Source organism: Elephantulus edwardii, unplaced genomic scaffold (assembly GCF_000299155.1).
Source record: "Elephantulus edwardii isolate Elephantulus edwardi_28Jun2011 unplaced genomic scaffold, EleEdw1.0 scaffold00092, whole genome shotgun sequence".
Lineage (NCBI taxonomy): Eukaryota > Metazoa > Chordata > Mammalia > Macroscelidea > Macroscelididae > Elephantulus > Elephantulus edwardii.
In genome coordinates, this window is record NW_006399842.1 from 1,756,954 (window position 1) to 1,829,042 (window position 72,089).

Sequence of the window (72,089 nt, forward strand, 5' to 3'; positions counted from 1 at the left end):
GGCTGTCATGGCTTTGAAATATGTTTGTGAACACTGTAGGTTAGTGTTATTTCAGGTTTTATGTGTTATTTGGTATGATTTTGTAAGTTAGGTTGGGATCTGAGAGTGCATGAAACTTCTTACCATGTAAATGAATAGTAATTATTTCTTTGGTTTATACCATTTCAGTTTAAGAAAAGTTTCATGAAAATATTCTACTTTCAGGTCGTAGGGAAAAACTTGCATGAAAACATCTTTTTTCAAAGATAAGTTTAAAGACTGGAGATAATGCTTAGTAGTGTCTAGTGCCTCCAGGGGCACCCTAGTGGCTCGGTGTTAAGCAATTGCTCATTAACCAAAAAGTTAAAACCGCCAGTCACTCTGTGGGACTGTCTACTTCTGTAAAGATTTACAACCTTGGAAACTCTATGGGACAATTCTCTTTTGTCCTACAGAATCACTATGATTAGGAATGGATTTGATGGCAAGGGTTTGGTTTTTTTTGGTTTAGTCCCTTAGATCAGACAGATAACAGAGTCAATCTCACCAGATGAAGATAGAAGATGCTAGCTAATTATTTGAAATAAAACTCGTTAAAGTTATGTTATTGTCATTGTTGTATTCTGTCAAGTCAAATCGACCCATAGCTAATCCTCCAGAGGGTTTGTAGAGGCAGTAAATCACACAGGAGGAGATTGTTCAACTTTCTCCCGCAAAGCAGCTGGTGGTTGCACCGCATACCTTTGGGTTAGCAATGCAATTCCTTACCACTGAGACACCAGAACTCTCTGTTACGGTTAGAGTAGAGGTATGTATCCTTTCTCCTGGGGCTCAAGGATGAGCTGATTGGTGGGAGGACCCTTGGGATAGGCTGCCTAGGGATGGCAAAAGACTCTTGAGGGCTGATGATGATGATGAGGCTAGGTCTTGAAGGATTAGTAGGAGTTGCTCAGTGGGAAAAGAGGAAGAACACTCTGGGCAAAGAAAACACACTCAGGAAGTATGCGTCTGGTCATATTTAGCTGAACTGGAACTGCATTTCTCAGAATTTCCTTTGAGTTAGGACTGGCTAACAGAAGAGACATTCACATGAGAGAGATGGAAGTAGAGCACTTGTCTGGCTGTGTTTGTGCTTAGAGGTCAGTGTAAGGTCAGATCTCACAGCTTGTGCACGTTGTCGTGGATCGACCGGCTTGCTCACTTGTGGAGCGGGACGTAGCAGCTGGGCCAACACCTGCTCTGGTTCCTCCTGACACTTCTTCAGTTTCATCTCCTGAGCCAGTTTTTTCTACAAAAGCCCTAGTTGCCTCTGCAGGTCAGTCCTGTGATAGAAACTAGAGGCTAGGAAACCATGAGAGAGCAGTGGGGGTCTCCACCCATCCTTGTGGATTCTAATTTGTTCCTGTTCTTCCATCGCATGTCTGTTCTTCTTCCCTATTGCCTGTTTTGCTGATGTCAGACTTAGGTTTAAATACAGAAGTTGGAATTATGCTGCATAAACTGTTTAGTTCTTATGATTTCACAAGATCTAAGCTATTTCTATAATAAATTACTACTCTTTTTTATAATTTTATGGTGAGTTGAGTGAAAGTCTGTAGAACAAATTGGTTTTCCTTCCACTTAACAGGTCATATACTGTGTTTTATAACATTGATTGCAATCCTGACAGTGTAACAGCCCTCTTCTCATTCGCCTCCTCCCAGTTTACTATTCCCATCATCCTTCTTTTCTATCCCTTCTTATATTCTGAGCTTTATCCTTTGGTAAATACTGCCCTTACATTTCTTGGGTTCATTGTGCTAGCGAGTATGTACTTCCTTGGCCTTACTGCCCACCTTAAAGTCCTATCTTATAAAATATTTTTCTTTATCACTTGTAGTTGTTCTGCTTCTTCAAATGAACTCTGACTGGTACAAGAAGAGTCCAATGTGAGTAAAGGCCAGGGAATTGGGAGCATGGATTGAGATGAGATGAGGTTGGAGTAATAGGCTGGACATCTGAGGCCCAAGTAGTGGAGAATCTTAGAAATCCAGCTATGGAGTTTGCCATTTATCCTGCAGTTAATGAGGAGCCATGGAAATGTGTGAGTAGGAATTGGCCATAATCAGATCTCAAATGGGGCTTTCCTTCTCTAAGATTCTTGATTCTATGTTCACATGTTTATTATGAACCAAACACCGAACTGGGTCGGGGAAGAGATGCAGACAAGTTCTGTCATGGATTGAATTGTCTTCCAAAAATATGTGCTGACATATGGTCATCCCCATGTGGTCCTTTCTCTCTTGCTCTTTTTAATAAAAGTTTACGGAGACTTGGGATTTCCATTTATTCATCGTTGTGGCCCTTTCTTTTTTAATAGTTGGTGTCAGAAGCTAGGTTGGATGAGGTGGATCCTGAATCATGGAAATGAGGGATTTTGTAAGAAGGTAGAGGTTTAGGAAGTGCAGTTAAAACCATCATTGTTACGTAGTCCTTGTAATTAATTGTGTTAGATTCCAGATAAATTACAGCAGACAGCATTTCTTCCATTTCCTCTTGAGAAAAGAGCTCACCTTCAGTCATGTACTGATCAGTTCTTCCTTAGTGAAAAACTAATACCTCAAAAGCATGAAGAAGGACATCTTCTGGAATTGGCCTGTATCTTTAGTATCACCAGTCAGCTGCTGGTGTGGAGGCTGTTGCTACCCTGGGTTCTTTTTTGCAGCAGCTCTTCAGTAATAACCAGAAGAAATTTTTCAAATCTAGTACATAGGGTCGCTATGAGTCACACACTTGACGGCACATAACAACAACAACAATGTATCCAGTGGGTTCTTCTTCTTCTCCTTCTGCAATGAAGTCATGCAGCTCTCCTTCACTGTGGCAGCATCCTAAAGACCTGATAATTGTTCCAATGTCCCTGCACAATTGAAAACAAGAACCCATAATTCAGGTTCTTTTTTCCTCTTTTTTGGTTGTGTACTGTCAAATCCAATCTGATTGCCCATCTTTCTCCAGCAGAACGTCCAGTGGATTCAAACAATGTACCTTTGGGATTACAGTGCAGCTTCCTGCCACCAGAGCTCCTTATATTGCAGGTTCCTGATGAGTCTTCCTCTAATCCTGATGTCACACTCTTCCTCACAAAGTCCAGCCTCCTCAATGAATTTGTTCCATATACAGATTGTAAAGCTATGAAGACAAGACACATTCCTAATTTTGAACCATACATGGGCAAATCAGAAATTGATCATCTAAAATGGGGGAGAGTAAAGCATGAGGAATGAAGTTGCTGATTACATATTTTCACTAATATAGGTATTGTATGTCGTAAGTTGTTTTGTTGTTGATTGCTGTTGAGTTGAGCATGACTCATAGAGACCTTATGAACAAAAGACCTGAAGCCTTTAGATAGCTATCGTTTCTTAAAGTTCATAGTTTCTAGAGGCATGTTGTTTAGGAAGTGGATGACATGCCTGCGTCCAAACCTGTCTTAAACTGGGATCTCCATCAAACACGGTACACCATGGGTAAACGTTATGTCATTTGAAACCCTAATGGCAAAATGTTCAGCATCCCAGCAACCCCAGGTTACCTCAGTACAGCATATTGACAGAAGAGTACTGTGTTGTTGTTGCTGTTATGTGCTGTCGAGTTGCTTGCAACTCATAGTGACCCTATGAACAACAGCCCTAAACTCTGCTCTGTCCTGTGCCAATCACACTGTCTCTGATACACCCATCCCACTTACCCTAGTCACTGAATCAATCCACCTCATAGAGGGCCTACCCCTCCTGCACTGTCCCTCCACCCTCCCAAGCATGATGTCCCTCTCCAAGGACCGGTCCCTCCTTACAACATGTCCAAAGTATGTTAGACAAGGCCTTAGAATCCTTGCCTCCAAGGAGCAGCCTGTTGAACCCTGTCCAGGATGAATCTGTTTGTTTTCTTAGTAGTCCATGGTACCCTCAGCACTCTTCTCCAACACCACAGCTCAAAGGCATCAAATCTTCTATCCTCCCTAGTCATTGCCCAACTCTCTGACGCATAACAAGTGATTGCAAAGACCATGGCCGGTACCAGACGCACCTTCGTCTCCAGAGAGACACCATTGCTCTTCAGTAATTCAGAGAGGTCCCTAATAGCAGACTTTCCCATCGCAATACGTCTTTTAATTTGCTGGCTGCTGGTGCCAAGAGTGTTGACTGTGGAGGCAAGCAAACTAAAGCTGTGAACAATCTCAATCTTTTCACCATCCATCCTGATGCTGCCAATTGGTCCAGTGGTAGAAAGTGAAATTTTCATATGTGAATGTTATTGGCTAGAAAAGCCAAAGAGTGGCCTATGGAGTTTGCCTTTCAATATGGCTTCTGTAGCATGGATGACTAACTATGTGGATGGGCAGAACTATGCAACTGGGGTGTGTTGGCTTATCCACAAAGGGACTGGCTATCTACAATTTCAAAAAAGGATTGGTCAGTCTCAACAATCTACAAGGGACTAGTCACACTAACAGCCAGAAGACTTGGAATCCTCTCCAGCTCAGTGAAATGTAGGACATGCTTCAAGACAGCAGCAGTAGCAGCCAAAGCTGAATTGGAGAATTGACAGATTAGATGGAACTTTGAGGGCAGGGGGAGGGGGAGCCAATATTGACAGGACTGAGAATTTTGGTGGGCAATTTGTGGGAAAAGTCAATATTGGTAGGACTGAGAACTTGGGAACACTTAGAGTTGTGAGGCTTGGATCTGAGGTGCCTGCATGCACATTTTGGAAGCTGTCATGACTGTATTCTGTTATTATTCTGAATTATAACCTTTTGACTTCCCCTCAACATACACACATACACACACACACACACACACACACACACACACACACACAAACGATGTTGTCAATGATATTGTATCTATGTTTATAATCCCATGTAGCAATGTCTTTTCTTTGTTATGCCAATTAATGAGTATTACTGTACGATGTATTTTAAGTTGATCTAATTTGAGATATAAAATAGTAGATTAAACTATTGAGTAAGAAGCAGAGATCAGGAAAGTTAGATGCCAAGTCACATGAAGATTAGTGAGGAACCAAGAGACAGAAGACAAAAAGAGACAAAGCCTTTCCCCCTTGGCCAAAAAGGAGTGAAAGCCTTCCCTTATATCTGGCACCTGAATTCAGACTTATGGCTTCCTAAATTGTGAGAAAATAAATTTCTGTTTGATAAAGCCACGCAGCTGTGATATTTGTTATAGCAGTACTAGGTAACTAGGGAGCTCTTGTTGTCTTGTGGCAAGAACCTGCATTACAATGGCAAAGGCACTTGGTTTGAATCTACTAGTTGCTCTGCAGGAAAAGGATGGAAAAAAATCTACTCCCATGCAATTTATTGTCTCTAAAACCTGCTGGAGGGTCAGCCGAGTCGGTTCTGACTCGATGGCACACAACAAGACGTAACTAAAAACAGAGTAAGATATGAATCTTGCCATCTAGGATTATCATGATGCTGAAGGGGCAGAATGTTCAACAGCATCTGGAGGAGAACACTCTGTACTCCTTTCAAGATAGATTTGCTTGTTCTTTTGGCAGTCTATGAGATAGTCAATACTCTTCATCAATACCACAATCCAAAGGCATCTAGTCTTCCATTTTCTTTGTTCATTATCCAGCTTTGGAGATGCATAGGAAATAACAATATTGAGAATATTAAGGTTTGAGTCAGACACACCTTTGTCTTTAACTGGATATCTTTGCTCTTCAAAACTTTGGGTAGGTCTTTGACAGGATATTTCAACAATGCAACATGTGTTTTTATTTCTTGATGGCTCCTACCAATGGTGTTGATTATGAATCCAAGTAAAATGAAATCTTTGACAACTTCAGTCTTTACTCCAACTATAATGATGTTGTCTATTGGTTCAGTGGTAAAGATTTTTGTTTCCTTAATGTTGGGATATAATCCATACTGAAGGCTGTAATCTTTGATTTTCTACAGTAAGTGCTTCAAGTCTTCCTCACTTTCTGTAAGCAATGTTTTGCCATCTGCATAACCCAGGTGTTTGGTTTGTGTGTTCTTTTAAATTCTATTTGGTTTTTTATTATTTTTTTTTCTTCACCTTTTCCTTCCTCCCTCCCCTATCTCCATCCTCCAGTTCAGTTTACAATGCAACTCTTGTTCCAGATTGTTGTCATACCTATAATGCTTAATCATATATTCCTTTTGGACAGTTTTTCCCTTTATGTATTCTAATAGTTTTTCTTATCTGTTCACTGTTTTCCTGTTCTCCACTCAACCTCTTCTATCAGTCCTATTTTATAACAGTGGTATTACATAACATTGTTCTTCTGTGACTGAGACCTTTTACTCAGCATAATGTCCTCCAGGCTCCCTCATGTTGTGTAAAGTTTTACAATCTCCTGTTTTTCAGTGCTGCATAATATTCCATTATGTGAATGTACCATAGTTTTTCTGTCCATTTGTTTATTAAGAGCATCTGAATTGCTTCTATCTCTTTGCTATGATGAATAATGCAGCATAAATATGGGTGTGCATACAGCTGTTTGAATCAAGGCTCTGGTTTCTTTAGAGTATATTCCCAATAGTGTAACTGTTGGGTAAAATGGTATTTCCATTTCCAACTTTTTTGAGAAGGCACTAGACTGCTTTCCATAGTGGTTGTATCATTTTACATTCCAACCAGCAGTCAATAAGAGTCCCAATCTCTACAACCTTGCCAGCATTTACTGTTTGCTGTTCTGTTGAACTGTGCTATTGTTGCTGGGGTGAGATGATATCTCATAATTATTTTTATTCACATCTCTCTGACAGCTAGGGATTTTTAGCACTTCTTCATGTGTTTCTTTACCATCTTAATGTCTTCTTTGGTGAAGTGTCTGTTCATATCCTGTGCCTATTTTGTGATTGGGTTGTTTACCTTTTCCTTGTTGAGATTCTGGAATATTCTATACATTTTATATTTAAGTCCTATATCAGCTATGTAATTAACAAATATTTTTCCCCAGTCTGTGAGTTTCCTTTTTAACCTGTAGGAAGTTTTTTTGATGTGCATAGGGATTTGAGTCTTAGAAGGTCTCATTCGTTCACATTGTTCTCTCCTGGTTGTAGGTTTTTCAGTATGCTTGGAAGACTGCTCATGCTGTGGATTAGGGATTCGAGAGTTATTCCTAGCTTTTATCTGATGAATTGTATAGTCTTTGATTTTACTTGTAGGGCCCTGACCCACCTTAAGTTGGTTTTTGTGTATGGTGTGAGGTGTGGGTCTTGCTTGAGTTTTCTACAGATGGTTTTCCAATTTTGCCAACACCATTTGTTAAAGAAGTTGTCATTTCCCTACTTATTTTGTTTCCTTGTTAAAAAAAAATCAGTTGAACATAGGTAAATGAACTGATTTCTGGGCTCTCAATTCTATTTCATTGATCCATGTGTCTGTCCCTGTACCAGTACCACGCTGTCTTGTCTGCCATGCCTGCATAGTAGGATTTGAGATCAAGGAGTGCCTCCTATCTTGTTTCTCTTTTTCAGTAGTGTTTTGCTTATTTGGGATCTAGTTTCCATTCCAGATAAAATTGGAAATTGCCTTTTCCTTCTCCTTGAAAGATGGAATTGTATCTGTATTGGGATCGCATTAAACTTGTAGATTGCCTTTGGTAGAATAGTCATTGTCATGATATTTAGTCTTCCTATCCATGTGAATGGTATATTCTTCCATTTCTCCAGGTCTCTTTTTGTTTCTTGCAGCAATGTTTTGTCATTTTCTTTGTACAAGTCTTTTGCGTCTCTGGTTAGATTTAGTCTCAAGTATTGGTTAGATTTATTCTCAGGTATTTAATCTTGTGATTAGCTATTATTATTGGTATTGTTTTCTTCGCTCCATTTCTATATTCTCTTTGTCACTGTAGAGAAATCCAATGATTTTAGTATGTTCATCTTGTATTCTGCTACTTTGCTGAATTGATTGATTATGTCCAATAATTTTCTCACTGAATTTTTAGGGTTTTCTACGTATGCTATCATATCATCTGCATATGTAGACAATTTTACCTCCTCTTTGTAAATTTGGATATCTCTTATTTCTTTCTCTTGCCTTATTGCTCTCTCTAAGACTTCCAATACAATATTGAATAAGAGAGCTAATAGTGGGCATTCTTGCCTAGTTCCTGTTCTCAAGGAGAGTGCTTTTAATCTCTCTCCATGGAGAATGATGTTGACTCTTCGCTTTGTGTATTTAATTTTCACCATATAACATAGGTTTTTAATGAGTGTTAGTCCAATCCTGATGCCACATTCTTCTTCATATAATTAGCTTTTCTAATTATCTACTTAGCATATAGGTCACCTGTCAGTTTGCCTGACTGTGGTAGTTTGCATGCTGCTGTGATGCCGAAAGCTATGCCATGGATATTTGAAACACCAGCAAGGACATCCACAGTGGACAGATTTTAGTGGCGCTTCCAGACTAAAACAGACTAAGAAGCAAGGTTGGCCATATACTTCTGAAATAGTAGGCCTTTGAAAAACCCTATGGACAATGGCACAATGTTGTTTGATATAGTGCCATATACAAGTCATTCAGGTTGGAAGGTCTTAAAAATGTGACTGGGGAAGAGCTACCTCTTTCAAAGAGAGTCTACTATAATGACTTAGATGTAGTGAAGCTTTCACCCAACGTAGGGCCTACTTTGTTAACGTGGCAAGACTCAAAATGAGGAGAAACAGCTGCAAACATTAATAATTAGTGTTAATCCTAGAAGTCACAAATGCTGAAAATGTCTGGAGGATTGCTGTGTAACTCTGAATGGCCATTTGCTTACTTCTGCATGACTTCCCTAAGTAGCAAAATTGTCAGAGATGCTGAGATCTCAACAGTGACTGTTGCTATAAACAGAGATCAGATAACAGTCATCTACAGCTTATTATCCTTGGAAAACAAGCTTCTGGAATACCAGTCACCTGGGCAGCTGCTTCTCTTATTGTCATGTGTCTTAGTTATCCAGTGCTGTTATACCAGGAGTACCACAAGTGAATGGCTTTAACAAACAAACTTATTTTTTGGTGGGTTAAGAGGTTAGAAGCCTGAATTCAGGGCACCAGTTTTAGGGAAAGGCTTCTTCTCTGTCAGCTCTCAGGCAAGATTCTTGTCTCCTTTAACATCTGTGGGCTAAGTGTTCCTTGGAGATTTCTGTGTGTCTTGGCTTTAATCTTCCCCTGGGTCAAGGTTTTCAGTACCAGAACTGTGAATCCAAAGGATACACTTCACTCTTGACTCTTTATTTATGGCAGTAGGTCCTCTGATCTCTGCTTGTTTACTTAATCTCTTTTATATCTCAGAAAAACTGACTCAAGACACAACTTAATCCCATAGAGGGTATCCTGTTTCATTAGCATAACAAATTCTAATCCTACCTCGTTAATATCAGAGTTTAGGGTTTACAACACACAAGATAATTATCTCAGATAACAAAGTGGAGCATAATTACATAATACTTAAAATTTTGACCTAGCCAAAGTGATACAATTTCATCTAAACACCATGGAAAACAGCAGTTGTCAAGGAAGGTCCAGAGAAGCAGCTAGGTCAGGGGAAGTCAGATCAGAGGGCTGGACCAAAGACTCCTTCATGTGATGTGTTCATTATCTCACCTGTTCTTTTCCTTTGGATATGCTTCTCTGAGATCTGCTCTGCTTTGTGTCTCTACCACCACCTCCATGGTGTTAGATAGGGGAAATCTGTTGTCAAAAATCTCTTTTAAGGTGCTATAGAACAATGATGTCAGTTTGAAGGCTAAGGTGCATCTCTGATCAAACCCATGGCATTTTCACTAACTTCCTGTACATCTGAAATTTGGATAGTGAGTAAGGAAGAGCAAAGGAGAATTGATGATGCCTTTGAATTGTGACGTTGAAGAAGAATATTTTGTATCCCTTGGATTACCAAAAGGGCAAACACGTCTGTCGTGGAGGAAGTGTAACCAGAGTACTCAGAGGCAGGAGTGGTGAAACTTTGTCTCACATATAATAATTTGAGCATACGGTCAGGAGGGACTAGTTCTTGGAAAGGGACATTATGCTGGGAGAGGTAGAAGATATTGAGAAAGAAAGACCCTCAAGGAGATGGATTGTCACAGTGACTCCAACAATGGGTTTGAGCCTGATGGAGATCATGACAGTGAGGCATGATAGGGCTGCTCTGAGTTATAGTCGACAGCAACTAATAGCAAGTCTCCATTGTGCCCAGTGCAAGATCTCCCACATAATAGGTGGAAGTCAAAAGACTTTTGAGAAGAATGAAAGCAAGATATCAGGAGAAAAAGACCATTGATTTAAAGTGAGACCGTAGTTCAAATCCTATCTCCACTACTATCAAGCTTTATAATGTTGAATAATTCAGTTATTCTGAGTCTCTGTTTCCTCATCTTGTAAATGAGATAACTCATTGTACTTCTGGGGCTTTGAGGAACAATTGAAAACATGTGTTTAAAGATGTCTGAATGAATAACCGAGTGTCTTCTGCATTTCTAGGTTTAGAAGCAGAAGGAAAGGAAAGGAACTGAAAGTGGGAACCCCAGGAAGAAAAGCAGCTAACCCAGGTCACATTGCTGCACAATGATAAGGTGGAGACTCCAGCTCTTCCTGACCCAAGGGAGGCTGAGAACAGTTTCTGGTGAAACACCACGTTCTTTTGGTTATTCAGCATCATTGTCTAATATGCTGCTATGTTGTTATACGTTATTGAATCAATTTCAACTTATGAAAACCTACAGAAGAGAGTAGAATTGTCTCTAGGGTTTCCTAGGCCAGAATCTTTATAGGAGCAGATAAATTTCTCTCTAGAGACAATGCTAGTTTGAACCACTGACCTTTTAGTATCTGATCACTTAAACCACTGTGCTATCTGGGTTCTTTATCCTGTAATTTTTTTGTTGTTAAATGGTGTCAAGTTGATTCTAACTCATGTCAACCTTATGTAGAACAGAATTAAACACTGCCCAGTCATATCCCATCTTCACATTCACTGCTATGTTTAACCCTATGTCTCAGTCACTGTGTCAGTTTCTTTCATTGAAAGTCTTCCTCTTTCTCATGGACCCTCTGCATTATTACCAGGCATGATGATCCTTTCCAGGGACTGGCCACTCCTAATAGCATGTCCAAAGTGCATCATATGAAGCCTTTCCATTCTTATTTCTAACAAGCTTTTTGACTGTACTTTTTCCAAGATAAATTTGTTCTTTTGGCAGTCAGTAATATATTTAGAGTGCTCAGCTCCATAATCAACACTCTTGGCACCAGCAGTCAGGACATCAAAAGGGAAAGTCTGCTGTCAGGGACTTTACAAAAGTGATAAAGAGCAATTATGTCAGTCTAGAGACTAAGGTGTGCCTGATCTAGGCTACGGTCTTCACAATTATTTCCTATGCACCAGAGAGCTGAACAATAACTAAGGATGACAGAAGAATTGAATACTTTGAGCTGTGGTGCTAGAGAAGAGTATTGAACATACCAAGCAAGGCCAAGAGAACAAACAGGTCTGTCCTAGAGAGGATGAAATAAAGCTTCTCCTTGGAAGCAAGGATTTTGAAGGGTGGAGGGGCAGCGCAGGAAAGACCCTGAATGAGACAGATTAGCACGGTAACTGTGACAATGGGGTTAGTATGTCACTGTCAGTGAGATTAGCTCAAGATAGGGCAGGGTTCAGAACTGTTGTATACATAGCATGGCTCATCGGCACATAACAACAACATTAACCAAAATATATTCCATATTCTTTGCTAATATCACAGTTCAGAAGCCTTAACTCTTCTTTGTTATTCATAGTCCAACTGATGAAACAATTGAAAATTTTGTAACTTGGGTCAGGTGTACCTTCATTCTCAAAGTGTTATTTTTGTTTTCTAACAAAGAGAACTAAAGAGTTCTTTTGCAGCAGGTTCATACAATGCAATATATTCTTTGATTTCTTAACTGCTGTTCCAAGTAAATGTGGATCCAAATAAAATGAAATATTTTAGGGCTTCAATCTTTTCCTCCCTTTATCATGATGTTTATTGTTCCACTGTAGTAGATTATTTAATATGACTTTTTCTAATCATTCTCTTTGTTATTTTCAACACATAGCTGGGCAATATTGTGCCTGTGTGAAGTGTTTATGAGCCAATAAGAATGTGGCAAAAAAAAAATAATGTGGCATCAGAATCAGAAGAAGGTTCATCAACAGCCTGTAGTAAGCAGATGTTTGCCGGAAGTGAGAAGGACCTGGGGTGCTTATCGCAGAAGATCAAAGACTACAGCCTTCAATACGGATTACATCTGTCAATAAAACAAAAATCCTCACCACAGGGCCAATAGGCAATATCATGATGGAGAGAAGAGTGAAGTGGTTCATGATTTCATCTTGTTTGGATCTACAATCAACACCTTTGGCAACAGCATCAAGAAATCAGAAGAAGTGTTGCATTGGGGAAGTCTGCTGTCAGGGACCACTCGAAGGTATTGAACAGTGTTTGAAGATAAGGTACAGCTGATTTAGGCCATGGTCTTTTAAAATATTTCCTGTGCATCTGAAAGTTAGACATTGACCAGAGGTGACAGTAGAAGAATCAATGCCTTTGAGCTGTGGTGCTGGAGAAGAATACTAAATATCCTATGAATTTCCAAAAAGAAAAAATAAGTATATCTTAGAGCAAGTGCAGCCAGGGGGCTGCTCAGAGTGAAGGATGATGAAACTGTCTCACATGCTTTGGGTATGCTGTTAGGAGAGGTCATTCCTTGGAAAAGGACATCATTCTTGGAAGGGCGGAGGGTCAACAAAAGGGAGGAAGACCCTTAACAAGATGGATTGACATAGTGGCTGAAGCAATAGGCTCGAGTATGTTGAGGATGGTGAGGATGGCACAGGTATGGCAGGGTTCAGGTCTACTGTTCATAGGGTTTTTATGAGTGAAGATCAGTTCAATTCAATGGCATCTAATGACAACAACAATAACAAGGAATTTGGTTAGCTTGCTAATAATGTAAATATGGCACCTTTAAGTGGGCCACTCAAATATGATATGTAGAATGCTTACATGGAGATTGTAGTTTTGCCATCCCAATAGGGTCCAGAGGTGGAAAATAGAGATCTCACTAATATCAAGAAGAAAGAATAAAAAATTTAAAAAAAAGATGGAAGAATTAGGTCTTTCCCTATATTTCTTTTCAAGGAGAGAGGTCCATCCCTTTGAGATGTAACATGATAATAAATCTATCTTTACATTTTTACCTTAAGAAAAGAAGAAAGACTCAAAATCACTGGCACGGGTCAACTTTCTGCCAAACAATCAACAGGTCTAACAGACAAAAAATAGCTTCAGAGAGGCACTTACTCTTTAGAATAATCATCTTCAAGGGAGCTCTGGTGGCCTAGTGGCAAGAAGCTATGCTCTAATTCCAAAGGTGTGCAGTTTTAGTTTACCAGACGCTCCACTGGAGAAGGAGAGGTAATCTCCTCCTGTGCCAGTCAGATCTGATTCGACTGTACACAAGAAAAAAAAATAGAATAATCAGCTCCATGAAATCAAAAGAGCAACATTTGTTCCAAGATGAAGCTCAGAAGGCAGAAAAAGGGAGAAGGATTAGTGGAAATGAGAATCACAAGGAGGTAGTGTGAAGCAGACCGTTTTAAAAAAAGGAAGAAAGAATAAGAAAGTGCAGCTCATCCTTTGAACCGGAACTCTCTGTGAGAATCAGAGACAGAACTGTAATACCAGGGAACCTGAAAAGATGGCAGCAGCAGAGAACCAGAGACCAGTATGACTCTTGGTCAATGGAGCAAAAGAGCTGAGAGCTTGTTAAAGTGAAGTTCCTTAGGGCACTTACTGAGTGAGCTAAGCCCTCTGACCTACAGAGTTTAAGATGAGTGCCTTCAATCCTAGGCTTACAGGCAAAACGTGTGTGTCACAAAGTTGACAGAGTTAAATGAGCTTTATAACACTTGCCCGAGCAGGATAGAGGCCAAAGTCACAGGCGAAGGAACAGGGAGAAAGAGGTCTGACATGGGGTACTACTGAAAACAGGCTGCCTTGACTGAAGAGCTGTATTCTGAGTATTCCTGATTAGAAATGTAACTTGTTATCTCTCTAATAACTCTATAATTGTGTGTATTATCTCTGATGTTTTTGTGGCCTTACAACTACTGAACCCAGTAGAGAAGTAGTGAGTACAGTGGGAGGAACAGTTGGTGCTAGAATTTGTGGAAAAATGTGTGGAATGTGGGAGCATATTTGACTTGACAGGAATTGGCTTTTGGTTATTCATACTGTTGATGGGTATTTGTCCTCTTTGTGAAATCAGTGGAGGTAGACATTGACTCTCCCATGCCCATTACACGTTTTTCATTCCATTTTGAGAATTTTAGTTTCTTGTTTTTGCCTTTTTAATGCTGAGATATGCTCCATACTGAAAGCTGTAGTCTTTTTTTTCCTTCTTAAATTGTTAAAAATTTCTTCCTGTGTACTGTGAAATAAGATCTGACTGGCACAGGAGGAGACTGCCTCTCCATCTCCAGCAGAGCATCTGATGGATTCAAACTATTCACCTTTGGGATTGCAGCATAGCTTCTTGCCACTAGGCAAGAACTCCCTTCAAAATTACACTTAAAAAAATATTTCTTGTTGTGTACCATCAAATTGGATCCGACTGGCACAGGAGGAGATTGCCCCTCCTCCAGTGGAGTATCTGGTGGCTTTGAACTGGTCACCTTTGGGTTTGCAGCCCAGCTAAACTGTAGTCTTTCATCTTCATCAGTAAATGCTTTAAGTCTTCTTCACTTTTGGCAAGCAAAATTGTGTCAAATGCATCTCATGTTACAGGCTTCCTCTAATCCTGATACCTCATTCTTCTTCATATAGTCTAGCTTTTCACATTTGCTCAGCCAAGTTGGTCCTTGGAAGTAAAGATTTTGAAGCCCCATCTGACATATTTTGGTCATGTGGCCAGGAGGGACCAATCCTTGGAGAAGGACATCATGCTTGGAAGGATGGAAGGACAATATAGGAGAGGAACCAGATGCTCCACTGGGGAAGGAGGGACAATCTCCTCCTGTGTCAATCAAATCCAATTCAATGGTACACAACAAGAGGAAAAAATATAGGAGAGAAAGACCCAGGATGAGATGTATTGACACAGTAACTGGGGTAATGGGGGTAGGTGTGTTAGAGATACTGAGACTGGTTCAGTTTAGGGCAGGGTTCAGAACTATTGTACATAGGACTGCCATGAGTGGCAGGCAACTCGATGGCACCTAACAACAACAACAGCAGCAGCAGCAACAACAACAACAGTGTACAGATTCAATGATGAAAACATATAGCCCTGATTAATAATTTTCCTGGTTTTAAATCATCCAATATTCTTTTGTTCTGTTTGACTGACTGCCTTTTGGTCTTCTTACAAGTTCTGCATGCACATAATTACATGTTTTATAATTCCCATTTTTCACAAAATTATTCATTATTTGTTATAGCTACGTGAAACCTACTGTTCTGGAGTCAATTCTCATTGTGAAATTGGGATTGTGAACCTCTGAATCTTTCCAGGAGGATACTGCCTTTCTCCCACCTGGAAAGCTACTGGTGGACTGGAATTCCTGACCTTTTAGTTGGCAGCCCAATATGCAGTGTTCTACTACATTATCAGGCTCCATTGTTGTTAGGTGCCCTTGAGTTAAGTATGACTTATAACAACCCTATGAACAACAGACCTGACCCTGACCCTGTCCTGTGCCATCCTCATAATCTCTGATGCATTTGAACCCATTTTTGCAGCCACTGTGCCAATTTATCTCATCGAAGGTCTTCTTTTCTTTCACTGACTCTCCATCTTTTCAAGCATGTCAACTTCCAAGGAATAATTTCTCCAAAGTATGTGAGACAAAGCAGTATTATCTTTGCCTCCAAAAGCGCTCTGACAGCTCTTCTTCCAGGACATGTTTGTTCTTTTAGCAGTCCATGAGATAATCAATCAGTGCTCTTCTCCAACACCGCAACTCAAAGGCATCGATTCTCCTTCTGTCACCCTTATTCATTGTTCAGCGCTCAGGTACATAGCAAATGATTGAAAAGATAATGGCATCAATAAGACACACCTTAATCTTCAAATGGACACATTCAGTGTAAAGACTAAGGCCCCTGATGGTGGACTTGCCCAATGCAATATGTCTCCTGATTTCCTGCCTGCTGGTACCAAGGGTGTTGATTGTTGATCCAAGCAAGACGAAGTAATTGACAGCTTCAAGTCCTGTAGGACTCCATCAGTACTTCATATTCCCTATTCCAGTATGAACTGTTGGGGTGTGTTTTTATAAAATAACATTTTCATTTTATACTGGTTTACTTAGAAAGTTTGTATACATTATTTTCACACTGGATCTTTTTGATTCTTAACAAGTTCTCATGCGTATCTGCTCTCACACCTATAAACTCCTCAAAAGCTGGAATCTTGTGGGAGAAGGATGGGCAATCTTGTCCTGTTTGATTAACTGCCTCTGAAAACCCACTGAAGAGTCAATTTTGGGTATATTACCACCCTACAGTACAACTACAACAACAACAACACAGAGTCAAGTTCTTTGGTATAGTCAATAAACTGAATAAATCTCTTTTAAAAAACTCAAACAAGCCACAATCCTTCCTTGTTCATTACTGCATCCTTTAAATTTTTAGAGCAATGTGTTGTTATGTGCCTAGCACTCAATGTCTCCATCCACTTATAAGACCCTAAAGGAGTGTTTGTTAAAGTTCAGTGACTTATTTTTCTATCACCTGCCATTTCTTGGGCCAGAAGAACCTATTACTATAGGAATGACAGGTTGACAGAGAAGAATAAGGGTTACCAGACTACCATGTCAGTATTTCCTGGGGTCTTGCTGTGTTAGTTTTCTACTACTGCTATTACAAATGACCACAAATATAGTCACTTAAAACAACAAAGATTAATTATCTTAAAGTTCTGGAAGTCAGAAGTGTGATTTGAATCTCTCTGGGCCAAAATAATGGTGTTGGCAAAACCGTGTTCCTTTCTGGAGTCTGTTGGAATAGAGCTATTTCTTTGCCCCTTTCAGCTTCTAGAGACCGCCCAGTACCCTTTGCTTGTGTCCTCTTTCCTTATTCCATGTCAGCACTGATCGCTCTCACACTGTCAGCTCTACACTGCATAACTATAAACTGTTCTTCTTTCATAGCTCCTTATAACCAATTCCACTATTTAAAGGTCCTTAGGATTACCGAGATAACCCAGGATAATCTCCTATATTAAAGTCAGTTGATGAACAAACTTAGTTGCACTTGCAATATCAATTCCCCTTCGTCAAGTACTATATTCACAGGTAGGTAGGATAGAAACGTTAGCATAACAACTATGAGATATCATCTTACCCCAGTAAGAATAGCAAAATTTAACAGAACAGCAAACAACAAATGCTGGCGAGGTTGTGGAGAAACTAGAACTCTTATTCACTGTTGGTGGGAGTGTAAAATGGTGCAACCACTGTGGAAAGTGGTATGGTGCTTTCTCAAAAAGTTAGAAATAGAGATACCATTTGACCCAGAAATTCCACAACTGGGAATATACCCTAAAGAGACCATAAATGACATCCAAGCAGATATATGCACACCCATGTTCACAATACCTAGGAATTGGAAACAACCTAAGTGTCCATCAATAAACGAATGGATAGAGAAGCTGTGGAATATTCCACAATGGAATACTATACTATGCTGCATTGAAAAACAAGGAACTCATGCAATATTATTCAAAATGGGTGACCCTGGAGGACATTATGCTGAGTGAAATATCTCAGTCACAAAAGGACAAATACTGCATGGTGCCACTGTTGTAGAAAGTGACTGACATCAGGATTGGGGTAAAACTGAGAAAAACTGGATGGATTATGCATACTGAGTTGAAATAGATGAGGGAGAGAACAGTTTAAAAGTGATATATGATAGCATATTATGATTATCACAGGAATCCACAATTAAAGTTGCACAGTGGAGTGTATTTAGGGTGGGGTGGGGGAGGGGGGCAGGGTCGGTGTAGGGGGATTGTATACCAATGAAGAAGTTTATCTTTTGCTTTTCAAAGAAAGGAGTGAACTTGGGGGGAGGGGTATAAAGAAAAAAGTGCAACAATGAATGAATAAAAATCCAAAATCTCTGTAAAAGTTCATTAAAATCAATAAAATAAAATTTTTTTAAAAGTTGGTTTGAAGTGCATTTGAGGAACTTGGTCTCTATGGACAGTTTAATAAAGTAGTATTCAATTAGATTGCTAACAAAACTGGTCAATATCCAAAAGTACGGTAAACCATAAAATTTTTGATGGTTATTATTTTTGTCATGGACGAGTGTTGAATTTCCTGGAAAACAAACGGGTCTGTCCTAGAGAGGATGAAACAAAGCTTCTTCCTGGAGGCAAGAATTGTGAAGCTCCATCTCACATACTTTGTGCACTTGGCCAGGAGGGACCAGAGAGACCTTGGAGAAAGATAGTATGCTTGGAAGGGTAGAGAGACAGTGCAGGAGAGACTCAGGATGAGATGGATTGACTCAGTGACTGGAGAAATGGCATTAGGTCTGTTTGAGACTATTAGATTTGCTCAGGATAGGGGAGGGTTCAGAGCTAATGCACATAAGGTGGCTATGTGTTGCAGGAGACTAAATGGCACATAATCTATTAATCAATTTGTAATTGTAGAGTATCTGAGCCTTAGTTTATAATTTAAAGAGCAAATAAGTTAATAATAAATTATTCTAGAAAATGAAGTAATCCTTGAATGGACCTCTTGACTGTACTTCAGTATAACATTGAAAGAACGTGTGAACTTCTTTTATCTTTATTAACAAGTTATGAATAATTTTTTCTTTGAAAAATTAATAAGAAATCTTGAATTCACTACCACTTACCTGGTGCATTTTTTCTGACAGCATCATGCTTGGTAGAAATAAAATTTTAATCAAATCTTTGTCAAAAAAAAAAAAGGAAAGGTTCACATCGTTTCTGAACACCTATCACACCTTGTTATAATGTAGGTCCCTGGATCCCATTACAAGCCTAGGTGGGATCAGTATTGGATGAGTAGCCTAGGTACATACGTTTTACAGGATTCTCTGAAGATCGTGATGATCTGTCAGGTTTGGGAACTATAATCATAGGAGTGTGTGTGTACGTGTGTCATTATCCTTGGGGGTATTAATTTCTCTGATATTTGTGTGTCTGTGAAGCGTACATATGAAGTGTGTGAAATGGACTTCACTGTTAGCTGCTTTTTTACATTTTAGTTTGGTTACAAAGTATGCTGTGATCTCAGAGCACAGGGTGGTGAGATAACCAGAAATGGAGCCTGGGGGAGAAGTACAGCAAGTAGGGCTGAAGAAGGAGTTTTCCAGGTCAGCTTTCCACAGGATTACCTCAGACCTTCCCTGTACACCAGATGAACTGTCTCCTCCTCAGCTTTAGCCACACCCCCTCTTTCTTTTTTTCAAACACACCAGAAACCTCGAGCAAGGCCAGAAGAGGATCTCCCTGGAGTGAATGCAAACACAAATCTGAAGTGCATGCTTCTGTATGTGTTGTGAGTGGGGCGACAGTTGAGGTACGCAAGACTTTTCAAGTCAATTCTTCTGGCTTCCCTAAATAGACCCTTCTACCCCCAGGCTCCCCAACTCTGGTTGTTGCTGCAGCTTGTGGTGACACAGCCACTTCTAGATGTGTCTCTTTGAGATCCTAAAGTACCTGAACTCTGAGTCACTTGGATTGGCAAGGAAAGCCTGTAGGGGCCTGTAACAGCAAGCACCGGAATCCAGGTGAGAGAGGGAGTGTTGTAAAAGGAGTCATTTTGCCACAGGAAGAATAGGAAGGCTGTGCCTCTCATGATGTGGGATTAGGAGGGCCCGCTTTAAACCTCTTTATGGTGCTCAGGGTAAAAATGACTGAGGCCCTGCCCTTGCCAGCCTTGTGCCACTCCCTCCTGTCTTCTGATCCGTGTCATTGACTTTCTTTCAGTTCCTCACATACACTGTGCTCTCTTCCTGCCCACCACATGTCTTTGCATTTGCACTTCCCTTTTCTTGAACACTTTCTCTATTCTCACCCCTTATTCTTAACTACTACTCATTCTAAAAAAGGACAACTCTGTCATCCCATCCTCATGGAAGCCTGCCAACTCCTCCCCAACCAATTCAAATCTCCTCCACCGTATATCCTCTAGAAACCACAAGCCCTCTTAAAATGCTCTTCAAAGTCACAGTTTTTACTTCTCTGACCATTTCACATTGGTTCTCTCTCTCATTAGAGCAGGGAATATGATCGTGCCTAGTTAGCATCCTCAGTACTTAGCACAGTGCCTAGAACACAACAGAAACTTGGTTTTTAGTATTTGCTGAGTGAATTATCAGAAACACTTGGCTTGTCCAAAGGTAGGAGTTTCTTTGAAGGGAGTGATCCTTTCATGACTGGAAAGAACTCAAATATAAGCTGGACATTTGCATGCAGGGTTTGCTGGTTTTGTCCCTCCCCCCACACCGCCCCGAAGGAGTTGGACAAATTAGGTGGATGCCCTAGATGATATTTTTTTCCAGGATTCCTTTGATCTCAAGAAGCTGGAGGGCCAGAGGAAAGTTTGATGAACTGGCCAACTGGCTATTGTCCGAGAGGCATTTAACTCACTCTGTGCACTTTGATCTTCATGATTTCATTTTCCTCCATGAACCTCCATTTTCCAAGTGTAAAAAAGTTTAATAACATTCAACTCATACCCTCAAGTCATGGGTTATTGCTCATCTAAGACAAGTTTGACAAAGGTGCTTTCATAATGCTTGTCTTGGTCATACTACCTACCCTTTGAACCCTGTAGTTCAAGTCCACCAGCTACTCCATGAGACAAAGATGGACAATCTTCTTCAGTGCAATGTTCTGCCTCTGCAAATCCATTGGAGGGTCAGCTCTGAGTCAGTTCTAACTCTATGGCAAAGAACAGTTGGTGGTCTAGTGGTAAGAACCTGCGCTGCACTCCCGAAAGCACGCAGTTTGAGGCCACCAGCTGCTCCAAGGGAGAAGGATGGCCAATCTCCTCCTATGCAATTAACTGCCTCTGAAAATCCTTGGAATGTTAGTTATGGTATCAACTCATAGTATACAACAACACAAAGAACAACAGTATACAAGTGAACAACTTTTAAAGAACAGAAATTTAATTTCTTATCCTTTTGGAGCCTAGAAGTCCAAATTCAGGGTGCTGGTTCTAAGGGAAGGCTTTTGTGGTTTTTTCCTCTACTGATGCTGGCTTCCTTGGTGATCATCACGAGATATATATTTCCCCTTCATTTGTGCTTCCATTCTTCTGTGCCTGATCTACTCTTATATTTCAAAAGCGATTGGCTTAACACGCACCCTACACAATAAAAGAGATGCAAATCAAAACCACAGTGAGATATCATCTTTCTCTAGTAGCAGTGGCAAAGTTTAACAGGACAGCAAGTAATAAATACTGAAGATGATGTAGCAAGATTGGAGTTCTTCTACATTTTAGGTGGGATTGTAAAATGGTACAACCACTCTGAAAGGCAGTTTGGCACTTCCTCAAAAAATATGAACATAGAAATTCCATACGACTCAGCTATTCCATTGATTGGAATATACACTAAGAAAATGAGAATGGAGACTAAAACGGAGACTTGTATACCAGTGTTCATAGGAGCATCATTCACCATCGCAAGGACGTAGAAACAACCCAGATGTCCAACCACAAAAGAATGGCTTGAGAAGTTGTGGTACATTCATATAATAGAATACTACGCAGCACACAGGAACAATGATTTTGCAAATTACTATCTAACTTGAGAGGGACTGGAAAGCATTGTGCTGAGTGAACTAACTCAGTCCCACAAGGACAAATACTGTTTAAAACTGTTATTGTACAATGAGTATGACGACCCAGTGGAGGAATTGGGGGAGCAGAAGGGTGAGGATGGACAGGAAGGAGGCTGTTAATTATAGGGTTCCATAATTTGGTGGGGGGTGTGTGTGAAAGTAATGGGAAAAATCTTTAGTGAAAAATAATGTATTTGAATTTTGTAAATAAATCAGTATAAAATGAAAAAAAAAAAAACAATGTAAAAGGCACAGCCTACAATGATGTAGCTTTATTTTACACAGTGAAGAAATGCCTGTTCCCACATGGGTTACATCACATGTGGACGGCCGTAAAGCACTTAATCTGAGCAGCACTCAATTGAAGGTAGGGAAGGCAGGTGGTGTCGTCTATAGGGTGCTGTGCTGCTAACCCCAAGGCAGCACCTCTCTAGCAGTCTGGATTTACCAGCTTCTAGGGAGAAAGACGGGCAGTTTCCTTCCACACAGTTTATCACTTTTCAAAACCCACTGGTCAGCTATGAGTCTGTTCCGATTCAATAGCAATAAATTGGAGGGTATGGGTAGTTTGTAGTTTTAGTTTTTGTGGTTTGCTTTGTTTTCCTTTTAATCTATTGTATTATCTCAGGTCTGGACCTTGCAGGAGAGCTGGGAAGGGAGTTTCTTGGAAAGTGACTCACTGGGAAGTGTTCTCTAAGGAGGGTGAGAGGAGTGGATTGGAATGATGAGAGAAAGCTGAAGGAGGGTATGTTCTTGGCTGGTGATTAGTTCGGTCTAATATCACGAGGTGCTCGAGAGTATGCATTGTGTCATAGCATTGGTTTCATCTTGAGGCAAGATGGTCAACTTTATTGTCATCTATAGCAGTCAGCAGGCATGGGTACCCAGGGAAAGTGGAGAGGAGATACATACATTTCAGGCTAAAAGGCTTCCAGTTAGCTGAGGACAATTCTCTGAAGAAAGGGCTTTCATGACCTAGAAGCCAATGATCCCAGCCACTGGAGTCAGAACCACAAGTGAGTAGAGGAGATCTGGTGGAATCCTGGAAACACCTAGTACACAGACTCATTGTCTCCATCGAGAGACTTCTGAGAATTAGGAAGAGTCAATCTTGACTTTTTACCAATTTATTGCTGTGCACTGTGGAGTAAAAACTGATTCATACCTGGCACTTCAGTGGGTTTTCAGAGGCAGCTTAACACATGGGAAGAAATTGCCCATCTGTCTCCCTCAGAGCAGCTAATGGATTCAAACTGCTTACTTTTGAGTTGACAGCACAACTCCTTACCACTAAGATACCAGAGTTCCCTTTTACCAATTTTGGAGTCCCATTTTACCAACTCTAGGAGTACTATTTTACCAAAGAGAAAGTGGAGGTCCATGGAATTATTCAAACTTGTTCAAAGCCTCATAATATGCATAAGGGTGCAAGGAGTCTTGAACCCAGGCCATCTGCTTCGAAATTCCTGTCTATAAGTTTCAATACTTGAGAATGCTGTGGTCAGAATATGAAAAGATCCAGGAAGCATTAAAAGAAGATGGAAGGAGTATACAGAGTCACTGTACCAAAAAGAGTTGACTGACAAGAATTTCATGAAACAACAGAGGATCAAAAGGCAATAGTGATGGGTGGAAAAAGGGGTGAGTAAAGGAAATGGGGAAGATCCAGTGTGGAAAACAATGATTATAAACTTTGTAAATAAACCAGTATAAAACAAAATTTTATTAAAAAAAGAGGTGATGGTGATGGAGGAAGTTCAAGCTGCCCTCAAGAAATTGGCAAAAAACAAGGCTCCAGGAATTGAGAGAACACCAATTGATACATTTCAACAAACCAATGCTGTGCTGGATATGCTCACCAGGTTGTGCCAAGAAATCTGGAGGAAAACTACCTGGCCAACTGGCTGGAAGAGATTCATATTTATTCCTATCACCCGAAAAGGTGATCCAAGAGAGAGTGGAAATTATCAAACAATATCACTAATATCACACACAAACAAAATCTTGCTGAAGATTATTAAAAAATGACTAGACTAGTACATTGATAGAGAACTAAGACAAATACAAGCTGGGTTTAGAAGAGGCTATGGCACTAAAACAAACAAATATCGATCTTTTCCAGTCAGTTGGCCAGCTGGCTGTCCTTCAGATTTCTTAGCACAGCTTAGTGAGCACATCCAGGGTAGCGTCTGTTTGTTGAAATAAATCAATTGGTATGCTGTCAACTCCTAGAGCCTTGTTTTTCTGCCAGTCCCTTCAGAGCAACTTGAACTTCCTCTTTCATCACCTTAGGCTCTTGCTCATATGCTATTTCATGAAATTCCTCTGTGTCAGCCAATTCCTTCTGATACAATGACTCTGTGTACTCCTTCCATCTTCTTTTGATACTTCCTGGATCATTTAACATCCTACCCAAACTATCCTTAAGTATTGCCACCCGTGGCTTGAATTTGTTTTTCAACTCCTTCAGTCAACAGAGAACTGCCAGATGTGCTGTCTGGATTTAGAAGAGGCCGTGGTACTAGGGATATTATAGCTAATGTTAGATGGATTTTGGCAGAAAGCAGAGAATACCAGAAGAATGTCTATCTGTGCTTCATTGACTATGAAAAGGCTTTTGACTGTGTGGATCACAACAAGCTATGGCTGACTCTGAGAAGAATGGAAATGCCAGAACATTTGATTGTGCTAATGCGAAACCTATACTTGGACCAAGAGGCAGTCATCAGAACAGAGCAAGGAGACACTACATGGTTCAAAATCAAGAAGGGAGTCTGTCAGGGATGTAGTTTGTCTCCATACCTTTTCAATCTGTATGCAGAACAGATCATCCGAGACACTGGGCTGTACGAGGAGGAATGTGGCATTAAGATTGGTGGAAGAATAGTCAACAACCTGCGTTATGCAGATGACACAACCCTGCTTGCTGAAACTGAGGAGGACCTGAAGCGCTTGCTGCAGAAGGTCAAGGACTGCAGTCTTCAATATGGATTGAAGCTCAACATCAAGAAAACAAAGATTATCACCACTGGGCCAATTGGCAGCATCATTATGGTTGGTGAAGAGATTGAGATAGTTAACAGTTTTAGTTTACTTGGTTCCACAATCACACTCTTGGTAACAGCAGCCAGGAAATCAAGAGATGAATTGCATTGGGAAATTCAGCTGTGAGGGACCTCTCAAGAGTACTGAAGAGCAATGATGCCAGGCTGGAGACTAAGGTGCGCCTTATCCAGGCTATAGTCTTTGCAATTACGTGCTATGCATCGGAGAGTAGGACAGTGAATAGGGATGATATAAAGATAATTGATGCCTTTGAGCTGTGGTGCTGGAGAAGAGTGTTGAATATACACCATGGACTACTAGGAGAACAAACAGGTTGTCCTGGAGAGGGTGAAGCCGGAGTGCTCCTTGGAGTCAAGGATTCTGAAGCTTCATCTGACATACTTTGGCCATGTTGCAAGGAGGGAGTGGTCCTTGGAGAGGGACATCATGTTTGAGAGAGTGGAGGGACAGTGCAGGAGAGGAAGACCCTCGATGACATGGATCGATTCTGGGAGTGGGGTGGTGGGAATGAGTGTGTTTGAGATGGTGAGGTTGGCACAGGATAGAATGGCATTTAGGGCTCTTGTACATAGGGTTGCTATGAGTCGCAAGTGACTTGATGGCACATAACAACAACAAAACAACATGACACTAGAGACATTATCACCAGTGACAGATGTATCTTGGCTGAAAGCAAAGAGCACCAGATGAATGTCTATCTGTGCTTTATTAATTATACAAAGGCATTGATGCCCACCAACAAATGAATTAATAGAAAAAACTATAGTTTATTCGCACAATGAAATATTATGCAGCACTGAAAAAGAATGAACTAATATAAACATTACATAACATGGATGACCCTGGAGGACATTATGTTGAGTGAAAGATCTCAGTCACAAAAGGATAAATACTGCACAACACCACTGTTATGAAGCAGGACTGACATGGAGGGTAGGGAGGTGAATAGGAAAAGAGCAGATAGATAATGAACATTGTATTGCAACAGATGAGGGAGAAAACTGTTTAAAAGAAATATGCGATTAGGCATTATATGTAAGACAACAGTCCAGAATAAGAGGTACATTGGAAAGACAACTGGGAAAGGTAACAGCGAAGGGGGGGGGGAGAGAAAATTGTGCTACAATGAATAAATATTTTTTAAAAAGGAAAGTGGATGGGGGGAAGGGAAGGAATGTGCAACAATTAATAAATGAAAATCCAACTTTTCTGTAAACTTTAATTAAAATCACAATTAAAATTAAAAATTAAAAGACAACAAAGGCATTTGTGTAGATCACAACAAATTGTAGTTAACCTTGAGAAGAATGGGAATCCAGAACATTTGATTATGCTCATGTGAAACCTAAGCTTGGACCAGGAGGCAGTCGCCAAAACAGAGCAAGGAAATACTGCGTGATTTAAAATTAGGAAAGGAGTGCATGAAGGATGCGTCCTGTCTCCATATCTTTTCAATTTATATATGGAACAGATCATTCAGAAGGCTGAACTTTATGAGGAGGAGTGTGGTATTAGGATTGAAGGAAGACTCATGAACAACCGGCAGATGATACAACCTTGCTTGCTGAAACTGAGGAGGACCTGAAGGATTTGCTGCAGAAGATCAAGGACTGTAGTCTTCAATACAGATTGAAGCTTAACATCAAGAAGACAAAAATTCTCACCACTGGGCCCATTGGTAACACCATGTTGTTGTTGATTACCATTGAGTCGAGCTTGATTCATAGCGACTCTACAAACAAAAGATCTGAAGCTTTTCAATAACTATTATGTCTCAAAGATCATAGTGTCTCCAGAGGCATGTTGTTTAGGAAGTGGATGCGACTCCTGCTTCCAAAACACCATGATAGATAGAGAAAAGATTGAGGTTGTTAACAGTTTCAGCTTGCTCGGTTCCACAATCAACACTCTCAGTACCAGCAGTCAGGATACTGAAAGACAGATTGCCCTGGGGAAATCTGCTGTCAGGGATCTCTCCAAAATGCTGAGGAGTAATGATGTCCATCTATAGACAAAGGTGTGCCTGATCCACGTCATGGGCTTTGCAATTACATTCTATTTATTAGACACCTGGACAATGACTAAGGATGACAAAAGAAAAATTGAAGCCTTTGAGTTGTGGTGCTGGTGAAGAGTTTTGAACATATCATGGACTGCCAAGAAAACAAATAGGTTTGTGTTGCAGAAGGTGAAACCAAGTTTCTCCTAGGAGGCAAGGATTTTGAAGCTCTGTCTCAAATACTTTGGGCATGTGGCCAGGAAAAACTGGTCCTTAGAGAAGGACATCATGCTTGGGAGGGTAAAGAGATGGCATAGGAGAGGAAGATCCCAGATGAGAGAGATGGATACAGTGACTGGGATAATTGGGGTAGGTGTGTTGGAGTCAGTGAGACTGGCTCAGGACAGGGCAGGCTTCAGAGCTATTACACACAGGTCACTATGAGTTGCAGGTGACTTGATGGCACATAACAATAACAAGGACAACAACATCTCTTTATGTAGATGTGAGAGGGGAACATAGTGAGGGGAGCAGAACAACAACTTCCTCCTAAATCCAAAGCTATTGTGCCTACTACATATCAAGCTGCTAACCAAAACGATGGATGTTCAAATCCACCTAGAAGTGTCTTAGAAGGAAGGTCTAGCAATCTGCTTCTAAAAACAAGCTGCTACAACCCCCGTGGAGCACAGCTGTGCTTGGACACACAGTGGGTCATCGTGAGTTGGAGTCTAGACAACTACAATCTAAGAGTCAAGGATGTTGATAAGCTTCAGTTGAACTCTTACAAACACACCACCTCTGGTTCCCTTAAAGAAAGCAGAAATAACAGTGTATGAGAACAGCTACAGGCTGCCGGGGCTATTACAGCCCCACTGAAGTGAAAGAGGAAGTGACCAATCATAGAAACCACAGGCATTTCCTCACTGAGGCCAACAGGGAAAACAAGGCCAGGGACACCTGGCCCCTGCAAACCAAAACGTCCAACTACACACCCATTCACAGTGCACCTCACAACCCAGTGCACACATAGAGCAAATCCCCCCGCGGCATGCTCCTACTGCTCCTTCTAAACAAGTTCCCAGGTTCACACAAGCATCCAGGATCACATGTCAGCCACACAGCTGGACACACTGAAGCACTCAGTCCAAATGCAGCCCCTCACCTATGGTCCCAGCACACACCCAGAAACCAGCATAAACTCTGGCCTTCCCACCACTACAAGGCATGTTCAAATCAGTTTTTAGATTATTATACAGATTAACATAACCCGTGAGAATCAGTAAATGCTATTGTTGTTGCATATCATTAAGATTAGGCCAACTCATAGCTGACCCTCCAGTGGGTTTTCAGAGGCAGTAAATCACACAGGCCTTTGGGTTGGCAGTACAACTCCTTACCACCAGAGCTCCCTGGGTAAATATATCAGCTCCTTCAAACATATGCTCTAACTACAAATAACTGAAGTAATTTGTTATTGAGTGTGTACTATGTGATGGGCACTGATGAGGCACACAGGAACATGTAGACACATGAACACCCTCAAACATACCACACGCATAGGTGCATTCACAGCCTATGCACAGCCCTAGTGCACAGACAAAAGACATATAATTACCCAATAAACACAAAACTGTCCTTTTCAACACTCAGAGTTTGACTTCTCATAAGTACAAGTGAAGGTAGGACATTGTTTCAAGGGAGCAAGTTGTAACCGCTTCCTGTAACCCTTTCTGGCATCCTTTCTCCACTTTCTGCTGTCCTCTCTCCTTCCATCCTCTCTTTTCTCTCCCTGTGCCTCAGAGTATGGTTAGGAACAACCAACACTATTACGTTTATTAGAAATTCCATCTGAATATTTTGAGGAGGTTGTTGCACACTGTCAAGTTGGAACTGATTCCTACACAGCTGACCCTTCAATGGGTTTTCAGAAACATGGGAGGAGATTGCCCATCTTTCTCCCACAGAGCAGCTGGTGAATTGAACAGCATGTCTTTGGGTTCATGTTGCAGCTCCTTATTATGAGCTCACCAGATGGGTAGAAAAGTGGATAAAGTTGGTGTTTCTCCTTTTATTTTTTTAAGTCTTTTCACTCACCAATTATTTCCCAATGTTCTTCTATGACAATACCTTTTTATTTTAAAAAAAAGGCTGATTTCCCCCCCTCTTGCTTTGTAACTTATTTCTCATTTAACCATGTGACTGTCTCAAATAACTTTATACATCAGTCATAGACATTTCAGTAGTCCCATTCTGATGTAAAAAACTCTCAAACTCATTGCTACTGAGTCAGAACTGACTCAGCTGACCCTTCATTAGGTTTCCAATGCTGTAGGTGGAGGAAATTGTCCATCTTTCTCCCACAGAGTAGCTGGTGGCTTTGAACAGCCAGAGCACCTTGACCTTTGGGTTAGAAGCGCAATGTCCTGTGGACTCCTGGTTGAATAATGTTCCATTGAATAGATGTAGTAGTGTTCACTTAACTAGTCTCTTACAGATTGTTTCTAGATATTTGATATATCTGTGTGTCCTAGAACTATGATAGTTGGAACAAAGGCCCTGTGCGTTTATAATTTATGTTACTGTTGTTTAGGTGCCATTAAGTGGTTGGGCCTCAGAATGACTCCATGTACAATAGAACACTACGTGATCCTGCCAGGTTCCACGTGAGCACAATTATGTGTTCTAAAATTCTCGATGTTCCCAATATTATCCACAACTTATTATGATCCACACACTGAATTCCTTTAAAATGTCACTAAAAGACTAGTAAACATATTTTCTGGTATTCTCTGTTTTCAGCCCAAACCTGACATGAGCAATGATACACCCTCTTCTGAATCTGGCTTGAATTTCTATAGAGTTGAATATTAATAGTTAATAGTTAATTTCTAAGGGGTTGAATTGCTAATGGACCTTGTAACACGCATCACAAAAAGAAGGATAATGATATAAAATCATAAAACGGAGGGCAACTACTACATGTACAATACTGGGAATCACAGCATAGCCAAGTTGACATCTATTCCGGGGGGAAACAAACTGATCCATGACACCTTGGGTCTCAGTTTCCTCGCACATAAAATGGGTGCAGGTGGAGCTGTCTCCTGCCAACCATGAAAGCACTCTTGTTCTGTTGCTGCACAGAGTAGTGGTTGGTGGGGGCGATTTGCACAGGTGCTCAACAGCTGATTGCGCCAAGTCCAGTGAGTGACATCACAGGAATAGTCTGAAACTGGCACGATGGGAACATTAATGTTGTTGTTGTTGTTGATTGCCGTCTAGTTGAGTATGACTCCTAGTGACGCTATGAACCTGAAGCCTTTCTGTAACTATTGCCGTTTCTCAGAGTTCACGGAGTTTCCAGAGGCATATTGTTTAGGAATACCACACATAGAAGAAAAAAAAAGGAAATAAAACTAGTTGCTATTGAGTTCTGTTCAACTCATGGAGACTCCATGAAAGGTTGTAGTCTGTAGGGTTTCCATGGGTATGACCTTTTGGAAGGACATCACTGTGTCCTTCTTCCAAAGTTCCTCTGTTGTTGTACACTGTTGAGTCAGAACCAACCCATAGCTGATCCTCCAGTGAGTTTTCAGAGGCAGTTAATCACATGGAAGAAGATTGCCCATCTTTTTTCCACACAGCAGCTGGTAGGTAGATTTGAACTGTGTGCCCTTGGGATTGCCGTGCAGCTTCTTACCACCAGGTCACCAGAGCTCCACTCAAAGGTGCCTTTGTTGTTGTTATGCACCACAGAGCTGGAACAGACTTCTAGCTGACCCTCTGGTGTGTTTTCAGAGACAGTTAATCACGCGAGAGGAGATTGCTCATCCTTGTCCCATGGAGCAGCTTGTGGCCTTGAACCGCGTGCCTTTGGGAATTTAGTGCAGCTTCTTCCTACTAGGCCACTCATCACCTTTTTAAATTAGTGCCACCTCATAAACTCATGGCCCTTGACTCAGAATTGACTCATAGCTGACCCTCCATTGGATTTCCAAGGCTGTAAATCACCTGGGAAGAGATTGTTCATCTTTCTCTTGAGGAGCAACTGGCTGTTGTATGCCATCAAATAGGAACTGACCCTTAGCTGACCCCTCAGAGGCAGTTAATTGGTAAGGAGAAGACTGCCCATCCTTCTCCCAGGAGAAGCTGGCAGATTTGAACCACATGCCTTCGGGACTGCAGTGAAGTTTCTTAGCATTAGGCTACCAGAGGAACCAATAGTAGATTGAAATCACCAGAAAGGCATGGCTTTGGACAACTTAACTCCTTCAACAGAGCTCACTGCTATTGAATTAGAGTTAATTCATAGCTGACCTTTGGCTAGTTCCTGAGGTTGTAAATCACACAGGAGGACATTGTCCACCTTTTGTTGGTGGATTAGAATGCCAGAGAGACATGGTTTTGGAGTTAGCTACACAACTCTCTTCACTAGGCCTTGCAGAAGGAGGGGTGCAATAGGGTAGGGCTTGGTTGATGTGATGATCTTCAAGCAATTTCTTTATGACCCCGATCTCAAGAATATTAACAACAATGAACAAGTACAAAGTGCTCCAAAAAGGAGTTGTTGTTATAGAGGTCTGCAGTGGTTCAGAGACTGGGGGGCCATGCCATGCCATCAACAGGGTCCACGGTTAAAAGAAAGAGCAGAGCCTACCATATCCTGGAGGCAGAATCTGTATTTCTGAGCACAGTAAAGAGTAGCTTTTAGAAGAATGTCCACTTTAGGTCTTTTAATCTTTGCCAATGTGTCCTCTTTAGGGACCTCTAGAAGTTGCAGTGCTAGGTCAAAGGCTGGTGGTTCAAATCCTTAGGTGGCTTCTGGGAAGAAAGATGAACAATCTCTTCCCATGCAATTTACAGCCTCAGAAACCCCCTAAAGATCAGCTGTGACTTGGTTCTGACTGGCAGCAATGAATTAGATTGAGTTACTCTGTCACCTTTAGCATGTTGGCACATGCTCATTGAATGGCCACTGTGACTGCAAGTCTCACATCCTCAATTCACTTGCTCATTCATTCACATGTGCTTTCATCTATTCATGTAAAGATACCCAGTAAGGGGGGGAGTTGATCATGTTGGAAAGTCTTGGGAAGACTGTGTCCTGAAGCAATGACTCATTCATCCAATTATCAATGTGTAGCAGTGTGCTAAGGTCTGACGTTATCATAGTCCATAGGATGTTACACAGCTAAACCAAAGGTTTCCTGTCTCTGCATGTTGAATCCTCTAGTTGCACTACAGAAGAGAAGCAGACAATTCCTCCTTTGTGATTTACTGCATCTGAAATCCTGCTGGAGGGTCTGTTGTGAGTTGGTTCAGATTCGATGGTACCTAATAATGACAATTTGTACAATATTATAAATATTAACTTTTATTTAACACCTCTCTGAATGTAGTTTCCATTTAACATTTCCAAGAGCACATGCTGTCTCCTCATTTTCAATCTTTCAAAGATCTCTGACAGCCAAAGATAATTATTCTCAGTTTACAGATGAGAAAACTTGAGAGGCTAAATGTCATAGTTTGTGGAATTGCAGGCTTAATCCCAGGCTAGATGAAAACCAAAGTTGTATTTCTAATGTCCGGAAGACAAGCTATGGACTTTTGCAAGTGCTGAAGCTTTTTAAAAGTTGCTTTTTAATTTTGTATTTATCTATTTAATTTTAAAAATAGACAGGATGCACATATGGAATAGTAGCCTAACACTAAAAGGGTTTGTTTAGTGGACGCTTCCTCCCACACCTCTACTCCATGCACACGGATTATCTCTCTGAGCCTTTTTTAAAAAGGTGGGGAGGTGCTGCCTTCAGACTGGTGGAATGTAACTTTATATGTTTTCGTTGCGTAGGTAAAATTTTATTTCTACTGGCAGAATTCTTTGGCTCCAGGAGCACTGACAGTTTTTAAAAAATCATTCCCAAAGCCTAAAAATTTGGCTTTCTCTCTGTTTCTGCCTTTTAAAATTGGATATATATGAATACCAGAGGTGGAATTTAATAACTTTGGAAAACAAAAGACTTCCAAGTACATAACCACGTAAAAAGATAGACTATTTCCTTTCCTTGAAATAATGATTTTAACAACATTTCCTTGGCCTCAATAAAGGGCAGAGACGTTGATGAGCCTCTAAGGAGGCAGATTATCCTCGGCCTCCAGAACCTTCAATTCATTACATCTTTGTTTAATGGCAAATCGGGGGAGAAGGATTTTCTGATGGTAGTCTTAAATCAGGAAAATATTTGACCTCCCCCTTCTTTCTTTCCTCCCCCTTTTTCCTCTACCCCTCTCTTTCTCCCTTCCTTTTTCTTCCTCTCTCTCTTACCTTTGTTATAACATGATTTTTCAGAGGGGCCTTGAAGGAATTTCCCTTCAGACACAACTTCCATCATGCAGCCTTCCCTTCCCAAGTTTCTTTCTATGTAAGGGGTAATATGGGACTCAAGAGCATCAGTCAGTCAACACCCCCATAGAAAAATCCTGTCCCCATGAAAAAGATACCCCCATTCCCTTCCCCCTCTGGTCCTACAACTGTCCTTTGTATGGTCTTCCCCTAGATTACATTGTCAAAAGAAATGGAGTCAATAATAAAATTAATCTATTAGATAAGGTCTAGAAGAAAATCAGTCTATTAGATAAGGTCTAAGGAGCTCTGGTGGCTTGTTGTTGTGTGTTGTCGAATCTGAACTGACTCACAGCTGACCTTCTAGTGGGTTTTGAGAGGCTGTTAACTCATGGGAGAAGATTGTTCATCCTTCTTTGAAGCAGCTGGTGGCTTTGGGATTGCAGCGCAGCTTCTTCCCACTAGGCCACCAGAGCTCCCTAGACCTTATCTAATAGGTAATTTTTTTTTTAAAATTTTTTTTTATTGAGTTCCCAGTGGCATAGTGGTAAGGAGTGTGATGCTAACATAAAAGTACAGAGTTTGAATCCACCAGCTGCTCTGTGGGAGAAAGATGGGCTATTTCCTCCCCTGGCCTTTCAAAACCCATTAGAGGGTAGCTGTGGGTGGGTTAGTTCCAAGTTGACAGTATATAACAGCAACAACAACAAAAATTATAAAGTCTATTTTGGCAGAAAATTTGAGAATCAAATAGCACCACATTGCATGTAGCAAAGTACTCCAGAGAGTATCAACAGGGACTGAATTTTTGTTGGGGATGGGAAGATGAGAATTCAAAGAAGCTTACTGATTGACTTACATAATTTACTACTGAGATGGTGTCCAGATGTCATTAGCCAAAGAGGCCGGTCTGATTTGTAGAAAAGGTAGGCTTAAATTTCAGTAAAGACAAGTCTTAGGGGCATTGTTCACTTAAATACCAGTGCCATATTTTCTCAGTCACCAAATCAAAAACCATACCCACTGCTGTGGAGTCAATTCCAACTCACAGTGACCCTTCAGAACAGAGTAGAACTGTCCAGTAGTGTTTCCAAGGCTATAAATCTTATGGAAGCAGATAACCATTTTTTTCTTCCACAGACAAGCTGGTGGATTCTAACCCCTAAACTTTGGGTTGATGTTAGTGTTTTAATCACTGCTCCCCCAAGGCTCTTGTGAATCATATGACCTTATTTTTTATTTTATCCAACAATTCCACTTTCTGATCATAACCTTCATAGAGGGTCTCTGGACACTACCAAAATAGAAAGCTATAGGCTAATATCTCTCATGAACATAAATGCAAAAATCTTCAATAAAATCCTAGCCAATAGAATTTGAAAGGAGAGGAGAGGAGAGGAGAGGAAAGGAAAGGAAGAATCCATCATGACCAAGTGAGATTCATAACAGGTATGCATGATTCAACATAAGAAAAAGAATTAATATAATTTATCATATTAACAAAGCAAAGAACAGAAGAGGCCTCTGACAAAATCCAACAGCCCCTCCTGATTAAAATATCCAACAAAACAAGAATAGAGGAGTCTCTCGGACCCTCGCTTCCAACATGACGAAGAAAAGGAGAAACAACGGTCGTGCCAAAAAGGGCCGCGGCCACGTGCAGCCCTATTCGCTGCACGAACTGCGCCCAGTGCGTGCCCAAAGACAAGGCAACGAAGAAGTTCATAATCCGAAATATAGTAGAGGCAGCTGCTGTCAGGGACATTTCCGAAGCTAGTGTTTTCAACGCCTAGGTGCTTCCAAAGCTCTATGTGAAACTGCACTTCTGTGTTGAGTTGTGCCGTTCACAGCAAGGTGATGAGGTACCATCCTTGTGAAGCCCGAAAGGACCGGACACCTCCACCTAGACTTAGACCTGCAGGTGCTGCCCTGCCCCACGACCACCACCAAAGCCCATGTAAGAATTTGATTCTTTAAAAGGCTGAAGAAAAAACTCCCCTGAAAATAAAATGGAAATTACACTTAAAAAAAAAAAGTATAGAGGAGAATTTCCAAAACATAGTGAAAAGTATATAGGCAAAACCAAGAGCCAACATCATTCTCAATGGAGAGAGTAAAGGCATTCCCCTTGAGAACAGGAACTAGGCAAGGATGCCCACTATCACCACTTCTATTTAATATTGTATTGAAAGTATTAGTAAGAGCAATAAAGCAAGAGAAGGAAATAAAAGTGTACAAATTGGCAAAGAGGAGGGGAAACTGTCTCTGGATGCAGATGATATGACAGTGTACTTAGAAAACCCTAATGGGAGTGGGGGGAGGGGGAACTAATTCAGCAAAGTTACAGAGTATAACATCAACATAGAAAAATCTGTTGGATTTCTCTGCAGTGACGAAGAGAATTTAGAAATGGAGCTAAGAAAAACAACACCAATTACAACAACAAATCACAAGATTAAATACCTGAGAGTCAATCTAACCAGAGACACACAAGACTTATACAAAGAAAACTATGAAACATTGTTCTTGTTAATTGCCTTCGCGTCAAGCATGACTCATAGTGACCCTATGAACAAAAGGCCTTGAAGCCCCTCTACAATTATCAACATTTATCAACTTTCATTGAGTGTCTGGAGGCATGTTATTTAGGAAGTGGATGCCACTCCTGCTTCGAAAACATTACTACAAGAAACAAAAAGAGATCTAGAGAAATGGAAAACTACATAATGCTCATGAATAGGAATATTGTGAAAATGAATTCTAGCGAATTCTGGTGGCCTAGTGACAAGAAGCTGCACTGCAATCTCAGAGGTGCATGGTTTGATTCCACCAGATGCTCTGCTGGAGAAGGAGGAACAATCTCCTCCTGTACCGGTCAGATCTGATTTGATGGTACACACACAAAATAATTAAAATAAAATTTAAAAAAATAAATTAAAAAAATGACAATTCTACCAAAGGCAATCTACAAGTTCAATGAAATCCCAATATAGGTAACAATTCCATTCTTCAAAGAATCTTCATTTATGTTCAAAGAGATGGAAAAGGGAATTTTCATTTTTATCTGGAATGGAAAAAGACCCTGAATAAGGATAACACTACTGAAAAAGAGAAACAAGATAGGAGGCATCACACTCCTTGATCTCAAATCCTACTCCATAGCCATGGTGGTCAAGGAAGCATGGTCCTGGTACAGTGACAGACACATAGATCAATGGAATAACATTGAGAACCCAGAAATCAGTTCATCTACCTATGGTCAACTGATCTTTGACAAGGAGATAAAATCAGTTAAGTGGGGAAATAACAGTCTCTTTAATAAACTGTGTTGGCAAAATTGAAAAACTATGTGTAAAAAACTCAAGCAAAACCCACACCTCACATCATATACAAAAACTAACTCAACGTGGATAACAACCTAGAAGTAAAACCAAAGACTATAAAATTAATCAGAGAAAAGTTAGGAAGAACTCTAGAAGCACTTAACCACAGCAGGGACAATCTTCTAAGCATAATGAAAAACGTACAACAAGGGAAGAACAAAATAGATGAATCAAAATCCCTATGAATCAAATCCCTATGTACATCAAAAACCTTCTCCAACAGGGTAAGAAGGAAACCAACAGACAGGGAAAACATATTTGGCAATCACATATCTGATATGGGACTAAAAAATAAAATTTATAAAACAATCCATCACTTCAACAAGAAAAAAGGTAAACAACACAATCACAAAATGAGCATAGGATGTGAACAGACACTTCACCAAAGAAGATATTCATTTGGCAAACAACACATGAAGAACTGTTCAAAATCTCTAGTCATCAGAGAGATGCAAATCAAAACAACTATGAGATACCATTTCACTCCGGCAATAATAGCAAAAGTTCAACAGGGCAGCAAATAACAAGTGTTGGAGAGGCTATGGAGAGATTGGAAATCTTTATTCACTACGGGTGGGAAGGTAAATGGTACAGTCACTAAGGAAAGTAGCCTGGTGCTTTCTCAAAAAGTCGGAAATAGAAATAACATTTGACCCAGCAATTCCACTACTGTGAACACCTTAAAGAAACCAGAGCTTAAAAATAAAAAGAAAGAAAGAAACCAGAGCCTTGACTCAAACAGCTGTATGCACACCCATGTTTATTGCTGCATTATTCACAATAGCAAAGGGATGGAAGCAACTCAAGTTCCTGTCAACAAACAAATGCATAGAAAAATTACAATGGAATAATACACAGAATTTAAAAACAATGAAATTGTAAAACTTTACACAACATAGGGGAGCCTGGAAGACATTATGCTGAATGGTATATCTCAATCTCAGTCACAAAAAGACCAATACTGCATAACACCGTTGTTATAAAATAAGACAGACATGGGACATTGGGGAGAGAATGAGGAAAGAAGGGACAGATAATGAACATTGAATTGGAACAGATGAGGGAAAGAACTGTGTGAAAGGGATATATGATTAGGCATTATATGTATGACAATAATCTTGAACAAGGGATACATTATGAGGAGGGATAGGGGTATGGGGGAGGGAGGTGCAACAATGAAAAAAAAAACCACAAAAATACAATTAAAAAAAACCCAAACAAAGAAGGTGTTTGGTCAAGTGACTGGCATTTCACTTTAAATTTGTTACCAGAAGAATATGGTTCTAGTATGCTGCTAATAAAATCAATCTTGGAGACAGAGGTTGGAATGGAAAAAGCAGAAATTTTATAATAGAGGCTGACAGATAGGGAGCTCTGGTGGCCAAGAGGGTAAGGACTTGTTCTGCTAGCCCAAAGGTAAGTGGTTAGAATCCATCAGCTGCTCTAAGGGAGGGAGGAAGGACAATTTTCTCCTGTGTGATTTACTGTCTTTGAACAACCCACCCCTGAAGGTCAGCTATGAAGCAATTTTGGCTCTATGGCCATGAGAGATCATATAGGTGACAAGAGTTATAAGCCTCCCAAAACTGTCTCAGTAAGGGAAGAAATTAAGGATATCTGTGGGCTAAGCTAAGGGCAAGCAGCACTGGTGGTCTCCCACTCCTAGGAGGTTAACATACTAATGCTGAACTTTGCAGACACCCATTTGACATAGTGTATTAGAGCCGAGAACTCCTGAACTCACCACTGTCCAGTAAGGCAAACATTGTGATAGATGAGAAAAGAATGAAGTTGTCATCGATTTTATTTTACTTGGATCTATAATCAACACTCATGATCACAGTAGTCAAGGAATCAAAAGACATGCTGCATTGAGCAAATTTGCTGTCAAGGAATTCTTCAAAGTCCTAAAGAGCAAAGTGTGTTCAATTACTTCCTATGCATCTGAAAGGTGGACAATGAATACGGACACACAAGAAGAACTGATGCCTTTGAACTACATAGTGTTGAAGACTATTAATATACCATCGACTACCAAAAGTTCAAACTCATTGCAATCAAACTGCTGACTCACCAGAGATTTTTCTAAGGCTGAAAGCCACACAAGAGATTGTCCACTTTTCTCCCTCAGTCACTAGAGGATTTGAAGAATCAGAAAGATACTACCTTTGGGTTAGCAGTCCAGCTTCCTATACCCCTAGAGCCCCCTCGAACTGCCAGAAAATGAAACATACTTGTCTTGGAGCAAGTGCTCCCAAGAGGCAGGGATGGTGAAACTTGGTGTCATACATTTTCAGTATGTTGTCAAGAGTGGCCAGTCTTTGGAAAAAGACATTGTGCTGGAAAAGTTAGAGGGGTAACAAAACAAAGGAAGACTCTTAATGAAATGTTTTGACACGGGGACTGCAACAAATTGTGAAGATGACACAGGATAAGTCAAAGTTCAGAGCTATAATCAATTCAATGTACCCAACAACAGCAAGGTTAAGGGCAAGAGCACTTTTAGGAAAGAAAGGTGGGGTTCTCTTTCTTGGTGGACGTGCAGGCAGTTATCTTTAGAAAAGGAAGGATTAGGTAAATCAGTAGGCCCAGGCATCTTTACAGTTTCCTGTTTAGTCTTTGACATTGGGAATGATGGCCTTTGCAATTACTCACTGTATACACATTCAAGAGCTAGACAATGACCAAAGACGACAAAAGAAGACACCTTTGAGTTATGGTGCTGGAGAAGAGCACTGAACACCTCATGGACTGTCAAGAGAACTAACAGATATGTCTTCGAGAGGGTGAGGCCAAGTTGCTCCTTGGACGCAAGGATATGGGGCTGCCTTACATTCTTTGGGCATGTTGCCAGAAGGGACCAGTCCTTGGAGAAGAACATCAAGTTTGAAAGTGTGGAGGGAGAGTGCAGGAGAGGAAGACCCTGGACGAGATAGATTGACACAGTAACCATGGTAATGGGGGTAGGTGTGTCAGAGACCATGAGACTGGCTCAGCAGGGCTTACGGCTATTGTGTATATGGTTGCTATAAGTCACAGTTGACTCAATGGCACATGCCAACAATAATAACAACATTTAGTCATTTCAGGACATGGATGTAGGTTTTGTTCTTTCAGATGGCCTCTATCTGGTTAGGTGCTTACCATCTCAAACATGGCCTCCCAAGATGGCTGCCCTCTCGAAGGTTATACAGGGATTCACCTGAAATGTCTTCATTTACTCACTCATTATAGTTTAGTCAGTTGGGTTTTCAGAGACAAAGGAGGAGAGTGCCCATCTAGCTCCCTTAAAGCAGCTGGTGGATTCAAATCACCCAGCTTTGCATTGACAGCACAGGAGGCACAGGAGGTGCCCATGTAGGGTGTGTTTCTGGGACTTGCAATGTTTGCCTTAGCTGAATGCTGCCCTTCTTGGTCCGAACTGTCTTGGAAGAAAATTCTTTGATTTAGCACATCATGTAAAGGGGGAAACAAAATGGGAAAATCAGCCAGTAATTCAGTGAAAATTTAAAAGTTTCATTTCCTTCCTTTTCACAGAGAAGGTAATCTTTGATAAGTCAGAAAGACTTGTGTTAACAGAAAGGGAGGACATGAAGCTATAGATTGCAGGATGGAGAGACAAAACCATCCACAAAGGTTTTTAAACTGCTAACAAGGTTAAAATTGTCCTAGCTTAAGAAGATAAAAGAAGAGAAAAGGCTTCAACTGTCCTACACTCAAAAGGGCACTTCTTTTTTTTTGGGGGGGGGGCACTTCTTTTTAAAATACCTTTAAGGAAAAAATATTTTCTTACCTGCTGGACCTTCTTATGGTGCAACTGACCAATGTCTGATGATGACCTCTTGTTTACACATCTTCACTTTATGATAGCTAATATATAGGCAATATAAAGCAGAGGTAAAGGAGATGATTGATTGATTGATTGATGAAATTGAATACTGTGTTTGAGAAATGTCAGCTGGGGCAAGTAGATCAAGTCTCCATAGCTTGATTCTTTTTACTGTCAGAGATAAAAATTTCTTCTAGAAACATTATTCTGTAACGGGAATGAATGTTGGTAGATTGGCTGTATAAACACCTTGCAAATTATTTGTAAAGCATTTGAGCACTCCACAGAAACAATTAATATAATTACTGTTGTAATTCTTGTTTGGATTAAAAAACTATACAAGACCCAACATTGGTAGGAAGCAAGTTCAAACTTCCAGTTGGGATGAGAGTCTACTTGGGGTAATTACTGTGCTTGTTAGATTTTGGTTAAAACGTTTTCAACTTGTCTAGTGGAGTTTATCCATAAACAACAAGAAATTCCATCTGGCATAAAACAAGAAAGGATTTGGCAGAAAGTAAGGCCCAGGAAATGATGGAATACCAATTGACATATTTCAGCAAACAGATGCTCCTCTGGACATGCTCACCAGGTTATGCGAAGAAATCTGGAGGACAACTACCTGGCCAACTGACTGGGAAAGGTCTATATTTGTTTCCATTCCAAAAAAAGGTGACCTGACAAAGTGTTGAAATTATTGAACAATATCACTAATACCACACACAATCAAGATCATACTAAAGATTATCCAAAAATGACTGGAATAGTATATCAGCAGAGAGCCGCCAGGTGTGCAAGCTGGGTTTAGGAGAGTCTGTGTCACTAGGGACATCATGGGCAATGTTAGATGGATCTTGGCTGCAAACAGAGAGTACCGGAGAAATTTCTATCTGTGTTCCATTGACTGTGCAAAAACATTTGAGTGTGTGGATCATAACAAATTGTGGCTAACCTTGAGAAGAATGGGAATTTCAGAACACTTAATTGTGCTCATATAAAACCTATACTTGGATCAGGAAGCAGTAGTCAAAATAGAGCAGGAAAACATTGCATGGTTTAAGATCACGAAAGGTGTGCGCCAGGGTTGCATACTATCTCCATACCTTTAGTCTATATGCAGAACAGATCATTTGGGAGGCTGGACTTTATGAGGAGGACTGTGACATCAAGACTGGAAGAAGACTTATCAACAACCTATGTTAGGCAGATGACACAACCTTACTTGCTGAAACTAAAGAGGACATGAGGTGTTTGCTGCGGAAGGTCAAGGACTATGGTCTTCAATATGGATTGAAGCTCAACTTCAAGAAGACAAAGATTCTCATCACTGGGCCAATTGGCAGCTTCATGATATATGGAGACGAGATTGAGATTATTTCCGTTTTCTTGGCTCCACAATCAACACTCTGAGTACCAGCAGCCAGAAAATAAAAAAGACAAAATGCATTGGGAAAGCCTACTGTCAGAGACTTCTCTAGAGAAGTGAAAAACAACATTAGTCTGGAGACTAAGGTGCACTTGATCCAAGCCATGTTCTCTGCAATTACTTGCTATGCATCAGAAAGCTAGACCAATGACTAAGGAGGATAGAAGAAGAATCAATGCCTTGAGTTGTAGCTCTGGAGAAGAGTGTGAAACATACCACAGACTGCTAGAAGAACAAACAGGTCTGTCCTGGAAAGGGCTAAACCAAGCTACTCCCTGGAGGCAAGGATTTTTTTAAAAAATAGTTTTTATTGGTTTTCATATAATAATACCTTTACACTATGTTTCATTCGTATACATTGTATTTTATACAATCTTTCATTTACATTGTGTTTCATACAATCATTCACATATTCTATTTTACATTATCTTTTTGAAAATAAAATTTTTATTATATACTGGTTTACTTAAAAGCTTGCATACATTTTTTCACACCAGATCTTTCCCAATTCCTTCACACCCCGTCCATACATCAAATTGTGTGACCCGCTCACCCATCCTCACCCCTCTGCTTCCCCTTTCCCCCCTTGGATCCTCATACTCATTCTACAATAATAGTCTTACAGAATATGTATCCTTACTGAACTGAGTAAGCCCACTTAGCATAATGCTCTCCAGTTCCTCCCAAGTTGGGCAGTAATTTAAAAAATTATTGCTCCTGTGTGCTGCATAATATGGAGGCAAGGATTTTGAAGCTCCATCTCACATATTTTTGGGCACATGGCCAAGAGAGACCAGTCCTTGGAGAACGACATCATTCTTGGAAGGGTGGAGCAACAATGTAGAAGAAGATGTCATTGGATGAGCTGGATTGACTCAGTGAGTGGAGAAATGGGATTAGGTCTGTCAGAAATGATGTGATTGGCTCAGGATAGGGCACAGTTCAGAGCTAGTGTACATAGGGTCACAATGAGTCACAGATAATGGCACATAAAACAACAACAACCACAACAAAACAGAAATTATATAAAGGTTGTATCATCTGTATAATGTATGTTGTTTATGAATCTTCCTTCAATCCACATTCTTCTTCATAACGTCCAATTTCTCAAATATTTTGCTCGGCATACAGAATAAATAGGTATAGAGAAAGGATACTGCCCTGACACATACCTTTCTTGATTTTAAACCATGCAGTGTTCTCTTGGTCTGTTTGGGCAAGAACTTCTTGATCTAGATATAGATTTCATATAAGCATAATTAAGACATCAGGAAGACAAAGATTCTCATCCCTGGGCCAATTGGCAGCATCATAACAGATGGAGAAGAGATTGAGGTTGTTAACAATTACAGCTTGCTCGGCTTCACAATCATCACTCTTGGCACCAGCAATCATGAAATCAAAAGACAAAGTGCACTGGGAAAATCTGCTCTCAGGGATCTCTCCAGAGCACTGAAAAAACAACTATGTCCATCTAGAGACTAGGGTGTGCTTATTTACTTGCTGTGCATTAGAAAGCTGAAAAAAGACTAAAGATGACAGAATTGATGCCTTTGAATGGTGGTGCTGGAGAAGAGAATTGAACATACCATTGACCTCCAAGAAAACAAATAAATCTGTCGTGGAGAGGGTGAAACCAACTTCTCCTTGGAGGCTAGGATTTTTTAAGCTCCATCTAACATATTTTGGGCACATCGCCAGGAGGAACTGGTCCTTAGAGAAGGACATCATTTTTGGAAGGGTGGAGGGACAGTGCAGAAGAGGAAAACCCCGGATAACATGGATTGATAAACTAACTGGGGAAATGGAGTTAGGTGTGTCAGAATCAGTAAGACTGGCTCAGGACAGAGCAGGGTTCAGAGCTGCTGTAGGGTCACTTTGGATTGCAGGAAACTCAAAAGCACATAACAACAACAACATACCCAGCGTGAATTTCTGGAAGTTCTCTGTCAATGTGCTGTTCTAGCAGTTTTGGGATGATCTTCAGCAATATTTTGCTTGCATATGATATTAATTACACTGTGATAATTTCCACATTCTGTTTGATCACCTTTCTTGAAAATGGCACTTGCTGCAGATGACCAAGGACTTAAATATGGATTGTATCTCAACATCAAGAAAACAAAAATCCCCTCCCTACTCAGCAGTAACAGGAAAATTAAACAACATAGCTAATAAATGCTAAAGAGAATGTAGAGAGATTGGAACTCTTATACACTGCTGGTGGGATTGTAAAATGTTACAATTGCTATGAAAGATAGTTTTGTATTTTCCAAAAAAACTGAACACAGAAAGCTCATATAACACAGCTATTTAACTATTTAACTAATTGGAATATATCTCAAGGAAAACAGAACTGAGACACAAATGGAGATACGAACACCTGAAGAACAAATTCAAGTCTCGAGTTGCAATACTTAGTGATGCTGTAGGTAAAATCTTGAATGATCCAGGAAGCATCAAAAGAATGGAAGGAATATGAAGACCACCAAACCAAAAAGAAATGGTTGACACTGAAATATTTCCGGAAGTACCATAAGATCAAGAGAAAATGATAATGAAGGAAGAAGTTCAGGTAGCATTGAAGGCTTTGGTGAAAAATAAGGCCCCAATTGGATGAGATACAAATTGACATATTTCAAATGGCAGAGTTGGTGTGCTCACCGGTCTATATCAGGAAATTTGGAGGATAGCTGTGTGGTCATATGACTGGAATAGATTCATATTTGTTCCCATTTCCAAGAAAGGTGATCCAATAGAATGTAGAATTTTTTTAACATTATATCATTAATATCATATGCAAGCATTCTAAAGATCATTAAAAATTATTAGAACAGTCAGATTAGATAGTTTAGATAGATCATACAGTGAGAGAATTGCCAGAAATTCAAGCTGTATTTAGAAAAGGCTATGGCACCAAAGATATCATTACTGATGTCTAACGGATTCTGGCTAAAAGTAGAGAAAACCAGAAGAATGCATATTAGTGTTTTATTGACTACATATTTGACTGTGTGATTACAAAAGATTATGTCTGACATTGAGAAGAATGAGAATCCTGGAACACTTACTTGATTGTGTTTGTGTGGAATCTATACCTAGACCAAGAGGCTACTGTGAGAACAGAGCAAGGGAACACTATATGGTTTAAAATTAAGAAAGGTGTGTGTTTCCCCATACCTACTTAGTCTGTATGCTGAGCAAATTATTCGAGAGACTGGACTCTACGAAGAAAAATATGGCATCAAAATTGTCAGAAGACTGACCAATAACCTTCTTTATGCAGAGGACACAACCTCACCTGTTCAAAGAAAAGAGGACTTGAAGCACTTTCTTCAGAGCATTATCCACTGCAGCCTTCAATATGGACTGTATCTCAAGATCAAGAAAATAAAAATTCTCACCACTGGACTGATAGGCAACAGCTTGATGGCCAGAGAAAAGCTTGAGTTTGTCAATGACTTCATCATACTTGGATCCACAATCAATGTCCTTGGGACCAGCTGTCAAGAGATGTATTGCACTGGGAAGGTCTGTAGTTCGATACATCTCCAAATTATTTAAGAGCAGTGATGTCAAAACTAAGGTGTGTCTGATTCAGGCCTGGTCTTTTCAGTCGCTTATCTTGTTATGCATCTGAGAGGTGGACAATGAATAAAGATGACAGATGAAGAATTGATGCCATTGAATCATGATGTTGGAGAAGAGTTCTGGACTACCAAAACAAGAAGCAGATATGTCTTAGGGAAGGTGCAGGCAGGGTGTTCCTTGGAGGCAAAGATGATGAAGCTTTGTCTCACATACGTTGGGCACGCTGCTCAGAGAGCCTTTCCTTTGGAGACAGACAGCATGCTTGCTTGGAAAGGTGGTGAGAAGACCCTCAATGAGATTGACACAGTGACTTCAGCAATGGGCTCAAGCATGTCTGAGATGATTAGGATGTTGCACTACAAGACAGAGTTCATATCTGTTTGTCATAGGGTTGCTACTAGTCATATTTCACTTGAATGCACATAACAACATTATATAAGGGAGAAAGATGGACATCTCTTCCCATGCAATTTATGCTTCAAAAAAACATCCTGGAAGAACATGGAAACAGCCCAGATGTCCAACCACAATCGAATGGTTAGAGACATTATGGTACACTCACACAATGGAATACTATGCAGTACACAGGAGCAATGATTTTGTAAATTATCACCTAGCTTGGGAGGGACTGGAGAGCATTATGCTGAGTGAAGTGACTCAGTCCCACAAGGACAAACACTGTATAAAACCATTATTGTAGAATGAGTCTGAGGATCCCAGGGTGGGGCCTGGGGAATGTGTGGAAGCAGAGGGATAAGGATGTGCAGGGAGAGAGGGGAAGGTGGATTAATCGTGGGGTTGTACAATTTGATGAGAGTGGGTAAGGGAAATTGGAAGAATCAGGTCTGAAAAAGAATTTATTTGGATTGTGTAAATAAACTAGTACAATAAAAAAAGAGAGAGAGATAAAAAACCCCAAAAACATACTGGAGGGTCAGCTATGAGTAGGTTCTGATTCAAAGACAATGTGAAAGACAGAGAGTGAGAGAGTGAGATTAAATAAGGAGGGAGCTCTAGTGTCTAAGGTCATAGGGCATTTCACTCCCTATCCCAAAACAGTGGAGTTCTTTTGATGGTTCAAATATACCAGGGGCTCCATAAAGAAATATGAGCAAACGGTTCTCACACAATTTCTAATTTACAGCTTTGGAAACCTGATAAGAGTGTCAGCTATGAGTCATTTCAGTTAACAGTAATGAGGGTGAGTGTCTGATTGTATAAGGAACTGTTGTAGAACAGCTTTACACTTGGACTGTTAACTGAAAAGTTGCTGCCTTGAATTCTCCAACCACTCCACAAGCTGCCACTACTACCAGGTAGGTATCAACCAATAAACTTTCATTTAGCAGCTGGGCCACTAGAAATCCTCCTAATGAGTCTCTAAAGCATCTCCCCTCAGCCCTTCAGAATGTCGCTACCTGCCTGGTTGCTGAGAGCAAGTCAGGTATTAGGAATCCTGGCTCTGAAAGTTCCAAGTTTGTGATTTTGAGAAAGCCACTTCTCTCATCTGGTTTTCATTTCCTCATCAGTACTTTAAGCGGCGAAACGGGCTTTCTCGTTGAGCTCCTAGGTTGTGTGCTTTTCTGATTCTTTGGAAGGTTCTCATTCCCCTGACACTTTCGGAAAGACTCCTCAAGTTCTGAGAACTTGCTCCCTCCTTTAGTGCATGCTTGCTATTTATTTCTCTTTCCCAAGAAAGTCCCAAGGATGCAATTTTCCTGGTCAAGAGTTCTCTGGATGCACATCTTATAACCTTCTAACCAGAGAACTTCTCACTACAGTTCTTCATGTCAAACTTGTTAGTCTATTTCTTATGGGCAGAGGAGTGTGGTGATCAATCCTCCCTCATTCAAAAGTTACAGCCTTTATTCTTTCTTTAAGATCTTTTGTCAATTGAGTAAGTGTGGTAGGGATCTAATCTCATTTAAGCCTTGTTTTTATTTCTCTTTTTTATGACAACCAGTTGCCTAGTAGCACCACTTTGTTTCAAAAAAATTATCCCAAAATTCACATTCTAATAATTTTAACATGAAAGATTCCATAATATTTAGTACATTTACTTGTAATGTAATGGTGATGTGCAAACAGCACCATTATCTCATTCCAGAACAGTACTCATTAACCCAACCCAAAAGGATTGAATCCCTGTGCCCTGCAGCAGTCACTCCCCATTTCCTGCCCAACCCGGCTCCAGCCCCTGGCAACCTGTAATCTGCTTTCCATCTTTTGGATTTGCCTACTTTGGAGATTTCATAGCACAACATGTAACCTTTCAGAGTCTGACTTGTAGCTTTTTTTTTTTTTTTTTTTGGAGGGACCATTCCTTGGAGAGGGACATCATACTTGGGAAGGTGGAGGGACAGTGCAAGAGAGGAAGACCCTCGATGAGATGGATTGATTCAGTGACTTGGGTAATTGGGATAGATGTGTTGGAGACAGTGAGATTTGGCACAAGATAGAGCAGGGTTTAGGACTGCTGTACATAGGGTCGCTATGAGTTGCAGGTGATTGGACTGCACACAGCAAGAACAACAACAACAACAGGGTTCATCTATTTTGTGCTTCTTAGCAATGCTTCACTTCTTAATACAGTTGGATAGTATGCCATTGTATGAATAGGCAACATTTATACTTAATCATTTAATTGTCGATGGGCATTTGAGTTGTTTGACCTTTTGGCTATTGTAAATCGTGCTGCTGCAAAGCTTTACATACAAGTTTTTATTTGTACATCTGTTTTCAATTCTCCTGGTTTCTTTGCACCGCCTCTTCATTCCCACTGATCCATAATTACACTTCTGTCACACACTGTGTTTCCTTGAATGTGTGGATCTCTTTCCAGCCTTCTTATTTGGTTTTTGTTGGCCTAACAATTCATTCTACCACCAATACCATGCCATCTTTGTGATGAAGCTACACACACACACACACACACACACACACACACACACACACACACGGCTCTTGAACATGACTCTGTTTAGGTCAACCTCCCCCAACACTTCATCTATTTAAGTCCTTCTTTTTCATTACTCAGTCCTTCTATCACTGAGAGTCTTTTTACATGCCCCCCCCTAGTTTATTTACAAAATTAAAAGACAAATTTGAACAAATTTGTTCCATTTCCCTCCCCCGCCACCCATCAAGTTGTACACTCCAATGATTAATACACTCTTCCCCCTATACATCCACATCCCTCTGCTTCCAGACTCTCCTACCCCTCCTGGATCCTTATACTCATTCTACAATAATGGTCTTATACAATATTTACCCTTGTGGGACTGAGTTGGTTCACTCAGCATAGTGCTCTCCAGTCCCTCCCAAGTTGAGTAATCACTTACAAAGTTATTGCTCCTGCGTGCTGCTTAGTATTCCATTGTGTGAATGTACCATAATTTCTCAATCCATTCATTTGTGATTGGACATCTGGGCTGTTTCCATGTTCTTGTGATAGTGAATAATGCTGCTATGAATATTGGTGTACAAATCTCAGTTTGTGCCTCAGTTCTCATATTCTCAGGGTATAGTCCAAGTCCATCACTGAGACTCTTACATACTAGTTGCAATGGAGTCAATTCCACTCCATAGTGGCCCCAGGTGGATCAGGGTAGAATTGTGTTCCATAGTGTTTTATCTTTTTTAAAAAAAAATTTTTTTAAAGGAGTGAGTTGTGTATGGGGGTGGGGTAGGGTTTAAATGCTTTATTGGTGTGTGTGTGTGAGAACCCTGTGGTACAATCAACTTATTCATCCTCCTACTCCTCCTCATCTCCTCATCCCTTTCATCTTTATCCTCATCATCCTATTTCTCATCCTCTTCATCTTCCTCTTCATCCTCACCCTCCTTCTTCTTGCTTTTCTCGGCCTTGACCACTCCCTCTTGGCTGCATCAGGCTTGCCTTTTGCCCTGCACGCAGCAATGCCCTTCTCACACTTCTCCTTCAGCTTAGCAGCCTTGTTCTCACAGGGCTGCCGTTGTCAGCAGCAGTGTTACTCCACAGCTCTTCCAGCTTTTTTGCAACATCACCAGTGGAAAGGCCGGGGTGCTTGCCTTTGATTTGAGGGCGATACTCTGAACAAAACAAGAAAAAAGCCGTAGGGGGCCTCTTGGGCACGTTGAGATCTTTGAACTTCTTGTTTCACCCTTCGGAGGGATATAGGTTTTCATCTCTCTCTCGTAACAGGCCTTGTCTGCCTTTGCCATGTCTTCGCATTTACCTTTCTCATTTACAGGCATGGCCTTCCACCTCACTGAGCACCACTTAGAAAATTCTAAGTTGACAGAAGCATCTGGGCGCTTCTTTTTGTACTCTCCTTGGCAGGTTTACACGAAAGATGCCTACAATGGCATTTTGGCTCTCGGCTTTGCCTTTGCCCATGGTTAGTTACTTCTCCCATAGAGTCGCACAGTGCTCTTCGGCTCTGTCTGGCCTGGTGCTGTCTCTATGGAGCTCAATGCACTGCAATGGCTGTGAGAGTGGGAGCCACTCCATAGTGCTTTCAAGGCTCTAGGGTTTTTGGAAGAAAAGTACCTGGTTTTCTTCTAAGACACCTCAAGGTGCCTTTGAACTGCCAAGCTTTTGATTAGGAACCACCCAGGGACTCCTGGCTATCCGTGTCATACAAGGTTTCCCAGCACCCCTCCGCTCTCTGTATTTCTCCTGCAGTGCTGAGCATAATTGTCCTGAAAGAATTAAGTGAATATTGGCTTAGTGCCTATCTTCTGTCACACTGTAAACACTTTGAGAGCAATGATTTTGTTTCCCTTGTCCTCCTCGGTGTCCTTGTGTGTTGAATAGGGGCTGACACATAGGAGTGTTCTAATAAGTATTTGTTGAAAGACTGAAGTTCAGTGATGAAGGCCTTTTTGCTCTGGGTCCCTTTGGCCATTCCTAGAGAGATTGGACACCAAGTTATCCCATATCTCTGCTTTCTTTCCTCTGGTAAATGTAAGTATGACAGGGTGGCTTGAGAATGGGATGAGTTCATGTTGTGTAAAGCACTTGGAGCACTGCCTTATCGTTGTGTACTGTCGATTCAGAACCAACCCATAGCTGATTCTCCCACAGGTTTTCAGAAGCAGTTAATCGCCCTGAAGGAGATTGTCCATCCTTCTCCAGAGAAGCAGCTGGTGGACTTGAACCATGTACCTTCAGGATCACAGCACAACTTTTTGCCACTAGGCCATTAGAGCTCCAGAGCACGCCTAGCAAGTGGTAAAAGAAGAGGACCAAATATGGCACAGAGTGCCAAAAGAACAAACAAGTCTGTTTGAGAGCAAGTGCAACCAGGGTGCTCTTTGAAGGCAAGGATGGTGAACTGTAGTCTCACATACTTTGGGCAGAAGGGACCAGCACTTGGAAAAGCCCTGCCACTTAGGAAAGGTGGAGTGTTAGAGAGAGAGGGGGGGAAATCTCAACAAACAGATGGACATGGTAACTACAACACGGCTTGAGCATGATGGAGCTTGTGGCATTGGTGTAGGACAGGTCAAAGTTCAGATCTGTTATTCAAAGAATTGCTATCAGTCTAGTGGACAGCACATAATAACAAGGGTTAGCCTGACCCATCCTCGCTCTGCAGGAATATTCAGCTTCACATTCCTATGAAGCTTAAAAAAGCCTCAAAGCCCTGTGGACAAAGTTTCCATTTTAATTATTTTTAACTTATCCCCCCCCCCAACAACTCATTTTAATTGTCCTCCTCCCAAAAGCTGGTCTTCTTATGCTTGTTTTGCAAACAAAGCCAAAGAGACTCAGGGGACCAAGTGACTTGAATAGGGCTTTAAACTTCCAACTCCTGACCCCAAGCTCTAAGTAAATACTCTTCAAGCTGTTTTCCAGTTAGTAGAATTAGCAGCTAGACTTTGGGAACCAGATAGGGGTGGGGTTGGGTGTGTGTATCTTCCAGATCAGGCTGTTGACATAAATTACTATTTTTTATACAATGTAACTAACATGGACACAAAATTAAAATTTGACAGAAACTCTTTCTACTCATAGCTGCCCCTAACCAGCTATAAAGCCAAAATGAATTTTCAAAATGAGTGCAAACAAAACCACAAACCCTATAAAATTCAAGTGAACAACATTAAACTAACATGACAGATGCTGTGCTGTGGCAACCAGACCTCTGGTTCTGCATCGTTCACACTTGTTCTCTGTTTTGGTCATGTTGGCACATCTTTTAAGCCACCCTCAAAATGACTTGTTTTGTTGGGCAGAGATATTTTAACAACACATCCTCTGACACAGTAGTGAAAAATGAGTAACAATTGACTCGGTGTAGCAACGCTCACCGTGCACTATTCCGTGCTGTTGTTGCTGTCAGGCGCTCCTTGGTTCCCTCCTACCCAAAGCAGCTCCAGGGACTCCAACAGAAGGAAGTGGGGCCCTGCTATGTACCACCCTCACACTCATTGCTGCATTTGAGGCCATTGTTACAACCACTGTGTCAAACCATATTCCAGGGGTCTTCCTCTTTTCCACCGGCCCTCAATTTTACTAAACATAATGTCCTTGCTCTAGGAACTGGTTTCTCTTGTTAGCATGTCCTAAGTGTGTAAGACAACGTTTCGTCATCCTTACAGCTAAGAAACTATTTCCAGTGCGCTCACAAAGGACAATAATGGTGCAATTTGTCCTCTAGCAAAGGGGGCATTGTACTGAGTACGGTCGGTCAGCTCCTCACTCCCATGCCCTGCGTGGGACGCCACTCTCTATTCGCATTGCCACATGGAAACTTCACTCTCCGAAGCCCCTTGACGTCGTCTGGCCTCCTGCAGGCACTGGGCACCTATTACGCATCAAGTCAGACCTCTGTTCTGTTCTCGTTAGTATGGGAGGATAAAAATGCTACAAAACGCCCACGCTCTGTGGCATTTTTCATGATGTTGAACTTAAATATGAACTTGTTTAAGAAGCCTATGTCCTACTCATAATGCGCAAATAAACCTGTTCATTTGCAAATTATCCCCAGCAAAAAGTTTGGACTTTTCCGCTGGTGGAATAGATACCGTAGACAAAGGCCCGGGCGGGCGTGAGGTGACTTGTCATTTCCAGAGTAGGGGAAGCTCATGTAATGGCAGGGAGTCAAGCTCCACTGTCTAACTCACTGACTGGAGCGAACTGCTGCAAATGGGACACAGAAGCACAAATTCCGAAGTGGAGGGGTGGGGGCAGATGAACAGCCTTCTAAATAATTTTAGTAGAGGAGCTCCAGGGAGTGTGCAGAGCGCCTCTTTTGAAAAACTCTGATGTAAACAAGATCAGCAAGTCTGTGGACACAGGCAGAGCGGCGCTAGCTGTTTAGAGGACCAAACTCTACTTTTTGAGCTCCAGGGTTAGGGGGTGGGGGAGTGTCAGTCTTAACATCGCAAGCCTGCAGCCGTCTACACCCGCTCTTCCTTCCCCAGGAAACAAATGGTGGCTCAGACCTCCCAGGCGCTAGGCTTCTGGCGGTGGTCTAGGGCACTGAGACCTCTCCCTGAAACACGGGATGACGGACGCCACCCCCTGAGGACCCAGGCGCCCCATGCCCCCTTCCCCCACCCCGCCACGTGCAGGCCCAAGAAGGCAGCGGAGGCCCAGTCACCCTCACTCAGGGGTTTTCTTTTTTTTTTTGCTGGTTGCAGGATTTTTTCTGGTTGAGTGAAAATGAAACAAACCCCGCCCCGCCGCCCTCCGCCACACGGGCAGGCACCCTCCACCCGCACTCCCGCACTCGCACGGCCGCCTCCCAGCGGGCTGGCTGCTCGGCTCGGGGACGGCGCAGCCCGGGCGCAGCGGGGGCGCAGCGGGGAGCACGCCGCCGGGTGGGTGTCGGCTGCTCGCCAGCCCCCGCGCGCCCCTGCCCACAGCCTGCTGACCCCCGGAGAGGCTGCTGCCCGCCGGCCAGCGGGAGGGCAGGCGGCACAGCCCACCCGGGCACGCCCGCCCCGGGCTCGGGCGGAGGCAGCGCGAGCCACAGCCCCAGCTCGGAGGGCGCCGCCGGCTGGAGCTGCGCGGCAGAGGAGCCCCGCGCCGGCCCAGCTTCTGCCGACCAGGTGGGTCCCGCAGTGGACCAGGGCTCCACTGAGAGGCTCTGGGAGGCTGGGCTTGGGGCTCCGGGGGTGGCACGGGGTGGATGGACGGAGAGGGGCGCGCCGGCCCTGCCCTGTTTCGGTCCCTGCGCTTGTCTCTGCTTTTGTTCGTGTCGCTGCGTCCTGGACTGAGTGTGCCCCAGTCTCGGTCCCCATCCCTTCCAGATCCCGGCCGAGGCCTTCAGGATTACGGGCTGGACATCTCCCCACGTGGAAGCTGGGAGGGGACACAGGGTGGGAGCGACCATGGGCATCTCACAGGGAGTCTGGGGAGTGTGTGTGTTTTGGGGGCGGGGGGGAGGGCGGGAAGCAGGACCTGGTCTTGATTCTTGCCCTGGACAAGGTGGGAAAGGGATGCCTCCGAGAAGGGGGGCCTGGAAGGAGTGGATGAACGCCCAGTAGCGAGGGTATTAAGAGGGCAAAGTCCGATTAGAGAGTTAAGACCAAGTCGAAAACAGCCCGGGGAAAGTTTCACACACTGTTTGACAGCAGTGTCGCTGTGGCACTGGAGTAACAGGCGAGTCTCATCCACTCTGCAAACTACCTCAGTTCTACTTGTAAGTAACACCGCCCCGCGTGTGAATATGGTAGGGTGGGCAGGAAGAGGATTGCCCAGGCTCTAGAAAGAAATCCTAGAAACTACAGTAAAGTGGGAGAAATGTCTGAGCGGAGACTTCAGATTCACTCGTCTTCCCACTGGTGCCGAAGGCACTGAGGGTCCCAGCAGAGCTCTGCTGTCTGGTTTTGGGACTTTGTTGTTGTGTGTTCTCCTGGTTTTCTAGCAGATACAGTGGCCTCCCTTACTTGGAATAGGCAGGAACTCAGGTAGTCCAGGAAGGTGCAGTCCTGACTTGCAGCTTCCCAGCTGGGAGACACCCAGGGGGAGTCTCAGTTTCCTCAGCTGTGGAATGAGGAGACTGCTGACACCTTCCTCTGAGTTATTGTTTTTGTTGTGTACCATCGAGTCGGAACTGGCTTATAGCTGACCTTCTGCTGAATTTTCAGAGGCAGATAAAATAGCACAAGACGAGATTGCTTGGCCTTTCTCCCTTGGAGCAACCAGTGGATTTGAACCTTGCACGTTCAGGATTGCAGCTCAGCTTCTTGCCACTAGGCCACCAGAGTAGGGAAGTGCAAAATGCTTTCTAGAAAGGGAGACTAAGACACAGGTTTCTCCACTGCATTCTCCTTTGGCTGTAGTACACACCTGATATTCCTTGGTCAGAGAGATTTCTGGGTGTGCTTTGCTTTCCCTATCAGATGGGGGGCAAGGTTTAGACAGAAGGTCACTCTGCAAGTGTCATGTGGTTGATGACTGAGAAAGGCAGAGTTGAAAGCTTCTCATGGAAATTGCATACTGTGCCCCTGGGAAGCCCAGGATGCTGACTCCAGGGCAACAGAGGCTGGGAGGGTGAGAGGAGGTACAGAGCTCTCTCTTCCCTGCTTCAAAGCCAGTTTGGCTTTTGATAGGAAATTCCTTGGATCCAGGCTGACTGGGTCATTTTTGAAGGAAAAACTGAGGTTCTGAGGTATGCAAAGTGGCCTAGGCCAGGTCCCCCAGTGGGAGACCATTCCAGGAACCCTGGTCTCTCAAGTGGACCAAGAATGGTCTGTGTCTAGCCATTTTCCCAACTGTTAGCCCCAGTCATCCATATCCTAACTACAGGATGTCAGAACCAGCTGTATATCTTTCTGAGAGAATATCTGAGTCTCATTCTTCGAGCTTTTCAGGCCTTTACTAGGACTTTTACATGCAAGCACAATATGAAATCAGAAAGCATTTGGTTGCTCAGGAACTAGCCAACATGCTCACACTGAACCTTCCTCAGTCTAGTCCATCATAGAGAATGGTGCCTTTATCCTGTTATCTATACAGTCTATGTGCTGGTCTCCTTTAAATGTTGAAAATGGTGGTAGATCCTATTTCTGGCCATGAGGATCCAAGTGATATCAAGTAGAAAGCTAGTGGTGGTGGCGACCCTGCCCTACTGGGGTTTTGTTCCAATTTCATTTGATTCTGGGATCTCATGGGAGGCGAGACCCACCATAATAATGACCACTTCTCTGGCTGTGTGCAGGGCCATTTTTGAAGTCTCACAACCACTGGGTACGGGAAGTCTCATGGACTCATTTTATAGTTGAAGAAATGGAAGGTTCACAGAGGTCAAGCCGCTTGCTCTGGGCACGCAGCTATTCAATGACAGCTGGCCTTTTTCTGCTTCTAAAGATTGTGTTTTTTCATAACATCATTCTTCTGCTGGCTAGGAAATGGCCAAAAGATAGTGTCTACAAATCTGTGGGAGGAGAGAATAATTGAAAAGGAGATATTATTAAATGATAGAACTGGGCCCTCCAGGTTATGTATCTATCTAGACCATATTGTTGTTAGATGCTGTCGAGTTGAGTATGACTCGTAGTGAACCTATGAAACAACAGATCTGCACCCTGTCCTCTCCTGTGCCAGATTCAACATCTTTGATACACTTGAGTTCATTGCTGCAGTCACTATGTCATTCCATCGGGTTGAGGGTCTTCCTCTCTTTTTCTTACCTTTTACTTACTTTTCCAAGCATGATGTCTCTCTCCAAGGAATAGCCTCTCCTAGCAACATACCTGAAGTATGGGAGATGAAGCTTTGTTATGTTTGTATTGTGGTATACCTGTATTGCCACTATTCCTGGCAATACAAGTACATTAATCATATTCATTTTATTTGAAATGACATTTTCTTTTGAAGGAACGGCAGATGTCTTCACTTCTGAGACTGGATGTAAGTGAATGAAAATTGAGAAAATTTGTCAATTCATCAATTACAGAATTCTCTGTTGATTCTCCTTTGCTCACAACTTATCAAAATATATAAAATTCCTCATGATCTGTTCTGTTTTCATTACATATATGCATAACATCAGCTTTGGATGTAAGCATGCTGTGTAACAAACATTAACAAAACAAAAAGCCCAACAATATCCTTCATTGCCAAGGAGAACCAATTCCTAGCTGATCCTCTGTTAGATTTCCTAGACTAAATTGTCCACCTTTCTCCTGGAGGCACTGGTGAAATAAAAAAGTCATTTGTATGTTTATAGCCACAGTCAACATAAAAGGGAATGAATCCTTATGAACAGTAATTCAATAGACCATGCACATATTGTTTTTTAAGTTTTACCATGCTTCTAGTCTTTCTGCTAGTCTCGTTTCTTTTGGTATAATTCTGCCACAGAGCTCAAGCCATCTTTCTAAACATGAAATTGACTGGTTTTGAAAAATAGCATAGGAGTGGTATCTGATAGCTTCTCTAACTTCCTGTGAGGCACAGGTCAGACCTCTTGCCAAAACCTCTTTACAAATTCTGACTGTAATTGTCCCTCCCATAGCACTTTCTATATCTCTGTTGGGTTTGATAATTGATTGCAGTGGCCACACAGACTTTCAGACTATACTCACAGTTATGGGGCTTATTAGGGAAGTAGCAGGTTACAATTTAGGCTCTGCCCGTAGGCAGGCCTCTATCTGTCTCTTGGCCCAATCTGTGCCCTGCTTGGGTTAAGAGTTGCAAAGCTCTTTTAGCTCCACTGCCAAGTGCCTCAAGGTACCCCACTTCACAAGTAAGACTCCTGCTCAAAGATGCTCAGCTCCTCCCTCCATGCTTTGGTACAACCACCTCACCCTCCCTCCTGGTCTCCTGATTTTGCTGTCTCTGCTGTCACTATTTCTCAGGTGCTACTTCTTATTGCCATCCACTGGTGTTAAGTTTTCTCTTTGTCCCTTGAAAGTAGGAGGTTCTCTGTACAGAGACCTGAGCTCCAAAGGAGTCAATATGCTCCAGCTTTTCTTATTGGTAGTGGTGAGAGCCCATCCTTTTCTTTTCTGAGATGACATACTTTAAGCCCAGCAGGATGATTAAAATTCACAATGCCTCACTCTAGCGTTCCATACACCTTATTTTCATGGTTGTAAAGTGTTGAAGAGCAATGATATCAGTTTGAAGACTAAGGTGCACCTGATTCAAACCACTATCTTTTCTGTTACTTGCTATGCAACTGAAAATTGGCCAGTGAATAAGGCTGACAGAAGAAGAATCTATGCCTTTGAATTGTGGTGTTGGAGAAGAGTGTTAAATAGCCACTCTTGTTAGGAGAAAAGTGTTGCACAATGTTGACTGCTTAAAGAGCAAATTAATATGTCTTGGAAAATGTGTGGAGAGGGTCTTCCTTGGAGGCAAAGATAGTGAAACTTTGTCTCACATTCTTTGAGCAAATACGCCTAACCAGTCTTTATAAAAGGACATCAGGCTTAGAAGGTGGAGGGTCAGTGATGGAGAAGATCTTCAGTGATATGGATTGACACACTGACTAATAGTGGGCTTGAGTAAGTCAGAGATGGTCAGGATGACAGGATAGGGCAGGGTTCAGATCCATTGTTAGGTTTGCTCTGAGTTGTAGTTAACTTGATGATACTTAACAACAACAACAACAACCTCTACAAGGTGCACCTTACTGAGTTAGATTAGCAAGTTATCCAACTATCACTGATGATGTCACATGGATACTGGCTGAAATAAAAGAATACCAGAAAAATGTCTATTTATGCTTTATTGACTATGCAAAGGCATTTGACTGTATGGATTATAACAAACTATGTCTGACATTAAGAATGGGAATCCTAGAACATTTAATTGTGCTCATGTGAAACCTATACTTAGACCAAAAGGGTATTGTGTGAACAGAGTAAGGGAACACAACATGGTTTAAAATTAAGAAATGTACATGTGCGTGACACTTTGTATCCTTTCTCTATACCTATTCCATCTGTATGCTGAGCAAATTATTAGAGAGGCTGGACTCCATAAAGAAGAATGTGGCATCAGCATCAGAGGAAGACTCAGCAATAATGAATGTTAAGCAGATGACACAACCTTGCTTTCTGAAAGTAAGGAAGATTTGAAGCACTTACTGCAGAAGATCAAAGAATACAGTTTTCAAAATGAATTACATCTCAGTGTCAAGAAAACAAAAATTCTCATCACTGGACTGATAGGCAACATCATGATAGGTGGAGAAAAAATTGAAATAGTTAACAACTTTATCTTACGTGGCTCCACAATCAACACCCTTGGTATCAACAGTCAGAAAATCATATTGCACTAGGAAAGTCTGCAGTCAGGAACCTCTCCACATTATTGAGGAGCAATGATGTTAGTTTATGGATTAAGGTGTGCCTCATTCAGGCCACATGGCCTTTTCAGTCACTTGCAATACATCTGAAAGCTGGACAGTGAATAAGGATGACAGAAGAAGAATGCCTTTGAGCTGTGGTGCTACAGAAGAATATTGACTATCCCAAGGACTGTCAAAAGAACAAGTATGTCTTGTAAGTTCAACCATCATGTTCCTTGGAGGCTAAGATGATAAAGCTCATATTTTTGGCATGTTGCCAGGAGAGGCTACTCCTTGGAAAGGGACACCATGCTTGGAAAAGTGGAGGGTTGGTGAAAAAGAGGAAGAACCTCAACTAGATGGATTGACACAGTGACTCAACTGTGTGTGCTCACTTGTGTCAGAATTAGGAAGGATGGCACAGGATAGGAGACGTTTAGATCTATTGTTCATAGGGTCGCTGAGTCATACTTGACTTGATGGCACCTAACAATGACAACATCATGCTAGTTCTCTGATGAGACAAACATGTTCTTTTCTCTGAAAAATTTCTTGTTGCAGTTGGCGCTTGGGGCATTTCACCCATAAGCAAAACCCAGCCCAGAGCAAATGATCAAATTACAGCAATTTGCATCAGCTTATGGCGTTAGACATGATGTGGTCAGGTTCTGGTCAGCTCATACCTAACCAACCAAGCCAGGTCAACGGGCACCACCTCTAGGCTCAAGAGTCCACACAAATCTCTGTATTCTAGCTCATCCAGGCCTTTCTCGCTCTCTTATCTAGGTCAGTGGGTGCCAGCAGAACATTTCTAACCTACATCCCATTCTGTTTTGTTTCTACTCATTGAATAGGGCCAGGCGACCACCACATCAAGTATACCAGGTAGTCTACTTGCTGGGTCCTTTTAAATTCCATTCCTGGAATAAGGAGTTTTTCTGATGGGCACTGGCTTCCTGTGTCTTTGCTTTCAAAGACAAAGTGCTGGCTTGAAATGAAAGAAAGCAAAACAGTCCCTTTCCCCCCTCTCTGTATACTTCCTTCCTTCCAATGCAAATTTCCTGTTCTTTTAGCAGCTTGTCTTTTCAAAACCAAATTTCCTAGGTGGAGCTCGGGTTTTTGACCTAAACCTCTCAATTATTTAAAAAAGTTCAAAACAAAACATATTCTCAAAGCCTAAGCCTGATCAGATATAGTAAGGCGCTCTGGTGGTGTAGTGCATAGCACATTGGTTTACTAACCAGAAGTTCAACAGTTAGAATCCTCCAGCAGGGAGAAAGTTTTTTGTTTCCTTCCATATATTGTTTCTGAAACCTGATAGAAGTTGACTTTGAATCAGAATTGAGTTGATGGCAGTGGATTTGGTTTGGGGTTGAGTTGACTAAAGGCCAAGTTACACACTCACTGTAATTCATAACTCAAAAAAACCTTATAGTAGTCCTTCATTAAGTTCCAGAAGCAATAAATTGTAAAGGGAGGTAACTACCCTTCTTTTTTCTAGAGGAGCTTCTGGTAGATTCTAATTGCTGGATATTTTTTTGTCTTTTTGACTAGCATTACAATTCTAAAAAAACCAGAAACCAAACCATTTCACTGTCTTGGAGTCAGAAGTAACTCAGCGCCGATCCTCCAGCAGGTTTTCACAGGTGGTAAATCACTTGGGAGAAGATGGTCCATCTCTCTCCTGCAATGCTGCTGTTGGGAATTGAACGGTCAGAGAAGAACCGCCTTTCGTTAGTAGCTCAGCTCCCCACAGACCACTCCACCAGATCTCCCAAATTCAGTGTCCAATATTCAGGTCTGTTTATAAGTACGTAGGAGAAACATTCTATATCCATAGTGCATAAAAACAAACATATAATCATCTTGATCGCATTCCTTCATCTTCTCCACCCTTTGCCTGCCCTTTCATTCATATTCAGCCTCTGAGTAAGTGGACCCAGAAGACCCTGCCTGTCGATTCGTAATCTTATCTGGCCTTGCGTTTGCCCTAAGCCACTGCTAAAGCATGATGTCCCTTTCCAAGGAATGTTGTGTAATATTGAGTCAAAACTGAACCATAGCTGACCCTCCCATGGGACTTGGTGCTTGGAAAGATAGAGTGACTGCAAGGGGGAGGAAAACCCTCAGTCAGGTGGACTGACACAGACACTGAAGCAATAGGCTTTAGAGTGTCAGGATGGCACAGGACAGAACAGGGTTCAGATATCTTGTTTATAGGGTGGCTGTGGGCCATCTTCAACTCAATGGTACTTAACAACAGTAACTCCTAAGGCAGCTTTGCTATCTACCATTATCCCATCTGTTGCTCCAGCTTAGCATTTCTTTTCAGTAAATTATTTATTCCCTGGTGTGGAAACCAGGACCTTACTCTTTAAGCTCCTTGTCACCCTCATCCCTCACTCCTCAGAGCCTCTGCTGCAGCATTAGGAAGCTACAATGATTTGAAAATCTCTCCTCTGGTTTTATGCTTCTGGGTTGGTTTTCGTTTTTGTTCCTTCCCATGTTGCTTCCTTTGCTGGAAATGTTCTACCACCTCCCAAATCACCTGCAGTGCTCGTCCCAACCTTCAAGACCCCACTTCACCATCTCCCTCTCTGTGAAACCTCTCTTTTGGTCTTGACCCCCATGAATTAGGTCACCCCTTCTCCAGTCCCCCAGCATCCTGGGCACCATGTATTACCCTGCTCTGGTCTATTGTATATCCGTCCTCCCTGCTCCCCGTCAGGATTTTACAGAGCTTGGAAGGCAGAGAGCACATTATTCACAGGACCTCAAATGCCCTTCATTTGACATAGTGTTGGGTAAATGTGGGCTCTGGAGTCTCACTGCCTGAGTTTAAATCCTTAATCACTGTCAAGCTTTGGACAAGCCACCTCATCTCTGCTTGCATTAAAAGATCCAACTTTCCCTTCACTTCTGGGAGAAGGAGACCACATGAACTAGTTTGTATAATAGAGAGTAAGTGATGTATTTTTGGTCCATGGACTGAAGGCCAGGCGTCCCTATTTTGCATACTTTTATTTAAGTCTCAGCCAAGATTGGTTTCTCCTGGCTTGGAAGAAAGAAAAGGGAAGAAAATGAAAAACTCAAGGAGATAGGCTAAAAGACAGAAACTTTGGGACCCACAGCCTCCACCACCCTGAGACCAGACTTAGATGGTGCCGGACTATCACTGCAGCTATTTGTTGCTGAAAAGCCTTAGGTGTACTGCCTGCTACCAAAAAACCCGACCTGAAGCACAGGGTAGGTGAGGAAGGAAGTTTATTATATGCGAGAACCTAGAGAAGGGAGCTCTGGCGGTTTAGTGATAAGAAATTGCATTGTCGATGCAAAGGAAAAATCCTCTGAATCCATCAGCTTCTCCACAGGAGAAAGATGAGCAGTCTCCTCCCACGTGATTTACTGTCTCTGAATACCCACTGGAGGGTCGGCTACGTGTTGGTTCCAACTCAATGTTACACAACATCAACAGTATATAGAGTTGTGTTGTGAACCCAGAGGCAGGAGCTCTCTGTGGGGGTTCAGTGGCCCCGAGAGAGAGAGAGATGGGCCCTCCACTCTCATGCAGTTTATGTGGAACTCACTAGAGGGTGAGCTGTGAGTCACTTCCAACAATGAGCTTTTTGCCTTTTTGATATAGAAGACAGGAGGTTTGAGCTTCCCAAATTGGTCTCCCCATCGTGGACACTATGGGAAGTGTATAGAGGGGAGGGACAGGAACAGCATAGAGAGAGGAATTTTTACTGTAGCTTTTCCTGTCTGGGTGGTCTGGTCAGCAGTCACATCCCAAACTAGTTGGCTTGGTGTTACTGATTGTCTGGAGTTAGTTATTACCATCCGTATGTCCCTGGAAGGTGTGGCACTAGTCTGCTTAGGGAAAGCATATCATTGTTTAAGGAAAATTACTGGAGTGAATAGGGAAAAGCAATAAAGAATGAAATCATAAGAGAAGACTAACTCCTGGCCATAAATTTCAGGAAAAGGGAATTTATTAATATATTACTGGGGCAAACAGAAAAGGCAAGAAAAGGGTTTCAGGAAGAGCTTAAAGGAACTTCAATTTGATAAGAAAGCCAACACCAGTATTGCTAAATTAAGAGAAAGGTTTTTTTTGCCTTAAGGTATTATAAAATGTTAATTTTGCATTGTCATAGGATAATAAAAGATTATTGTTGTTGTTGATTGACTCATAGCGACCCTATGAACAAAAGGCCTTGAAGCCCCTCTCCAACTATCAACATTAATCAAAGTTCATAGAGTTTCCGGAGGCATATTGTTTAGGATGTGGATGCCATTCCTGCTTCAATAAAGGATTGGTTTTCTATTACTTCATTATTTGATTTCATGAGTGCCATGAAGGTCCTGGTCAAAATGGGAGGAAAATGCAGAGCAGAATTAAAAATCTTAAAAGAGTTCACATTTACTAGTAGAGACTGGTGGAACCCCCAAGACTGTGATGCTTAGACATCCTTGTCCTGGATTTGAACCCAGCCCCTGCAGCTCCTTTCAGTCAAACAGCAGACAGGGCTCAAAGAGAATAATAACTTTCATGAGGAGTGCACTCCTTGGAATAATCAACCATCGAAAAGCATTTGCCCAAGAAACAAAGGTCAGAGGGCAAAAAGGGGTAGGAAAGAAGGACAAATGGAAAAGGGGAACCGAGGGAGGGAGTGGGGAGAATGCTGGTACATTGAGGGAATTCCAACTAATGCTACAGAACAAAATGTTTATAAATTGTTGAACGGGAAGCTCATGTGCTCCGTAAGCATTCACCTACGGCACAATAAAAATATGTGAGTCTCCAGCTAGAACACTGACTTTCTCAGGAGAAGATGACAAAATAAGGCCAAGTTCAGGTTAGAGGAAGCAGACCTCAAGTGTGTGCAGCTGGGGCCGGCAGGAAGGGTGTCTGAGAGTTGGTTTCTGGCAGCCATCATGCAAATTTCTATTGCCAAATAGTGTCTCTGCTAAAAGAGAGGCAGCAATGGCAGAGTGGTGACGATTCATCTTTTGTAGGGGAAACCCCATTTAGAGTCTGGCCATGTGTTTCCATTGGTTCCTCAACCATGCGGTGGACAGATGCAAATGGCAGGAAAAAGCATGGGCTGCCCCTGAACAGTGCTGCCTGCTATGGAAGCTCCATTTCCCTGACAGTAAAACGGCACAACAGACTGTGATCTGGCAAATTTCTCTCTAAACTCTAAGCTTTACTTGCTATTAAACAAACAGACAAAAAAGCAGAAAAATGTCCAGGCAATAGAAAAATCTACAAGGAAGAAAGAACTGACCAATGACTGAATCAGTTCTGCTGTTGCCACCAGAGGGCTCACAAGTTTCTGCCAGTTTGGTACCAAGAATTGTTTCTAGAAAATGTACCTGTTCCAGAAGCTCATGCTTTGAATCAGACGTTCATTCAACGTTCAGCGAGTCACTGTAAATGTATAAGTTGATTTGCTCATTCGTTAACTCTTCTAAAATTTCTTGAGCACCTGCTAGATACTGGAGATACGGTGATAAGGCAGATGGACAAAGGACCTGCCTGTGGGACACTATAGGTGTTATCTCAGGGGACAATCGTTAAACAGAGTTGCACAGTGAGGCCCACAGAAAAGAAGTGCAGGGTGTGTGTAATAGGGGCGGACTATATCCGTGGAGGTGACCAGAGAAAGCTTCCCCAAGCAAGTTGAGGTGTAGGGGCTCCTTCACTGATTCCTGCAATTGCTGGAGGGTAAAGAGGGAGAAGCATTGCAGGCAAAAGGAACAGGTAATAAGGAGTAGGCACCCTAATCATGTCCCAGTTGTGCCAGAATTCAGGCTGAGGTGGGACTGGAGGGGCTCAGAGGAGTAAAAGGAAGGAGCCTCTGAGCCAGGATCTCATCCTGCAGTTAGTTGTAATAATAACTTCACAAAGGTTGTTTCAGAGTGGATAAATGAAGGAAATCGAGTATATGCAAATCTAATGGGATATGTTGTTGATTGCCTTCGAGTCAAACACGACTCATAGTGACCCTATGAACAAAAAGACCTGAAGCCCCTCTACAATTATTGAAATTTATCAAAGTTTATAGAGTTTCTAGAGGCATGTTGTTTAGGAAGTGGATGCCACTACTGCTTCCAAACCTGTCATGGTATGTTATTGTTCATTGAGTCACCAGTGATGCATAGTGACCCTGTGTAGAGCTGCTCTGAACCCTTCCCTGTCCTGAGCCAGTCTCACTAACTCTGACACACCAACCACCATCACCTCAGTTACTGTATCAATCCATGTCATCCTGGGTCTCCCTCTCTTGTGCTGTCCCTCCACCCTTCAGAGCTTGATGTCCTTCTCCAAAGACCTATCTTTCCTGGCCACGTGCCCAAAGTGAGGCAGAGCTTCAAAATCCTATCAACCCAAACCAAACTCATTGCCATCAAGTCTGAACTGACTCAGAGCTGACCCTCCATTGGGTGTTTGGAGATGTAAATCACAGGGGGAGATTGTCCATCTTCCTCCTGAAGTGTGGCTGGAAGATTTGACCTGCTAGAGAACTGCCCCCTGTAGGTCCCTATGGACTACGCCACCAGACCTCCCTAGAAGTGGGCTAAAAGGAAATGAAATTTTTTTTTAAATTTTAATGAACATTTAAACTGATTTTGGATTTCCATTCATCTATTGTTGCATTTTTCTCCCTGACCACCCCTCCCTCCCAGTTCGCTCTTCTCTTGAAAAGTGAAAAAATTAAAAAAAAACAACAACACCTTTCATTGATATACAATTCTCTTCATCCTGCTGCCCCCCTGGCCCCCAGTGTACATTCCACTATGCAACCTTCATTCTGGACTCTTGTCATAACCATAATACCCAATCATATATCAGTTTTAAACTGTTCTCTCCCTTATCTGTTTCAATGCAGTGCATATAATTTATCCAGTTTTTCTCAGTCTCACCCCAACCCTGATATTAGTCCAGTTCTACAACAGTGGCACTATGCAGTATTTGTCCTTTTGTGACTGAGATATTTCACTCAGCATAATGTCCTCCAGGGTCACCCATTTTGTATAATATTTCATGAGTTCCTTGTTTTTCAATGCAGCATATTATTCCATTGTGTGAATATACCAGAGCTTCTCTATCCGTTTGTTGATGGGCTGTTTCCAAAAAGGAAATGAAATTTTTTTTTTAATTTTTCTATAATTATATTTTATTAATTTTCATAAACATTTACAGAGATTTTGGGCTTCCACTCATTCATTGTTGCACTATTCTCTCTACCCTCCTCCCAGTTTGTTCTTGTCCAAATGCCACAGTGCTTGTCAAAGCCAGTTCTGATTAATCTTCTTTGTCAGTGTATCCTTTGCCATTCCCTATCACTCCTCCCTGAGAGAGACTTCACCCTGAGTCATAAGGAAAAGGGGACGGCGTATTCTCTTAGCTACTTCCTGCTGAAAAGGGACGCTGTGGGTTTGGTTTATCGAAACCCTGCTGAGTTTTACTTATTGATATTATAGCCTGCAACTTGGCTAAAATCTTCTATTAGCTCTTGAAGTCTTGTGAATTCTTTATGTACAGGTTCATATCTGCAAATAGAGTAAACTTTATTACATATATAAAATTTTTAAAATGGAATATAGACGTAACCATATATATTTAGAAAGAGAGCTCTGGTGACGTAATCCATGGGAAGTTGCTCCGCCCACCCAAAGTCAAAGGTTCTTTGGTAGTTTTGATCCACCAGAGGCTCCACTGGAGAAAGATGGGTAATCTCTTCTCATGCAATTTACAGCCTCTGAAAAGCCACTGGAGAGCTTGTTTTGATTTTGTTTGTAAGAGTTGTTTTGATGTGATGGCAATGACTGAATGATATGTATTTATTAAAAAAAAATCCTCTGTAAGGGTCCTTTAAATTTTTACCTCTAGGGATATTTACAGTAGGATTTAATTTTCCAAAACAAATGGATGGATGTCTGAATTATCATCATTACAAACTCTCAGCAAATATTGTTGAAGATAGCAGTTCTTTTGGAGGAACTGAAAGATCCACTTAAGAGATCTAGACTTCCTTCCTCACTGTGAAAACCTTAAAGAGTGAAGTTTATACCCACTTGGTGGGAGGAGCCATCCCTCTCCCACCTCGCGTGGGAGTTGGGCTGCTTGCCTCCCATAGAAGCCTCCAAACACAGAGAGGCACAGAAACCCTAGTGCTGGCCGCAGCAGCGTGCTGGTAAATGCTTCATAACTGACGATTGGACAAGCCGAGAGCCAGTTACTGTTACATAGCATTTCCAGTTCCCTCATCAAACATCTTTCTGCTTTGGCCAATTTAAGCTACTGACTTAAGATACGAATTATCTGGCTCTAACTTGAGGGTTTAGAAAGTGTAACAGCAGTCTATTGTATGGAAATTTACACCATTTCTAAATATAGAAGCAAATAACCTCAAAGACATTAAATATAATAAAATAATGAGAAAATGGTGAGGTGGGTTTTTCCCCTTCCCCCCCCTTTTTCATTGTGATCTTAAAGACAATATACAGAAAAGTTAGATTTTCATTCATTCATTGTTGCATATTTTCCTCCCTACGTGGCCTGTTCACTTTTAAAATTTTTTGGTTTTTTTTGTTTTGTTTTGTTTTTAAATTGGTTTGTTTACAAAGTTCGTATACATTATGTTTCATAGTATTCTTTATTCACATTGTGCTTCATACAATCTTTCTCATGCTTTTTTTTTTCTTCTCTTGTGTACTTTTGAGTCAGAGTTGACGGCACAGGAGGAGATTGCCCCTCCTTCTCCAGCACAGCATCTGGTGGGTTAGAACCATGAGCCTTCGAGATTGCAGTGCAGCTTCTTGTCACTAGGCCACCAGAACTCCCTTCAAGCATTATGTTGTATAAATTTAATCAGGAGCAACGATTTCAAAAAATACTATGTAACTTGGGAGAGGCTGGAGAGCACTATGCTGAGTAAACTAATGCGGTCTCTCCTAAGGACAAGTACCGCATATGATCATTAATGTACAAACAAAAAGATAACTAGTAAAATATGCATGAGAACTCAGTGCGGGAGGGCTGAGGATGGGTAAGGGTGAAACCACAGGCTTGCACAGTTTGGTGGGTGAAGGGAGGAAAAGGAAATGAGAAGGATCCAGACGAAAAGACAGCAATGACAGGCAAGGTCCAGTGGTGATTAAGTTTTTGAGAAAGTGATGAGTTTTGATGATTACTTTTGATCTGAATGTAATTAATTTAATTGTATGCTTACATGATTTCGTTTTAATAAGGGTGTTTAACAAGTGACTTGCCAAATTCCTGAAAGTTTACCAGCTGGCTCTTGCAAGTATGTGTGAGTCAACTCTAGCGTACTCTGTACTGGCTAGGGGTTAGGGACCCCAGAGACCGGCCAGAGCAGCTATTCTTGATTAGCACCTCTCTTAATCCTCCTCCTCGAATTATTCTCTTACATGGGAATAATATATTTTATCATCAGAAAATCTTTTTTGCCACATGAAATGACTTCCTTTAATTGTATGTTTACTAACTTGAATGTGAGAACAGAGGCCTTGCTTGGTTCATCATGCTCAGATTAGGCTGGCCTGCATCTGGTAGCCCCTCAGTGCGTGCTCACTGACTGAGCGAGAGGCCTTTGAGGGCTCAAGTCAGCTCTGCTATCAAGATGTACCTGCCCTTGAGTCTCAGTTTGTTCGCCAGTAAATGCAAAGGTTTTGATCAGAGTCCCCCACCCAGGGCCTCTTCATCTAGAATGAAAGTCTTTTTTGCCCGTAAAGAAACTCTGGTGGTATAGTGGTTAAGTGCTCTGCAGCTAACAGAAAGTTCAGCATTTCAGTTAAACCCACCAGAACACTCTAAAGGAGAGAGATGTGAGTGTCTACTTTGGTAAAGATTAGACTTGGAAACCCTCTTGAGGCAGCTCTGTCCTGTCCTCCAGGGCTGTAATGAGTCAGAATCAATTTGCTGGCAATATGCTTGGGAGAGGTGGTGGTGGTGGGGTGATGCCACAGTTGAGCTAACCAGAAGGCCGTTGCTTCTACATTGTCCTACAGGGCTGCTAAGAGTTGGAGTCAACGGTAATGGATTGGGTTTTTAAAAAAAATGTGTTAAAAGGCATTTCTTCTATATCGCCCAACTCAAACAGAGATTCTAAAATGAGCATCTTCAAGGATTGGAACTCATTAGTACTGGTTCTTTGGACTGGTTTTGTTTTTTTAAACACAGTTCAAAATGGCTTCTCTTAACTGTCTCCTGACTAGTCCCAGCTCTGGGCTGTGCTGGGAGAAGACCAGCCCTCTTCAAAAGTAAAGAAACTGTTCTCTTCAGCAGCAACAGATGCTGCAAGGCCCCGTTACTGCTTTCTGAAACGCCTTGGGTTAAGGAAGGAAATTGACTCTGTGCCTTTTCCCCCACAAGAAACAGTTGATTGTGACCATGGAGTCAAATGAGGCAGCCTCCAGAGACAGAAAAAATGACCCCACCTCTAGTTAAGACATTATGGTGAAAGTCCTTTCCTGCCCCACCCATTTTAAATTTCTAATCCTTCATGGATTAGATACTTAATAAAAATGAATTCTTCTCAGTGTCTCCTCATGAAAGAACACATCTGCAGGCTATACTTTGAGAGTCGGGACTGGAAGGCATTTTTATGCCTCAGCTCACTAGCTCCTCTGCCACTCAGCAGCTTCCTGAGACCGGGGTATGAGTTTCCTCATTTGCAGATGAGAAAACCTGACCCAGGGATGTGGACTGACTCCTGCCTTTAATTGTTTTTGGTGAAACATTCTTCTAGGTCCTGTAACCCTGGTATGCCCGATTAAAACAAGCATGGAAGCAGGAGTGGCATCCACTTCGATAATAGCTTGCCTCTGGAAACCTTATGAACCTGGAGAAAGGACAGAAGTTATACAGGTGTCCAGGACTATCATTCATAGTGTCGCTATGAGTCACCTACGACTCCACGACACTCAACAACAACAGATGGGAGAAGGTGTGAACTCACTTCTGAGAGGGGCCAGGGTTCCCTCACTTCCTGTGAGCAGCAGAAAGGCGAGGCTGCCCACACCTCTCACCTCAGTGAGGTGAGAGACAAGGAAGCCCTGTCAGATTCAGTCACCTGCTTCTCATTCAGAAGAGCTGAGAGCTGACTCGACCAAACTCAGCCATCTCACTTTTTTTTTCAGCCATCTCTTTTATCTACAGAGACCCCACGTAGCCTAGTAGGTAAAGAGTTTCACTGCCAACCCAGAGGCAGGTGGTTTGAATCCAAAAGTTACTCTGAGAAAGAAAGATGGGCAATCTCGTGTGAGTGATTTACAGCCTCTGAAGACATGCTGGAGGGTCAGCTGTGCGTCAGTTCTAACTCAACAGCAGTTCATTGAGTTCTTTTATCTGTGAGACAATTCCAAGACAAGCAGCAGCATCTTTCACTGCATCTGTGTTGCTCCCTCCCCAAAAGGTCATTCTCTCCAGAACAAACTGAGAGTTGGCCAAGGACCCCTTTTCTCCACTGCTGACTCTAGAAGCAGCAAGAGGCCTTCTTTGTTGCCTGGTAACCTGGGCAGCAGCCAAGCCCCCAAATCTGTAGGATTTCTCCTTTCCCCCTTTTAGTTTCCTCTTTCTGCTGTGTTTGGCTCCAACTGATAGTTTGTTTGCCCCAAGTGATGGGGCTTTGCCACAGGTCAGCAACCTGTACAACCTGGCTCTCTTCATTCTACTCACCCTTTTACAGATGGGAAACTGAAAGGGAAGTGGTCCAGAGTTTAGAGTCATAATAAAACGACACTAGTACACCCTGATTGGGTATTTGCTCACACCAGCTGCATTCAAGGTGCTTTACAGGCGCTTTGATATTTAATCACCCAGAAACCCTCTGTTGTAGGGTCTATTACTGCTTCGCTTCCAGGAAACTTAAGTACAGAAAGCCCAAAAAATTTTCCAAGGTCACACTAGAGAGCTGGTGTCCAGATATGGTCACTTTGACATCTTTATTCAGACAATTCGCCACCTCATTACTCTGCCTTTGGAAAAAGAACGTCAGGGCATGAGCTCATTGGACCCTTATTCAGAAAAGAAACCCAGGCCCAAGATCAGGCGCGGTGTGTGTGTGTGTGTGTGTGTGTGTGTGTCCCCAAGGTCACACTGTTCCTGGCCGGGCCCTGTCTAGTTCTCTCTACACTCTATCATCTCCTCTGCTATGGAACTCTCAGGGTAACAATGACAGCCTAACATCACAAGACTGATAATTCCCTGTGTTGGAGCCTCTGAATAGACTAGGACTGAGGTAGCCTGGGCAGCCCAGCCACATAGAAACAATGCACCCTTCCCACACTATTTGAGAGGCTGTCTAGCCTGGAGCTGGAAAGTTCAGGCACTTTGTTTCCCTACTAGCCTGCCTTTGCTTGAGAGACACAAATCATTCGTCCACTCCTGGATGTCACATTTCCTGTTTGTGTGCCCAGCTAGATATAGAGCTTTAGGTGAAAGGCGACAGGAGGGAGGGAGGAGCCTTCCTTACTGGAAATAACAATTTCTAGTGGTAGAAACATGGACAGTTTTTGCCCAAGTCCTTTTATTTTGCACAAATCTTTTTTCTCTCCTCTCCTCTCCTCCCCTCCCTTCCCCTCCTTTCTTTCTTTTTCTGTATAACCTAAGAGCCCATTCTTATTGACATCGTATGTTGGATGGAACAAGAATCACAAATGCCTTATTATATATTTTTGTTTTTAAGATTATAAAATCATAGAATGATGGTGGGAATCTAAGGGATGGATTAGTCCCATAGATGAGACACTGAGGAACAGAGGAAAGTGGAATGTGAAGGGCAGGCTCGCTCTTAGGATTGTAGAGCTGGCTGCTGGTGGACATCTAAAAAGCAATCATTTTTCACTTACCATGAACACCACTTTTCTACCTTGTGAAAAATGCTGTCAGTCCCCAGGACAGTCTCTCGGCTCCTCTTGACAACTTGCAGGTCAGTGTGATCCCCTGGCCAGGGCCTTCCAGGGGCTGGAGATGCTGCCTTCAGGCTCTCTTTACCTGTAAGAATTATCTGGTAAATTACCCAGAATATTAGCCTGATAAGCATTTGAGAATGTGAGTTCAAACTCTGTTTAACAACACTGGGGCTTTATTAGGTGATTTGCAAAATTAGGTGCCCCAGCTCAGACAAAGAAGTAGATGGACGTGCCTTTCATATCAAGAGTTTTTATCTCCCTACATCACAAGTCCCCCCCTGATTGCTCGTTAACTGAGTGCCATAGTTTGAGAAGATAAAGCAAAGTACTGTAACAAAATGTGCAGAGACTGAGAAGACTCATCAGTAATTTGCATTATGCTAATG

At 41.9% G+C, this 72,089-nt stretch overlaps 2 pseudogenes; one reads left to right on the forward strand and one right to left on the reverse strand.

Moving 5' to 3' along the window:
- Nucleotides 1-34,897: 34,897 nt before the first annotated feature.
- Nucleotides 34,898-35,252, forward strand: LOC102855649 (annotated as a pseudogene).
- A 9,337-nt stretch (nucleotides 35,253-44,589) lies between these two features.
- Nucleotides 44,590-53,847, reverse strand: LOC102853893 (annotated as a pseudogene).
- Between the last annotated feature and the right edge of the window lie 18,242 nt (nucleotides 53,848-72,089).